General features: G+C 40.0%; 2 protein-coding genes and 1 long non-coding RNA gene across 7 annotated transcripts; 2 read left to right on the top strand and 1 right to left on the bottom strand.

The window, feature by feature from the left end:
* The first annotated feature begins 37,987 nt into the window (after positions 1–37,987).
* Positions 37,988–58,862, top strand: LOC124140793 (probable methyltransferase-like protein 24). 3 transcript variants are annotated; one of them, XM_046508575.2, is made up of 7 exons: positions 37,988–38,114; positions 38,449–39,526; positions 39,800–39,885; positions 41,455–41,583; positions 42,299–42,373; positions 55,224–55,365; positions 56,991–58,862. In XM_046508575.2, exons 2-7 carry the CDS (start codon positions 39,383–39,385, stop codon positions 57,306–57,308), a joined length of 894 nt encoding a protein of 297 aa, XP_046364531.2. In that variant the 5' UTR covers positions 37,988–38,114; positions 38,449–39,382; the 3' UTR covers positions 57,309–58,862. The 3 variants fall into 3 exon arrangements, with proteins under 3 accessions (XP_046364531.2, XP_046364526.2, XP_046364538.2); XM_046508570.2 differs by having other exon boundaries at positions 38,429–39,526; XM_046508582.2 differs by lacking the exon at positions 42,299–42,373 and having other exon boundaries at positions 38,429–39,526.
* LOC125382103 lies at positions 45,204–49,156 on the bottom strand. 2 transcript variants are annotated; one of them, XR_007222321.1, is made up of 4 exons: positions 48,986–49,156; positions 48,644–48,719; positions 45,478–45,547; positions 45,204–45,326 (listed from the first exon to the last, which is right to left on the bottom strand). It is a non-coding gene; the product is annotated as an uncharacterized LOC125382103 (long non-coding RNA). The 2 variants fall into 2 exon arrangements; XR_007222320.1 differs by lacking the exon at positions 48,986–49,156 and having other exon boundaries at positions 48,644–48,832.
* On the top strand, positions 49,288–53,278 carry LOC124125189. Of its 2 annotated transcripts, XM_048400163.1 has the most exons (5): positions 49,288–49,925; positions 50,051–50,128; positions 52,313–52,369; positions 52,762–53,019; positions 53,226–53,278. In XM_048400163.1, the coding sequence occupies exons 1-4, from the start codon at positions 49,922–49,924 to the stop codon at positions 52,965–52,967; spliced, it is 345 nt and encodes a 114-aa protein (XP_048256120.1). In that variant the 5' UTR covers positions 49,288–49,921; the 3' UTR covers positions 52,968–53,019; positions 53,226–53,278. The 2 variants fall into 2 exon arrangements, 1 of the variants encoding a protein (XP_048256120.1); XR_007222319.1 differs by lacking the exons at positions 49,288–49,925; positions 50,051–50,128 and adding an exon at positions 50,346–50,483.
* Positions 58,863–72,089: the final 13,227 nt, after the last annotated feature.

Raw genomic sequence — 72,089 nt, 5'->3', positions numbered from 1 at the left:
TAAAAGCGGCGTACGTAATAGAGACAAAACCCTTTTCATATTCATCAGAAATCTCTCCCAATAGCTGTCGACTGTACGACTCCGACTATGTCATTAATATGTGTTTATAAATCACCATCAAATAGTGTTGACACCAGGTGTTCGCGAAAAGGTGAACACCAGTGACACCCGTCACAAACACATGCAAGAGCAAGTCACCTGTTTACCTAAAAAAAACTACCTATACATCATGTATGTCACTGATGTGTCAAATTTGTAAGTGTCCTCCACATGTCTACCATAAACCATTTTGAAAGCTTTACTGGGGCCTTTGGATGTTGTAACCTTGATCAACATATTTTGAGCAAGAGTCGTATGACGCTCTTTAAAATCTTCGTAGAAAGAGCAAGTTACCAGACACGACAAGTCTTGGGTATCGCGGAAAGTGAGGCTAAATATCCAAAGTAATGGTTTGATCATCCCCACTCACATTCCTAGTGTTAATTAACGGAGTCATCAGACGCCGCCAGTGCTCATTCTTTGAAATAAGCGACAAGAACCATTTTCATTATCATACGAAATATCTACACACATCGCAGTCCATTGTACCATTCCGACAATATCATAAACACATGTTTATTAATCACTTTCATGTTATCACTTAAAGACATTTCATCACTATTACTTAATGACGGGTCAACAAGACTTAGACATCAGTAAGTTCCTCACCTAAATACCTCATGTTAATTCTAGTGGAGTCACCCAACACTGCAGATGCTCATTCTTTGAACGTCGAGTGAACAAGACAAGTCATCAAAAAATGCAGACTAAATATATCACGGAATATTTTAATCATCCTCACTTATGTTCCTCATGTTAATTCTAGAGGAGACACCCAACACTGCAGATGCTCATTCTTTGAAAGTCGAGTGAACAAGACAAGTCATCTAAAAATGCAGACTAAATATATCACGGAATATTTTAATCATCCTCACTTATGTTCCTCATGTTTATTCAAGTGGAGTCACCCAACACTGCAGATGCTCATTCTTTGAACGTCGAGTGAACAAGACAAGTCATCTAAATATGCAGACTAAATATATCACGGAATGTTTTAATTATCCTCACTTATGTTCCTCTTGTTAATTCTAGAGGAGACACCCAACACTGCAGATGCTCATTCTTTGAAAGTCGAGTGAACAAGACAAGTCATCTAAAAATGCAGACTAAATATATCACGGAATATTTTAATCATCCTCACTTATGTTCCTCATGTTTATTCAAGTGGAGTCACCCAACACTGCAGATGCTCATTCTTTGAACGTCGAGTGAACAAGACAAGTCATCTAAAAATGCAGACTAAATATATCAATTCCTGGGCACTTTTCATTGTATAAATTATGTTTTTATGTTACAATTAAAACCCATTTACAACAAAACATTGGACATATTACTGATAAAAGTGTGCCATTTGTCATGTTCATATTCCTTACTAACGACAGCCAATATCAGCAAGTATACGTACATTCGGACAAGTAAATATTTAATGTAAACAGGTCTATTAATTGCAGGTAAAACATATGAATGGAGGAGCAAATTGAAGGAGCAAGAAGTAACACTGAAACGTCGTACAAAGAATATAAGAAGTTCCTATCTATAAGAAAGTGTCATATATAAAGGTAAACATATACAAACATACATTCCATTAGAACTTAAAGATTTCTGTAACATTTGGTAAAAGGTGCACACATGCACAACAACAAAACTAACTACAGTTTAATCAAACTGGAAGTGAAGCGGTATATATTAGTAATATTACAACATACAGCAAATGTTCATTATCTATCAGATCGCACGTGTTGCGTGGAAATGATCGCTTGACCTACTTTCAACATTTCAAACGCTTGTGTTATGCCTAGATATAACTGATGTTACTTCGTTGGAAGATCGATTGTAGTTTTATTAATTTCATTATCTTGCATCAAGGTAACCGATTTCTCGTTCCACAAACAAATACGCGTTCAGCCTTGTCCTGTCATTCCGAGTGTTCACATGTACATACATAGTGCATACTTAGTTGCGGCTTAGGTTCTGTAGTTCGATGTGATTAGGGGCGTCAGGATCCTATGATATTGGCATGAAATCCCAGATTGGTTATGAAGTGATTCGAATAGTTTCTGATTTTTGGTTTACCAGCACCATATCTATCCTCAACGTGGTAAACGTTTTCGACTGACATCATTGCTGACTTGTCTGCCACATTAACATGACATCAAAGTCTACCTTATATACTGTTTTAGATACAACCCACGCACTCATCAATTGATTCACTTGATCATACAGTGTTGTTGTGGCTCTGGAAAAGACGTTAGGCCTTCGCGCCGTGGGTATGCTGTAAACACGAATGACGCAAAACGAAGTTGCCAGACAATTTAATGTTCACCGAAACACAATATCATTTCTTCGAAGACATTATTTACAGAAGGGCAACACTCATGACTTGCCCTGGGCCGGTCGTTCAGGACAACCATGTTCGGTTGGTGCTTTTACTGAATCGATACAAACTGCCATTAAGAGCACGGACAATTCCTGGGTTGAGATCATGTAGCGGCACCGGAACCGGTTGAGGGAGCACAACATTCAGCCCTGACGTCCAGTGATAAGCCCAAGCTTAGCTTGGTGTAGAGAGCAGTCAGATGAAAAGACTGGGACAATATACTGTTCACAGATGAGTGCAAAGGTCTACAGGCGTCCAGGAGACCGTTTTAGCGACGCTTGTGTTACTCAACGTCGTAAGTTTTGGGGTGGACGTGAAATGGTATGGGGTGGCATCACAGCTCATGGAGAACACAAGTCATGATTGTTATTTTCACTAACAGTGACACCATTTTATATGAAGCACAGGTACTTTTTCCGCAAGTACATATGCCCAAAGATTGGCATCGTTGAATTATCTGTGCTTTCGCATTTCCTGCTATTGTGTGCAAACATGACAGCATCAACGCTCAAGATTTTTATTTCAGAATTTCTTAAACTAATGGTAATTCAAGGACATAGTTGTTGGCATGGTTTATTCAACTGCTCAAACGCATATTTATCTCTTTCGATATCTTTTGTTAAACGCCTCACTCAACAATATGCAAGCTATATGACGGTTCTATGTAAATAATCGAGTCTAGACCAGACAATCCTGTGATTGACATCATGAGCACCGACACAAGGCAATTGATGTGCGATGACATGCATCAACCACGTCAGCACGTCTGACCAATCCGATTCCGTTTTCTTCTGCTGTAAGAAAGAAAGTAAACATGTTTTTTATCTGCCTGCAATCCGTTCGTTGGTTCACGCCGCAATATTCAAACTATATGACGCGGTTGATATCACGAGCAACGATACACGACGGTGGGGCACGTTGACACGCCATCCACACAGTCTCCAAACTGTACCGCCATATCCAGGAGGTCCCAATTTTCGACAAACATGTTTTTGGGGACTAGTCTTGATCTGGAATCCACACGGGCGTGTCTCCATCCATACAAATTGCTTACTTAATTAATTCAGACATAATAGGTTACGTCATCTGTATGTCATTTAACATACCCTTCTTTAAAATTCGACGTGACAAAGAAAGGAAAATATTAGCTCTTTGTAGCAACTTCCTTTGCACTATCAAAAGTTTTCTTTGCAAATGTTATTAAATATTCTTCAAGATAACGTTTTCTTTTGTTCTTATCCGCTCAGGTTTTCCTCTGCAATGTAGGATCTCCGTTGTGAAAAGGCCGTTATCTATTCCAAACTTAGAAATTATGGTGACTCTTTTGAATAATTTGTATGTTCTTGTCAGCATCAGCAACACATATCCTTAACCTAGAATTTTGGAGCAGAACATTTTATGCAAACTTTGCAAGATCTCATACATCGAGATGATTGAACAACATAGCGTTTTTTCGTCTAATTGCCTTTTCTCATATTTTGATTATGCCGAAGATATATCAAAGTAGACACAATTTATGGATTGACAATGTAATACGAATCCATACCGAAACATCGCCATAAAAGTATATAAAAGAATAAATATTGTATACTTTCTCATCCGTCAACTTCTCAAAAATGCCTACCAAACAAGGTAGTGTATGTTAAATGTTGCTGAATGTAGGGAGATGACTCTTCATACGTTTTGCAAACTGATAATGCCCGACAGATACTAGTTTAAAGACAACGATTGATATCGCCTTTCACAACGTAAATATTAAAGTCACAATGACCTCCGTGACGTATTTGTCTCAACCGTTGATAATTATCTGTGTAATGTCAGTCATATAGTCGGCATCCTCAAAGTTTCTACCTCCAATTAGATTTCATCAGCAATCACCGTTTAGTAACAGTGACATTTGGTAAAATGATAATCTATGTCGTGAATTAGAGTAGCTGAAGGTGCAGCAGACAAGTCAGATACGAAGCTTTAATTGCATCTCTCCGATAGACAAGAGAAATGTTGACCCGAAAGTGAAAGCCAATCCTTTCCGAGTCATTACTCTGTCTGGGATATTCAGATCGTCTGAAGAAATATGCCTTTTCTTACGACTTGGCATTTGGTACATTTATTTTCTGATCCTCTGCTGCACGATATTAATTTATTCATGGCTAGATACCCGAATACGTGATAAAATTAGCGGCAAACTTTATCAGTATTGATTCAAACTACACTTATCCACTAACCTATGGTTACTGGAATGCAACGCTTCTGTGGGGTGCCTGATTTTGTTATCTGCAAACGTTCCAAGTATATACCAAAATTAACCAAGATTCCAATGCTCGAACCTTTACACTTACATTGCTTTAAATCATTTGAATGAAAGCGACAAAACCATTTCCAAGAAACATCTGCCAAATGTAGAGAACCATTGTACAATTCCTATTATAAGCATTATGTTATCTCGAATAACCTGCTTCTCTCGATGTTATGCCTGGTTCGGGCCAGACAGCTATTAAATTACATGACTGTCAGGCATTGGTTTCACTTGGTAAGGGGAACTATCATAGTCGAGTGGCAGGGAATATTGGTGACGACAACACTGACCTTTTTAGTCAAATAACTCGGAAGCCGTGGTCATTTGAATATCATCGATCACATATTGAAATACCTATGAGAAACGAACGGCTTTATCTCAGAACATCTCGAACGTCAACGCCATTAAACAACCAGTTTTCATCATCTCAAAAACAGTTTCCACTCTCAAACAGTGGTGCAAACTATATAAATGGATCACAGAAGTCCATTATTTGCTCTTGACGAAAATATGCACATCAAAGTTCATGGAACAAACATCTACACATACACGCTTTTCTAATGGTTGAACATACAACTGGCGTATACGTTCACTAATATCACTGTCTGTTAATGTAATCCTTTTTGCGAACCTAAATGGAACAATAATTCTTTTACGTCAAATCTGTTATAAAATTTACAAATACGTACATATTAAACTCCGTTCTTTTAATAAAATTAATTCTGCAAATTGTCAAAACCGTGCCAACATAATCATAAAGATTCACTTACACAAGGGCTGGTCAAAAAGTTCTAAGTCTGACTAAATTTCAACTGGGGGCCAGAACACGGTGAACTAGTCAATGTTGTACGTTGTTTGAGTAGTTCATTGCACTGATTTCGTCTGTTGATGCCGTGTGTATACTAGTGACAGCCAGCTGAAAGTGATAGGGGTCCAAATGGACACACAAACGGAAAAGAACGAGTACCGAGCAGTCATCATTTTTTTTACTTTAGAGAAAGGTACTCCCCAAGGAATTCATGACCAAATGTCAGAAGTGTATTGGGATACGTGCCCTAGTTATTCCACTGTAAAACGTTAGGCAGCTATGTTTAAGGCTGGGAGAACAAGCCTTGATGATGACCCTACATCTGGACGCCCCTCAACTTTCATCAGTAAAGATTTAATCAAGGAGATAGAAATACTGTCAGATAGACGTATTACCATTGCTGAACTTGAGGAAGACACAGGTCTAAGCCATGGATCCATTGAAACTATTATTCATGAAAATTAACAGATTTGTTGTCTATTTGTTGGGTGCCAAAGTTTCTAAATTCTGATCTTAAGGAAAACGAACTGGCATTGCCAGAGACAATAAAGAGCTAATTGAGGAAGATTTCGTCAAATTCAAAAGGAGATTAATAACGTATGATGCATATGCTTCATCGCCTTCTACTTCGTCATGACAATCACACCTCTCGACAAAGGTTACTGTGCGACAATGTGGGTTCGAAGATACTCCTCTGTGCGTGCGTGCGTGCGTGCGTGCGTGCGTGCGTGCGTGCGTGCGTGCGTGCGTGTGTACGGCTGTTTGCGGCGGAATCCAGTTCAGGTAAGATATGCGATAACAATGATAATTAACATGTATTAACAGGATTTCATTACACTGGACTTCGGACATATTTTATTCATATTCATAAGTCATTCAACAGACATAGACCAAGTTTTGCTTTTTTTTTTTTTTTGCAAATCATTTTGATATCACATGTTTGTCATACCGTTATGCTTAATTGCTAGTATAGGCAGATTCCGCTCACCTGATATCATCAATCTTTGATAGGAATTCATTCATGTTCATAATATGGTCGGTATAGTTCAATCGATTTTGCTTTTTACAGAGATTTGCTATGATTATGGAAAAGGTTTTGTCGCTTCGCTTCGGCTTCGGCTTACTCATCTGGTATAACGAGTTGTTAACTGTATCTTACACGTATATTTTGGGCAGGAAATGCGCTTTCGTGTCACTAGATTAGCTGTTCCATCACTTGATCATCTGGTCAGGACTCATTTGTTTACAAGCCGACGTCATGTGACAGGACTATTGATCTGCGGCGTCAGGCAAGAAATAAATACTTTCATGCACATTGTGTGAGCGGCGGGTTCTACAGGTCGGGCAAGACATGTTTACCCTTTTCGCCAACACTTGGAGATTTTTAAGTGATCCATTTACTAGTATTTAATTTTCACCGCTATTTTTCCTTTTACGTCCAAATGAATCTGTTTCGGCAGATAATGGAGTCTCATTATTCTCTGGGGTGCCGTTTTATAGGAACATATACCGTACCGTAATAACCTTAACTAATAGCTATGTAAATTAGATTACATAGATGCAGTGGCCTGATAGCTTATTCGGGCAAATCATTTTTATAATAGTGACATAAAAAAACAATTAATGATATATTCAAGTTAAATATTCATTTAGTTGGTGCAAAACAATACCATGAGAATAATCATTGAAACATAAACTGTCATGTTTTACTTAAAAAATTGTTAATTTTGCTTTATTTGAATATACCAGCTATAAATTGGTCTCTGTATCTTCGTTTCGGTCTGAACAATGTAGTCGAAGAAAACATAACCCTGAGACGAATTTAGGCACCAAGACTTGCATTTCATTTGGTCGCCTTAATTTCACTGGAATTTAAACTGGCATTTTGGTTACATTAGTTAAATACAACTATCAAAAATTAATCAGTGTAATAATTGTCGTATATCGATCTCAAACACGCACATTCGTGTCTCTGTGGCAATAGAAACATAGGCGGGTCCAGGGGGGGTCGGACCCTCCCAACATCCTTTTGAAAAATAAAAAAAATAAAAATTATATAGAGAGAGGATTTTGAAATTTTGGACCCCTCCCTTTTGAAAATGCTGAATCGGGCCTTGAGAAAGCACATTTTCATGTTATTGTGGACAAGAGGCATTGTTAAGTGTTGCAACACACCGACAGAAGGTCCGAGTACTTGATAGTGACACGGTTTTCTGATTACCATGCGAAGATAGTATCTAATATTTCACAAATCGGTCACGTTCGCGAATTGAAGGGTTTATTTAGTTCACGAGATATGTTAGACATGGGCTGACCATTCAACGGACATATGTTGTATCTGTGGTCAACCCGGTCACCTCAATAACACCGGCGGACAATTCACGTGGATGTGATGTTTGTTCAATAGATAGCCACTGCTTTAAGCAGGTTTAAGTAGGTCATGTATCGGGCGAACCTCTAGGTTCTGTCTACAGATCGTGGCGATGATTTAGCGCCACTTGGAGCAGATGCATACTTTTATTTGATGTTGGGATAAATACTCAAGCTTAGACTTGCTGTCGTGCTGAAATTCTGAGATTGTAACTTTGGAATTATATATCGGTTGAGTAGAACTGAATTTTCGTGTGTGTGTGAGCGATTAAATTAGGGTTAACGCTTCTTATCAGTTACGTCATAACGCTTGAGTGTAATTTAGTCTAAGTGAGGAATGTCCCAGAGTCGTTTGCTGCTTGATGAGTGAGTGAGTTGGGTTTAACGCCGCTTTTAACAGTATTCCAGTTAATGTGGGAGGAAAGCCCGAAGTGATGCAGGTCTTAGACGTTTACCACTTCGGTGAAACCTACGAGCAAGGTTATGGTGGTGACAAACCCGGAAACATAATCGGGGCGAACTGGGATTCGAACCCACAATCATAGGTTTCTGGCGTGCCCAAGGGACGGACGCACAGCGAATCGCGGCGCCTGAGACGACTGGGCCACGCGTGCCCCCCGTATACCACAGGAGGATACCCGAATACCAGAATTTTAGAAAAAGTAAAATTAGATGCATCATACGATGTATATATCGAATATGCTTATCTCGAAATATTGTTATGTCGAAGATACAGGGGATAAATACACCAGTAGTTATCAGCGCCACTCCGCCGACACGTATCTCTTAACAGTTTATTATCTCAAAGTTTTCAAAGGTTTCTGGTGTGTTCAAGGGACGCAACTCTAGACGGCTGGGCCACCCGTCCCCTGCTGCAGCTGCTTGATGAAACTCACAAGTAAAAGCATAGTGCTGACCGACCAACGGTCATGATGGGCGAGGATCAGCGGATCCCGAAAGTTAAGGGACGTAACTCTGTCGCACGTCTTGTAACTGAGTAGCCTGCGAACTGAACAACACTGTCCTCTATAATACAGTATTTAAATATTCAGATCACACTATGTGGTGGCATGCACATGTGTAACAACATTACCGATCATGTCACATGACACTATATACCGTTGCAATCTTATCATATCCCGTTGCTAATTACACTCTACACAATTGCAACTTTATCTTCAACGATACGATGACATTTCACATATGTTCAGCCACGGCTTTTCCTTTGTCAATTATATTATCACAAAGCCTTATCGTAACGTGTGAGTGAGTACGGTTTGACACCGTTTTTAGTAATATTTCAGCAATAGCACATTGTGCCCATGGGGGAATCGAACTTGGGTCTTCAGCGTGACGAGCGAACGCTTGTTACCTGTAGGCTATACCACCGCCCTTACTGGAGCGTGTGAAGTTGCCTAATCATTTAAACGCTGGCATGGCAGATCCGGGTTAGACCCTTGACCGATTAAGATCCTTGCCACTGATTATATAAGTGATCGTCGGTTGCATTAAAGAGGCTTTGGGGGGTGGGGGTCTTTTCTTCCCATCAAGCTGACACGTCGTGACATAACTGAAATGTTCAAATCGACTCACTACAGCCTGATGCAGTTAGTCGTGAACCAGACACATCTATCAAAGCTACGATAGATACATATCTTTATTCGATTTAAAGCCCAAAGCACATAACAATACGTCAATCGATTCAGATCCAGGCAATCTTTTAGATGCAATGTGGAAGTCGGCATCTGACTACGAACAGCGTAGTGGAAGCAAGAAGGACTGACTGACTGACTGAGTATGGTTTTACGCCGCTTTTAGCAATATCCCAGCAATATCACGGCGGGGGACTCCAGAAATGGGCTTCACACATTGTACCCATGTCGGGAATCGAACCCGGGTCTTCGGCGTGACGAGCGAACGCTTTAACCACTAGGCTACCCGACCGCCCCGGAAGCAAGAAGGAAGATATACAAGACAAATGATAGTGAAGGAATGTTATGTTAACCCGAAGTCAAGCATAAGGTTTGTGTTTAATTACCCTCAGTCAAAAAGCTACTATATTGTAATCATGAGTGTGAGTGAGTTGGTTTTACGCCGCTTTTAACAGCATTCCAGTTAAATCGCGGCGTTAATCATGACATAAGCCGATTAAATACAAACATTCTTACATGTTATTGAAGCCGCTTGATAATCTACAAATCATTTCCAAACGGACACGGGAAGATCCGGGGTAGAATAGGTCTTCAGCGACTTTTTGGATCGAGTGGTTAGGCTCGTTGACTTGCTTGATGCATGTCATCGTATCCCTAATGCATAGATCGATGTTCATGATGTCAATCACTGGATAGTCTGGTCCAGACTCGATTATTTACAGACCGCCGTCATATAGCTGGAATATTGCTCAGTGCGGCCTTAAACAAACAAATAAACATTTCCAAACAAACCCTGCTCCAATATCATGTATCAGGACCTGGTACAACTAATCATACCTTTTGACGTCAACTGCTTGCAAATGCGGTATTGGACCAAAATGTGATAACACCCTCGGTTTAGCTTAATAAGATATATTTGTACTGCCTGATATCATCGGAATAACAGATCACTGCATGGCAATGAATAATGGAATACGTATTAATCATATATTTCTATTTTTTTGTGACATTATCAAAGCAATTAGCAATAAATGGTTTCACGTGTCTGTGAGTAAAAGGCTTCTCAGCAATATCCGTATTCGTTTGAAGTGCCAGCACAATACTCAACTTTGTAGTTTAGCTCAGTTGGCATAGCCAATTTATTCTGATCGCTTTGATGTTCAGATTAGTTATAATGTCAGTAAAAGATAAAATACACGTATCGTTGAAAATATAGACAATAGATGGTGTAAGTACCAGTAATCTGAATCAGTGTCAAATAGACTTTCAGTCAATAACCGTTCTACCTTCGGTGTTGTTTTATAGTTATAAAGGTTAGTATCAAGAAATATTAGTTACAGTTCTGCAGTTTTATATAAACGGGACTCGGTTCGTGTGGCACCGTGTGAAAAAGTTTACTGTTTATCGATTTTGTTCGAAAAATAGCTTTTCAGCTGTGTAATGCTAGTTCGGTCGATAATTTTGAAAGAAATTTAAATAAAGGTAAAATACTGCTATTAATTAGTTGTTGCCATGGATACGGGAAAAACTAATGTGAGTGATGTCTTGGGGGAAGCTTGTATGAAACGTGGGAAGTTGTACAGCTGCAAGCTTCATGTGGTATTGTGTCCCTATTTGTTACTCCCTGTCCTCATGGACATGTGGGGACCTGGATGGACATGGTGACTCTGCGGATAACACTAAATATGATCCTAAGAGAATGCGGGATTCAGCGGCAGTCTCAGATAACAGTAACTATTACCCATAGAATCCGGAATACAATGGTCTTTGATGACACTAAATATGATCCTAAGAGAATGCGGGATTCAGCGGCAGTCTCAGATAACAGTAACTATTACCCCTAGAATCCGGAATACAATGGTCTTTGATGACACTAAATATGATCCTAAGAGAATGCGGGATTCAGCGGCAGTCTCAGATAACAGTAACTATTACCCCTAGAATCCGGAATACAATGGTCTTTGATGACACTAAAAATGATCCATAGAGAATGCGGGGTTCAGCGGCGGTCTCGGATAACAGTAAATATGATTCCTAGAATCCGGAATACAATGGTCTTAGATAACACTAAATATGATCCATAGAGAATGCGGGGTTCAGCGGCGGTCTCGGATAACAGTAAATATGATTCCTAGAATCCGGAATACAATGGTCTTAGATAACACTAAATATGATCCATAGAGAATGCGGGGTTCAGCGGCGGTCTCGGATAACAGTAAATATGATTCCTAGAATCCGGAATACAATGGTCTTAGATAACACTAAATATGATCCATAGAGAATGCGGGGTTCAGCGGCGGTCTCGGATAACAGTAAATATGATTCCTAGAATCCGGAATACAATGGTCTTTGATGACACTAAATATGATCCTAAGAGAATGATGGATTCAGCGGCAGTCTCAGATAACAGTATATATTACCCCTAGAATCCGGAATACAATGGTCTTTGATGACACTAAAAATGATCCATAGAGAATGCGGGGTTCAGCGGCGGTCTCGGATAACAGTAAATATGATTCCTAGAATCCGGAATACAATGGTCTTAGATAACACTAAATATGATCCATAGAGAATGCGGGGTTCAGCGGCGGTCTCGGATAACAGTAAATATGATTCCTAGAATCCGGAATACAATGGTCTTAGATAACACTAAATATGATCCATAGAGAATGCGGGGTTCAGCGGCGGTCTCGGATAACAGTAAATATGATTCCTAGAATCCGGAATACAATGGTCTTAGATGACACTATAAATGATCCATAGAGAATGCGGGGTTCAGCAATCTCAGATAACACTAAATATGATCCCTATATAGAACCCGAGGCGTAATAGTCTCAGATGACACTAAATATTACCCTTAGAGAATCCAGGGGACATTGGTCTCAGATAACAGTAAACTTGACTCCCAGAGAACCAAGGTTACAATGGTCTTAACTAACGCTAAATTGACACCTAGAGAAACGGGGGTACAATAGTCTCAGATAACACAAAATATGACCCCAAGAGAACCCGGGGTATGATGGTCTGAGATAATACTAAATACAACCCTAATGAACCCAGGGAACATTTGTATCAGATAGTACTAAATATTACTCCTAGAAAACCCAGGGTACAATGGTCTCAAACAACACAAAATATGACCCCAAGAGAACCCGGGGTATAATGGTCTGAGATAACGCTAATTATGAGCCCCCGACAACCTGGCGTACAATGATCTCATATGATACTAAATACAACCCTAATGAACCCAGGGAACATTTGTATCAGATTGTACTAAATATTACCCACACAGAACCCGCAGTTCAAAGGTCTCAGATGACACAAAACATAACCCTGAAGAACCAAGGGTACAATCGTCTCAGATAACACAAAACGTTACCCCTAGAGAACCCAGGGTACAAGGGTATCAGATAACACTAAGTTTTACCCCCCGAGAGCCTGGGATACAATGGTCACAGACAACACAAAATACTACCCATACAGAATCCGGGGTATTATGGTCCTAGATGACACTACATATAACCCAAGGAACCAATGGTACAATTTTCTCAGATAACACAAAATATTACCCCTTGTGAATGTGGGTACGATGGTCTCTGACAACACAATGTATTACCCCTAGAGAATCTGGGTCCAATTGCCTAAGAAAACACAAAATATTTCCCCGAGAGAAACTTGGAACAATGGTCTCAGATAACACAAAGTACTACCCTAAGAGAATCTGGGTACAGTAGTCTCAAATAACACAAAATATTACCCCTCGGGAATCTGGGTACAATGGTCTCAGACAACACAAATATTACCCCTAAAGAATCCGGGTACAGTGGTGTAAGATAACACAAAATATTACCCCTAAAGAATCCGGGTACAGTGGTCTCAGATAACACAAAATATTACCCCTAAAGAATCCGGGTACAGTGGTCTCAGATGACACAAAATATTACCCCTAGAGAATATGGGTACAGTGGTCTCAGACAACAAAAAATATTACCCTTAGAGAATCTGGGTACAATGGTCCCAGAAAACACAAAATATTACCCCTCGAGAATATGGGTGCAGTGGTCTTAGATAACTCAAAATATTACCCCTCGAGAATCTGGGTACAGTGGTGTAAGATAGCACAAAATATTACCCCTAAAGAATCCGGGTACAGTGGTCCCAGACAACACAAAATATTACCCCTAGAGAATATGGGTACAGTGGTCTCAGGCAACACAAAATATTACCCCTAGAGAATCTGGGTACAATGGTCCCAGAAAACACAAAATATTACCCCTCGAGAATATGGGTGCAGTGGTCTTAGATAACTCTAAACATTACACCATGATAATATGGGTACAATGGCCCCAGACAACACAAAATATTACCCCTCGAGAATATGGGTGCAGTGGTCTTAGATAACTCTAAACATTACACCATGATAATATGGGTACAATGGCCCCAGACAACACAAAATATTACCCCTCGAGAATCTGGGTACAGTGTTCTCAGATAACGCTAAATGTTACCCCACGAGAATATGGTAACAGTGGTCTTAGACAACACAAAATATTACGACTAGAGAATACGGGTACAGTGGTCTCAGATAACACTAAATCTGATCTCCAAATAACCAGGGGCAATGATCAAGTGTAACCCATGCCCGAGAGTGTGGCCAATTACAACAACGGTCACGTGGTTGTTTGACCTGGCCAGTAACTGTCCAACCTTTATCGTGCCGGCCACTTGAACAGAATATTTTCAAGCCGACGTGTTTTACAGGTATAACAGAGCGTGGCGTGAACAGCTTTCACAATAGCGACCGACAGCCATTACACGTTTCTGTACAGTTCATGTCCAGACCCCGATAATCCGGAAACCTCAACTCCCGGACGATTACTTCTGGGGACTTTCACATGTACAGAAAGGGAAATTACTCCGGGCTCATGATTCCTTAATCGGAAATTTGCCAATACTTATATTAAAGTTGAAATGCTATCGTCGGTTTAACGGGGTTCCACTGTAGATGTATTACGGTTGGCTGGCATAGATTATTCATGTCAGTGCCATGTCAAATTTGGTGGTCAAACATATTTTGACCGGGAGGACCTGCATGGTATGTCTAATAAACACACGTTTTTTGATATAGTCGTATAATGGACTCTGCTTTTAGTATAGATTTCATATTATGAAGGAAATGTTTTTTGTCGCTATTATATTCTTATCTCCAGAAAACGTTATTGTAATTTCTTCGACATTGTCAATTAATTCTCACATTACTTGACTATATGAAGTCAAAAAAAGGAACTGGTTATCATTTAATTATATCAATTACAAATTATTATCAAATATAAACACATGTAAGACAACAAATAAATTTATAATATATATATGAAGAATATATTGGAAATGTTTTAGTTTCCTTAATGACATCAATTGTTCACAAATATTCATAAAGTTTTTCTCTTGGCAGAAATTAAATATTTGGTATCATCGATTTTGTATTTACGTGTAGTTTTATACCTATTTTAAGCCTAAGCAATAATTTTAACAACACCTGTTTTGGCAATATTTTGAAGCAAGCTGGTGAAGTAGAGAGAGAGAGAGAGAGAGAACATCTCTTGATCTGAAAGTCAATAGCTAAACAGATTCTTTCTGTGCAACTTTAATGTTTTGAACGCTAAATGTCCATATCTATAAGATGCCTCATTATAATGTGAGGTGATGGCGTCATCACATCGTATTTCCTACAAAAGAAGGGTTTTTTTATCATGTTCAGGGTATAAAGGAGAAAATATTCATACATTATCTGTAACTTTTAAAAAGCCCCAGTAAAGCTTTCAAAGAAATTTATTGAAGACAAGACTCGTTGGGGGACATTTCTAAATTTGACTCATCATTGACCAAAATTATGTCCGATGCAGTTCCCGACTTTAAGTTGTCGTTGCATGTATTCGTGGAAGGTGTCCCCGGTAAGGCAGGATGCCCCTACCTTTCGTGAACACCTAGTATCATCAGTGATAGTAATGCATAAACACATGCTCAAAATATGGTCGGAATCATACAATCGACAACTTCTGGTAGAACTTTCTTATGATTATGGAAAGGGTTTTGTCGCATTTTTTATTTGAAATATAAAGTGCATGAAGTTCATGGTAAATGGCAAGATCAGTTAAACATCGAATCACATTTCATATAAACTAAACGTAACCGTAAAAGTATGAATACGGAACATCATCAATACCTTCAAAGAATTTTACCAGACAGGATTTGATTTTTTTTATTTGCTTTCGTATTTTTATATGATCAATTTTCACTACATTTAAACATCGGTACTTTCCCAATCTTCTTCAAAATCTCACATGGGAACGTAACAAAAGTCGCTTCTGATTTTGATCATCAATTGTATGCAAAATGGAAAATATAATACTTTTACTGACGCTTCAAACACAAAACATATCGACATTCCCATACTGGTCCAATCTGCAATAAATAGGTGATTTGTCCAACTCGTGCAAATTAATGACAAATAGTTTTATCGAAAATGTACTGTCATGAGTGAGAATCGGTACAATGAAAAATATGTGATGGCAAAACTATGTATGAAACTTAAAACTATTTGTTTAAAAAAAGTATTTCTGTTGAGTCACAGTTGTATACAGTTGTGCATATGGGAAAAAGAGCCATTAAGTCTCGGAAGACTACTTCAAAATTTCACTTGACTGGCATATTGTTAATAAAGAAGTACGAAAATAATGTAATGTAATTCGGTGTCCTCTGATCTCTGAGGGGCGCTAGCGAGCAATAGGATCTGATTATAATGCGAATGCTCAATATATCTGCTTAAGCAAATCGAAAATGAGAACACTGAAGCAAACATGCACACTGTAAAGGGAATTAGTGTTAGTGTTACGGAACATGTCTTTGATGAATAACGAGTGAGTGAGTTGTAACGTTCAGTGTTCCAGTTGTATCACGGCGTGTCAGCTTGATTTTTGAGGAAAGGAACATGTCTTTGATGAATAACGAGTGAGTGAGTTGTAACGTTCAGTGTTCCAGTTGTATCACGGCGTGTCAGCTTGATTTTTGAGGAAAGGAACATGTCTTTGATGAATAACGAGTGAGTGAGTTGTAACGTTCAGTGTTCCAGTTGTATCACGGCGTGTCAGCTTGATTTTTGAGGAAAGGAACATGTCTTTGATGAATAACGAGTGAGTGAGTTGTAACGTTCAGTGTTCCAGTTGTATCACGGCGTGTCAGCTTGATTTTTGAGGAAAGGAACATGTCTTTGATGAATAACGAGTGAGTGAGTTGTGACGTTCAGTGTTCCAGTTGTATCACGCCGTGTCAGCTTGATTTTTGAGGAAAGGAACATGTCTTTGATGAATAACGAGTGAGTGAGTTGTAACGTTCAGTGTTCCAGTTGTATCACGGCGTGTCAGCTTGATTTTTGAGGAAAGGAACATGTCTTTGATGAATAACGAGTGAGTGAGTTGTGACGTTCAGTGTTCCAGTTGTATCACGCCGTGTCAGCTTGATTTTTGAGGAAAGCCCGAAATGATGCAGGTTTAAGACGTTTACCACTTTGGTTAAACGCAAGAGCACACGTCCGGTGTTAACGAACCAAGAAACATTTTCAGGACGAACCTTGATTCAACCCAAGATTTCAAGGCACGTCCAACGAACACAAACTCATGCCCCAAGAACAACATCAGCCGGTAGTTCTAAAAGTGGATAACATTGAAACGAACGTTCGATAAGGCAGTATTTCACGTCTCGCTTCTACTCTGCAAATACAATCCCCGGAACCCATTTGCCTTTACTTCGGTTTGAGCCCGAATGAAATGATGTGTTTCTTAAAATTACCATCCAATCAAATTGCTTTCATGAGCGAAAGAAATCCTGTGTTAGTTGCTGAAGTTAGAAATGGCGATATTGACGAAGCTATGATGTTGGATCTGGGATAATTATCATAAAAGAATCGGGATCTATAACAATGGATAATCGGGTATGCTACCGAGGAAATATACATGCTCTATCATTGCATGGGAAAATTGAAAATTGAAAACTTAAACGACCTCTCAGCAAGAAATAAATTGTTTTTGCTAAACTTACCGTGTTCAAAGTGTGTAATCCTCACTGACACAAACAATCTTATAATGTTCACACTTCAACCTCATGGAAGAGCCGGTTCAAGAGTTGCCAGCCAGTGTGTGTGTGTGTGTGTGTGTGTGTGTGTGTGTGTGTGTGTGATTTTCGAGATTTTACGAGCGCTTCCACTTTCTACGGTGCCCCGTTCAGGTGAACGTAAAAACGTGTCAGCTGGTGAGGTGAAATGGGGTCGCTTTCAAGATTTTGTGTGTGTGTGCGTGCGTGCGTATATGTGTGTCTGTTTGTGCGTGCGTGCGTGCGTGCGTGCGTGTGTGCGTGCGAGTGTGTGCGTGCGTGCGGCTGCTTGCACTGGTCCAGACAAATGCCGTTTTGTTTCATAGTGCTATCCCTCTGAGATACAATGCCACAGTTCCCCACTCAGATATAGTATACAGACTCCGAGCCGACCGAGTCCTTGTTTTGTCCCCTTTACGCGTATGACGCTGCCAGGGATCGAACCAGTGTCTACCTCTCAAGGCAGACGATCTATCCACTAAACCACGGAGGCGGTCCTGTCGTTAGGGAGGTCTATGAGCTTGTTTAATTTTGTATAATGCCGGATTAATTCTGAAAGAAATATCAACATCCACTTCTTGTTGCCCTGCCTTGACCGGGAAAGACAGCTTTCACAGTACCCATCAGAACCCCATGGATAATTGAGTCGTCGTGCTCTTTCAGCGTGGATTGTTCTTTATGCAATCATTCACTGGATTGCCTTGTCTTGCCATAGAGCAGGAATAGCAACACCTCTAATGTACGTTTGATTATATTTCTTTGGTTGCGTCACTGAAAATAGTCCAAAATCAATACAAATGTCTACACAAGTGTGTGTCACCATTGATTTGTGTTACCAAGGACTGAGCAAAGGATAAATCTACAGAACACGCTGCAATGTCTCGCTGACAGAATGTATGGATGTGTGAGAATTGTTTCAGAGGAAAGCAGCGCCAAGAGAGAAGGTGAACGCAAACGAAGACATATCTACGCGAGATGCCAGTGAATGTTGTGAAAACATCAACGCATTTGCCTGGAAAGTCATTACTACTAAAATGAATACTACTATAACAAGGGTTTCTGTCGCAAAATAACCTTCACGTATGTTCTTTTCTCAGTTAGCATTTACAATGTGTGGAGCGAGCGAGAAGAGAAGAGAAGAGAGAAGAAGAGAGGAAAATGTTGTATTTTTGTGCCACATGTTATATTTATCTGTACATGCCAACATACAACAATTGGTTACACAAAACACTCGGCTATATGGTATATGAGACACGCGTGAGACCTTACACAATACACAATAAGAAGAGTGATATTAATATCATTTCATACAATGATGAGGAGAATGTGAAAGACTTTCTCGATTCGAGACAGCGGCAATTGCAAACAGGCAGAAGTCACACACACACACACACACACACACACACACACACACACACACACACACACACACACACACACACACAAACACAAGGACAAACACACAAACAAACACACAGAATACACTGAGAATACACACAGGTGTGTATTTAGACAGACAATATCACCGGTGAGAATTGACCTTCGGTATCGAGACTGATAACAGAATAGCGATAAGAAACTATGTTATTCAGGGTATATCTCTTCTTACCAAGCATTTCATTATTTATTATGGATACAATTATTCTGTGAACTGAATATCCTACTTATAAATATGTAATGTCTCCCTTTTCATAAGGTCATCTTGGTGATGTACTGATAAGAAAGATACTGATAAAAGGATTATATCGATATAGATATCTCTAAGCATAATACAAAATAAAAACTTTCCTTTATACTGTTTTTGTTTTCTAAAATATCTAGAGATAAAGTGTTAATGTCGCTCGGCATGGAGTGTTGAGGTAGGTGTGTACGTGTTACCAGTCATCGTGGACATTGCTGTGACATGTACACTAGCCATAGTCTACATAATAATGTCATTCAACCGTTTAGTCATGCATAATTATAGGTTTACGTTTTGTTTGGCCTTCCGTCTGTTTGTTCGTTTGTGATTAAATCAATTTCCGTTCTCCCATCCATTCACCCACTCATGCTCTTAAACATTCATCCATATATCAAAATATTCGTCAATATCTCGTCACATATTCATCATCTCCTTTGCTCATCTTTCCTGTCACTAAGTCACATTTATATAATCACCTCTCCTACTCTTTCATTCACAGATCCATCCACTCATTCCCCTTCCGGCATATCATGACACTCGCTCATCCACTCTCGGAGGCACGGGTTGCCCAAATAATATCAGTCAAACAGTTTGTAAAAAATGTTATATGAGAGCGAGTAGCGTGCCCTGAAGATGCAGTCCATTTCAAAACAATATGGTTAAATTATCGACAAAAAAAGTGAATTATTACATGATTACAAACATATAACCACATATAAACGCTTAGAAAGTGATTCTAATTAACTTAAGTGACTCAATATGACCCGTAACTGCTCAAAATCGGTCGATGTGAACAATCTTGACCCCGTCAATGACGATGCGGCTGCATTCGTGAGACAGGTTATGGTGGGGGGCGGTCAGATAACTCCAGCTGATATGTGTGATAAGAATTTGGACATAAGAGTCACACCGAAGTTGCCCAACAAGCGGAAAAGAAGCCTATCGTCTCAGGAATTAGCAGAAAATGTAGAAACAACAAAAAAGAGCAAAACACTTGACGAATCGTACCCGTTCTGATTTTGATCAAGCTCCAGATGTGAAAATAGTGAAAGAAGTAACAGTTGCAGTCTGCAGGCAGTAGATACACCAACAGGAAACCTTAGATCTTCCTTCGCAAGCTTGAGCAACTGTATTGACAACATGGAGACAAGACTTGAAGATACAATTGCAAACAAAAAGGCAGCTAAATTTACAGAAATTGCAACACACTATGGTGCTTGGATGCTGTATCATCAACTTTTCGAAAATGAGGAGCAGCTTTCAATTTAATTTTAGTTTTGTACTTAAGATTTTAAAGTTTGAGACCATGTACTTTCCTAAACTGCAATATAATATATAAACTAGAGTGAATGTGTGAGTGAGAAGTATGTTATTTTCTGTAAAAAAACAACAAAGTAAGATGTACTGATAAGTTGTGCTTTATGTCATGGGCTTTCTGCTTCCCTAGGCGGAAGCCCATTTATGTAACAGGTGCGTCTTTCTAAAAACAATTTTTTTTAAATTTAAAAAAAAGAAATTGCAACACAAGTGGAAGCGGAGGAAATAAAATCTGTAAGGGGAGACTTTGAAAAGAAATATGAAGATTTGAATTAAACTAACCATGCCCTTAAAGAAAGTGTGAAACTTTAACAATACTTATGCAAATGTGGCAAATCCAATAGGAGTGCCAGTCAACATTTCAGTAATAAAGAACTGAAAGTATGATTTAGCGGAATGAAACGACCGAAGGTTTACCTTAAAAATGTAGATAAACTTATAACAGATCTAACACTAGGAGTTTGGACCATCTTGAAAGCATTCGTCACCACTCGCCCCTTTCCGTAACCTGCAAGAAGACTCATCTCCCTATAGATGAATGTTATGTGCGAAAATACGAGAAACCAATCAGAATGCGCGTATGAATTCCAGTTCTTCGTCAAAGAATCCCTCGGGAATAATTTTTGACTTTACATATGTCTTGTATCTAAAAATATGCCCAAAACACAGTTAAATGTGTTCAATCATACTGTATAATTCCGCATATCCCGATGTGCTTTAAACTGCATCTGAAATATACATATAATATATGGGGAAATATATGTGAACCATTAGGTAACGAGTTGACAATTGTTTTAGGTATACCCGTTTGCGCTAAGACGGTACCCGTTCGCAAAAATGGACATGATGGGGACACGAGTCGCTATTCGGCTTGTCCCGGAATAACACGAGTTGGTCACGAACGTCTTGAAAGCAGAAAGAGAGATTAGCAAGGGAGACAACCCATGTATCATCACCGCCACCATGGCCATTGAGGAGCCGGAACGATTTGTGGCAAAACACAAAAGCAAACTTAGACGCACAACCTCCTATAAATCGATTTTCATTCATAGGCATCTATCTCAAGATGAGTGAGTGAGTGAGTGAGTTTGGTTTTACGCCGCTTTTAGCAATATTCCAGCAATATCACGGCGGGGGACACCAGAAATGGGCTTCACACATTGTACCCATGTCGGGATTCGAACCCGGGTCTTCGGCGTGACGAGCGAACGCCTTAACCACTAGGCTACCCCACCGCCCCTATCTCAAGATGAACTCAGAAATCAGCGCACTTTAAGAACTCTCTTAAAGGAACCTGGAAAGGATTTCAAATACAGAGTGAATGGTTCCAGGTTGCAGTACTCGTACCGAGGTTTTTAGTTATTTCTCAAGCTTTCAGTGTACCCTTACGTCTTTTTGAATAGTGTTTTAGTTATATCTCTGTGTTGCAGAATACTGTACGAGGACTGCCTAAACTGTACTGGTCGTTGGTGACAACCACAGGTGAAGAAAAACCAAGGGTCATAATGGGAATGTGTCCGAAATTTGAACCGAAATCAGGAGGGCTGAGGGACCCTGCTCTATACAGTGAATTGCTGAGTTGTAGGTGCCTTGGCCAACTGTGCCCCAATCACAGAACTTGTACTTCTTTTGACAACAATGGAATAAATTCAAAACTATATGTGTGGAGTGACCTACAATTCAATAGCTACCTTTCCATAAATATATTTCTTGATGTTACTTGTCTTAGCTTTTTGGATTTGCGTGGTTTTGGCATGGGTTGTTTAGTTTAATTTATGTGTTACAATATTTCTCAGATCAGGTTCGAGAACACCAACAATTGGAAGGCTGTGGTTTTGCAATACCCAACAACCATGACAGATCAACCGTGGCCATATGAACGGTACCCGGTCGCAAAAATGGACATGATGAGGGCACGAGTCGCTATTCGGCATGTCCCGGAATAACACGAGTTGGTCACGAATGTGAGACAGCCGACCTGGTGTCGTCACATAGTTTAAGTTATCCATTCACATAGTTGTCACCGTTATTTTGCATTTTACGTCCAATGGAATCTGTTTCTATGGTAAATATAGACTGGCGTTGTTATTCCCTGTCGTTGACGTTTAAAACAACTCGCACATTCAAATTAACCTTTCAGACATAAAAGTGTAGTTCCATCGTTCAACTGCCCATAAATTATTCTCAGTGGACTCTAAGGGCGGCTTGTTATACAGACAAACACGGGGTGGGAGGTGTAAACAATCGATCGGGCCTTTGCCTAATTCATTTGGCAGGGGGACTTCCAAACACGTTCATCCACCTAAGTAGCATACCAATTGTTATGACGTATACTATCACTGAAAATCATGCATGCGGTGTTATGTCACGCTTAAGGATAGGTTGACTGATACATGGTCGTTATCTGAGGATCACGCCGAAGACCCGGGTTCCTTTCCCGACATGGGTACAATGTGTGAAGCCCATTTCTGGTGTCCTCGACTCGATATTGCTGGAATATTGATTAAAAACGGCGTAAAACCATACTCACTCACTCACGTTATCTGAGGATGAAACGTGTCGAGACAAACATGTATGGACAGTAAGGGGACAAGTTTTCTTTGGCAGAAAGGACCGAATGTGAAAAAGAGGTTGTAACATATGTTAATCCATGGCTCCTTTGTCTCCGGACGTGCTCTAACCAACTGGTTAAACACCACTTGGCATTGAGAGAACTTCCTCTTTCCCTGTCATTTACCTTGATGACAGAACAAAATTCATGAAAAACGTGTGTCGCAGCGGGATTCGAACCCGCAAAGTCCACACGCAAGGCTAACGAATGTAGTTTTCTGCCATGGCGACAGGGGAGAAATTGCACTAGTAAAGCACTATGTTGTAAAGTGTTCCTAAACACCAAAACTCGTGCATTGTTCACTGCACACAGTGTTTGTGGAAAGCTGTGCAACGACTACATCTGGTCCAGGACAACGCTGAAAACCCAGATGTGAAGATGCTTGTCAGACGTGCATTTGCTCTCCCACTTTTTCCCTCTGACAAGACGTCTGGCTTCAAGCTTTCTGCATAAAATGGACTTGTCCGACATTGCGGAGGTCGGAATGTATTGAGGGAGCCATTATTATCAAAATACGGGTAAATATGTTAAGTTAAAGCTTGTACATTTCATCATCATCCTTAGGGAAGCTGTACATGATGGTGATATCTCATATGATAAATAAACGACTCGTTGTGAGGGTGTTGTAATTCTCCTTGCAATGTTTTATTGTAAACCCACTCGTCGTTTAGTTCTTAAGTAAGCAGTACACAAGGGGTCAGATAAAATACCGATGATGTGCACCTTTATTTAAAGTACTGTATTTGCATGCATTGACGGGTAGGTGTGGATTGGCGGATAGGTGTGTGCTGACCTTACCACTGCACCCGGATCGCAGGATGAAGCTATAGGAAAAAGCAAGAGAAGCGCACGCACAATGCTTTTTTCTTATCCTCCTCGGGCAAGACTCGCATACATGAGACACTCGGATTAACAAAGACACACACAGGCAGACGCGCATGTTCATATATTTCCATAACTTTAGGTGAGTGAGTTGGGTTTAACGCCGATTAAAACAGTAGTCCAGTTATATCGCGGCGTGTCAGCTTAATGTGGGAAGAAAGCCCGAAATGATGCAGGCCTCAGTCGTTTACCGCTTCGGTGAAACCCACGAGCAGGGGTATGGTGCTGACAAACCTAGAAACATAATCGGGGCGAACCGGGATTTGAACCCATAATCATAGGTTTCTGGTGGGGCCAAGGGACGCAACTCTGCACAGCGAGTCGCGGCGCCTCGGATGACTGGGCCACCCGTGCCCCCTTCCATAACTTTAGGGAAGCAGTTAGAATATGTCTCTATGAGTGAGTGAGTGAGTGAGTATGGTTTTACGCCACTTTTAGCAATATTCCAGCAATATCACGACGGGGGACACCAGAAATGGGCTTCACACATTGCACCCATGTCGGGAATCGAAAGTGAATACTTTAACTACTAGGCTATCCGACCGTCCCTTGTCTCTTTGAAGATATGAGAGTAATCCAACATGATTCAGTGTCTCCATAGAGAATAGAACCCGGAACTCCTGCATGGAGGGCGTATACATTACCATCAGGGTCTTTCGCCCTTGAGTCAGCTCTACCATCGGGATTCTAAAGGTAAACGACCGCCTCCGTGGTCTTGTGGTAGAGCGTCCGCCCGGAGAGCGGAAGGTCCAGGGTTCGATCCCGGGCCGCGTCATACAAAAAGACGTTAAAAGATTGTACTTGTTGTTACCCTGTCTGGCGCTCGGCATTAAGGGGCTAAAACAAGGACTGGTCGGCTCGGAGTCAGTTTACTGTGTCTGAGTGGGGTATTCATGTTAAACTGCGGCATGGTATCTCAGTCAGCTAGCACTATAAATCGGCATCAGTCTTGACTAGTACAAGCAGCCACACACACACATACACGTGCATGCACGTCGCTATATAAGTGCAATAATCTTGGACGCGACGTTAAACCCAATTTTACCTCACCTCTAAAGATAAACTATCAACTCACTCACTGAACATGAAGGCAAAATGTTCTCTTGGTACCAGGTAGCAAAGAATCCGCATCCACAGATGCTTATCTGACACCTGAACTCCGCAGCAGACTCGTTTGCACCTACTTACATCGGTTTTATAGTGCTACCCCACTGAGATAGTTTAACATGGTTACCCAACTCAGTGACCCAACTCAACTCAACTCGGGAATCGAACCCGGGTCTTCGGCGTGACGAGCGAACGCTTTAACCACTAGGCTACCCAACCGCCCCGTTACCCCACTCAGACACAAAATACTGACCTCAAGTCTTTGTTTAATGGTCCCTCAGTGCTGTGCGCGAAACAGGGTGACAGCAAACAGCATGTTTTAAAGATAGCTACACGATAAATCCCAAAGAACAATGAAGAACGAAGAATGGTCCTATCATGACGTCATTTCTGAACTTGATGACGTCGTAAATTGGGCGGCGTCTAGTCAGTTGTTCCCCATAGATGTTGCTGGGCAACGCAGATAAAGACAATGGCCGAACGATTGTATCCCAGTGTGGGTGACATATGACATTAGGCAATGGGAGCAAAGGTACAAACATTCGCCTTGAACATTGCAAGAAAATCTGGTGAAAACCAAATTTCAACTCCTCTGTTCATAAAATTGTCAAGGTCGGATTTACTCATGGTCGTTGTTTATCGTCCAATAAAACACTGCAGCTGGGAGAATATACCACTCGGGGCTGCGCCCTTCATGGTTTATTCTCCCTGCAGTGTTTTATTGCACGATAAGCGACTCCCACTCGTCGTTTATTTCTTAAATAACCATTTGATAAATTGATTATATCAATATGGCATAGTTATGACTGTTTCACGATAACTTTTGTGAGTTGAGGTGAGTAAAATTGGGTTTATCGTCTTATATGGGATTTGTGCACTTACAAAGCGACGTTCATGCAGGTTGTCCTGGTGGCACCTGCGATTTTTGTAAGTATATTGGCAGTGATTGACAGTGGCATGAAAATGACTGAAACGCTCGTAAAATGCTGCGGTTTGTTTGTTTGTAACGCCGCACTCAGCAATGAGTGTTGTTGTTGACAGATTGTAACAGGAAGTGTTGTTTAGAGTTACCCCCCGTGGCTGTGTGGCTTGATCGTTCGAGTAGTTTTGGGACTGGACAGTTTCTAGAAGGCTGGCTAGGTTGGCAGCAACCTATATAAGAACGAGACGAGAGCGTTTCGAGGCATTTTACACCCGGAATTGAGTTAATATATTTACCAGAAAGAGATGTAGGTAAAACAAGGTGTAGAGGGATGATATGCACCAGATTGAGATGTGTAAGGATTATGTGTAGCAGAATGAGATGTGGAAGGATTAGATGTAGCAGAATGAGACGTGGAAGGATTAGATGTAGCAGAATGAGACGTGGAAGGATTAGATGTAGCAGAATGAGACGTGGAAGGATTAGATGTAGCAGAATGAGACGTGGAAGGATTAGATGTAGCAGAATGAGACGTGGAAGGATTATGTGTAGCAGAATGAGACGTGGAAGGATTATGTGTAGCAGAATGAGATGTGGAAGGATTAGATGTAGCAGAACAAGATGTGGAAGGATTAGATGTAGCAGAATGAGATATGGAAGGATTAGATGTAGCAGAATGAGACGTGGAAGGATTATGTGTAGCAGAATGAGATGTGGAAGGATTAGATGTAGCAGAATGAGATGTGGAAGGATTAGATGTAGCAGAATGAGATGTGGAAGGATTAGATGTAGCAGAATGAGACGTGGAAGGATTATGTGTAGCAGAATGAGACGTGGAAGGATTATGTGTAGCAGAATGAGATGTGGAAGGATGAGATGTAGCAGAATGAGACGTGGAAGGATTATGTGTAGCAGAATGAGATGTGGAAGGATTAGATGTAGCAGAATGGGATGTGGAAGGATTAGATGTAGCAGAATGAGACGTGGAAGGATTATGTGTAGCAGAATGAGATGTGGAAGGATTAGATGTAGCATAATGGGATGTGGAAGGATTATGTGTAGCAGAATGAGATGAGAAGGATTAGATGTAGCAGAATGAGATGTGGAAGGATTAGATGTAGCAGAATGAGATGTGGAAGGATTAGATGTAGCAGAATGAGATGAGAAGGAATATGTGTAGCAGAATCAGATGTGGAAGGATTAGATGTAGCATAATGGGATGTGGAAGGATTAGATGTAGCAGAATGAGATTAGAAGGATTATGTGTAGCAGAATGGGATGAGAAGGATTAGATGTAGCAGAATGAGATTAGAAGGATTATGTGTAGCAGAATGGTATGAGAAGGACTAGATGTAGCAGAATGAGATTAGAAGGATTATATGTAGCAGAATGAGATGAGAAGGATTAGATGTAGCAGAATGAGATTAGAAGGATTATATGAAGCAGAATGAGATTAGAAGGATTAAATGTAGCAGAATGAGATTAGAAGGATTATGTGAAGCAGAATGAGATAAGAAGGATTAGATGTAGCAGAATGAGATTAGAAGGATTAGATGTAGCAGAATGCAATTAGAAGGATTATGTGTATCAGAATGAGATATAAGGATAATATGAAGCAGTACGAGATTAGAAGAATAATGTGTCTCAGAATGAGATGAAGAAGGATTTTATGAAGCCGAACGAGATGTAGCATGATTATATAAAACAGAAAGAGATAGAACTATTATGTGTTACAGAATAAGATTGGATTAGCAGAATGACATAGAATGATTAGATGTAGCACATGTACATGGGTATATCTGCATCATGATATGCGTTTCAACAGTAGGTACAGTAATCTAAATATATTTTTTAATGTACAGTTTACTCTAATAATTGTCAAATGTCATTGTTGGGAGAAATGTTCCAACTGGTTTGGCCTGTTCAACAATCCCATTCCCTTCTGAAAATAAATAAAACATGATCTTTTTTTGTCTACATATGCCATATACCTCCAAAATAGCAACGTATGTGTTTACTTACGTCAGCAATAGGTACGACCATTAGACATCCTAGGTAAGATGGGGCTGGGATATGTGTCAGAGACAGATTACTTCACAACATGGAATTGTTTCTCTCAGGTTAAATTCCCAGCAATTTTATCACCTTACAAAATGCAATATTTGATGAAAGGTTTGGGGTTAAACCTGAGGATACAAACAATTATTAATTTCCAGTTAATCAGGAACCAACCACCTGAACCATGTGCCTTAAACTCTTGTACATCTGATCTACACATTCCTTCAATATGAGCCAACGTAGATTCGCACAAAATTCATGCACCGAGTAAGGCTCATGGGTCATCTGACATTCCTTGAGTAACACACGGCGTCATTTCGTTGCCTGGATACTAGCCGATACGCGGCCGTATGTGGTCATCTGTTAATGAGGAATATGGTGTATCCCCACCTGTGAAGCATCGGCAATAGTTACAGCTTGGATCATCACAGAATAATCGATGCATGCACATTAGTTGTTTCAATATAGGCGATCGCGAGTACCAACGAATGACAACTAAAAAGCATAATGAATAATACCCTTATGTACATAATAACAAAAGTTTAATTTGAAAGAGACAATAACATCAAAGTGGAACAAAGAAAAATGAAAATATTCAAAAGGCTGTGAGATATAATAACGAACGAGTGCCCTTATATTACAATACTCGTGGTTTATGTATGGGCTTTGGCAGTATTAAACGTTAGTCCCTGTTGGACATTAAAAAACAGAACTTTTGTACATCAGATAATTTACCATATTCGTCATAAAATGTATTGCTGAAAAATTTAAGTTAAAGCGTAGGTTGAATACATAGGACAGTTTATTAAAACATGATTATCGTTATTAAAGGATGTAGTACGTTCAATCAATGCCGGTGGGTATACATCTAGTATGGATTTCCTGTTTTTTTGTGGTCCAGTCATATAATGTCCAAGCGATTTTGCTGGTCTGTTTCGCTGGATAATGAAGACTAGTTTCACTCTGGCGTTAGCGTTGAAAATTTCCAATGTGAATATATGTCACCTGTATATCTATATATAATACTACTGGACAGGGAACAATTCGATGGATATTTCCGAATGACTTGCTCAGTAATAGTAACCAAACTGTGAAGAGAACGCTACACGTTTTTGCTTTTTCGGAAATTTACGTATTGTTTGTGTTTGAACAATTTGAATGATATTGACGTTTCACTGAATATATTACTTAAATAATATAACGTTTCAAGATGTTTCTTTCATGTGTTTTAAAAAATGAATATTGATATGTTCATAATTAACCTTACATCTAATTCTGCCTACATCACATACTGCCTACATCTCACACTGCCTACATCTCATACTGCCTACATCTCATACTGCCTACATCTCATACTGCCTACATCTCATACTGCCTACATCTCATACTGCCTACATCTCATTCAGTCTACATCTCATTCAGTCTACATCTCATACTGCCTACATCTCACACTGCCTACATCTCACACTGCCTACCTCTCATACTGCCTACATCTCATACTGCATACATCTCATTCAGTCTACATCACATTCAGCCTACATCTCATTCAGTCTACATCACATTCAGCCTACATCTCATACTGCCTACATCTCATTCAGTCTACATCTCATTCAGTCTACATCTCATTCAGTCTACATCACATTCAGCCTACATCTCATACTGCCTGCCTCTCATACTGCCTGCATCTCATACTGCCTACCTCTCATACTGCCTACATCTCATACTGCCTACATCTCATACTGCCTACCTCTCATACTGCCTACATCTCATACTGCCTACATCACATTCAGCCTACATCTCATTCAGTGTACATCACATTCAGCCTACATCTCATACTGCCTACATCTCATTCAGTCTACATCTCATACTGCCTACATCTCATTCAGCCTACATCTCATTCAGTCTACATCTCATTCAGTCTACATCTCATTCAGTCTACATCTCATACTGCCTACATCTCATACTGCCTACATCTCATTCAGTCTACATCTCATTCAGTCTACATCACATTCAGTCTACATCTCATACTGCCTACATCTCATTCAGTCTACATCTCATTCAGTCTACATCTCATTCAGTCTTCATCTCATTCAGTCTACATCTCATTCAGTCTACATCACATTCAGCCTACATCTCATACTGCCTACCTCTCATTCAGTCTACATCTCATTCAGTCTACATATCATACGGCCTACATCTCATTCAGTCTACATCTCATTCAGTCTACATCACATTCAGTCTACATCTCATTCAGTCTACATTTCATTCAGTCTACATCTCATACTGCCTACATCTCATTTAGCCTACATCTCATTCAGTCTACATCTCATTCAGCCGACATCTCATTCAGCCTACATTTCATTCAGTCTACATCTCATACTGCCTACATCTCATTTAGCCTACATCTCATTCAGTCTACATCTCATTTAGTCTACATCACATTCAGTCTACATTTCATTCAGCCTACATCACATTCAGGCTACATTTCATACTGCCTACATCTCATTCAGTCTACATCACATTCAGTCTACATCTCATACTGCCTACATCTCATTTAGCCTACATCTCATTTAGCCTACATCTCATTCAGTCTACATCTCATTCAGTCTACATCTCATTCAGTCTACATCTCATTCAGTCTACATCTCATTCAGTCTACATCTCATTTAGCCTACATCTCATTTAGCCTACATCTCATTTAGCCTACATCTCATTTAGTCTACATCACATTCTGCCTACATCTCATTCAGTCTACATCTCATTCAGTCTACATCTCATTCAGTCTACAACTCATACCGCCTACATCTCATTCAGTCTACATCTCATTCAGCCTACATCTCATTCAGCCTACATTTCATTCAGTCTACATCTCATACTGCCTACATCTCATTTAGCCTACATCACATTCAGTCTACATCTCATACTGCCTACATCTCATTTAGCCTACATCTCATTCAGTCTACATCTCATTTAGTCTACATCTCATTCAGTCTACATCTCATTCAGTCTACATCTCATTCAGTCTACATCTCATTTAGCCTACATCTCATTTAGCCTACATCTCATTTAGCCTACATCTCATTTAGTCAACATCACATTCTGCCTACATCTCATTCAGTCTACATCTCATTCAGTCTACATCTCATTCAGTCTACAACTCATACCGCCTACATCTCATTCAGTCTACATATATTATTCAGTCTACATCTCATTCAGTCTTCATCTCATTCAGTCGACATCTCATAGTGCCTACATCTCATTCTGCCTACATCTCATACTGCCTACATCTCACACTGCCTACCTCTCACACTGCCTACCTCTCATACTGCCTACATTGCATACTGCCTACATCTCATTCGACTACATTTCCTACTATTTTCCAATTTTTGTCATATAAGTTGAAAAGCCCAGGTTGTTTGTGGTAAAACGTCAGAAAAAAGTCAGAGAATAAGTAGTCTCGACAATCCACCGAAACAGATTCTATTGGCCGTAAAAGGAAGAAAAGAAGTGGAAAATATATTCTTCAAAAAAAGAAACTAGACATAGATGTAAAACCATTTTTTGCCAAATATCTAACATAATTACATTAAATGAGAACCAAACAAGTCAAACAGAAAGATGATGTGTCTATAATTCGCGAAAACACATGCAATGCACATAAACGTATCGTTTGGGGATCAATTTTACAGCTTCATCCAAACGCAACCGCCTGTAAAAAACGTGCAGCACAGGATCCTGCATTTCGGCATGCAGGCCCCCTGCTGAATGGGTATAAAAATCCACATCAACGGCTGTTCATACAGCCCTTATAACGGCAGTAGAGGCGGTGACAGATTGCCAAGACTGAATGCAGCTCAAAGGAGCAACGCCATTGGGAGATTACAAGCTGGAGCAACTCAGCAAGAAGTGGCCAGGCACTTTGGCGTATCCAGACAGACAATTTCCGCACTGTGGACCCGATACAACACCACCAACAGAGTTGACGACAGACCAAGGTCAGGAAGACTAAGGGTGACAACCCAAGCACAAGATCGATACATCCGGCTGCGACACCTCCGAGACCGCACTACCACAGCCACGTCTACAACCACACAGATCCCCGGTTTACGCAGAATATCAGATCAAACGGTACGCAACAGACTGAGGGAGGCTGGACTTTTTGCACGAAGACCTGTTCGACGTCATGTATTGACCCCACGTCATCTGGCGGACCGTCTGCTTTGGTGCCAACAGAGGGTTAGATGGGCACGTGCAAGGTGGAGAAATGTACTGTTTACTGACGAGTCCCGTTTCCTACTCACACTAGCTGATGGGCGCCCACGTGTCTACAGACGTCGGGGTGAACGTTACGCCCCCAAATGTGTGCAGAAGGTTGTCCCATTTGGCGGCGGGAGTGTCATGGTAAGGGCCGGAATTCATCACGGTGGTAGGTGCATTGACAGGTGTGCGTTACAGAGACTTGACCCTACAGCCTTACGTTCTTCCTCACGTCAACGTTCATGGCGGACAGTTCCAGCAGGACAACGCTCGACCGCATATTGCACGCGTTTGTCAGGACTTCTTTCAGCACAACAACATCCAGACATTACCTTGGCCAGCCCGGTCACCAGATTTGTCCCCGATTGAGCATCTGTGGGACGAGTTGGATCGACGCGTTCGCAGAAGGAATCCACCGTCCCAAACACTTCCGGCGCTTCTTGAGGCACTTCAGCATGAATGGCAGCACATTCAACAGCGTGTTATTGACAACTTGATTGCATCTATGGGTCGTCGGTGTCAAGCGGTGATTGATGCACGTGGTGGGCACAACCGATACTGACATTTTCTGTACCCCTGTGACATTTACTGTATCGTGTACGTGTGTCTGTCTAGGTGACACAATTAATGTTTTGAACATTGTGTACATTGATCTTCAAACAGTGTTTTAATTATGGTTTCTGTGTCCTATTTTGAAACTGTCGCATTATATTACATTTTGACAGTTTTTTTTTAAGAGTATATATTAATTGCGTAACATCTGTAGTGACACCAGGCAAAATGCCAAACGTAATTTCACAGAAAGCCAAGCCAAGGGGATTGATTTGGGTTTTCAAGGCTGAATGTAGACTAATATGTCGTCTATGAAACCTCTTATAACGCAATACATTTCTCGCCTCAAAAATTAAAACAATAATTTTGCTGATGCTGATCACCCGTTTCAAGTTATTCAATAATCAATTTATTACTGGAAAACCCACTAACAGAGGTACAAGAACAAACATATATACATTTATTAAGTAATACAAGCAAGATGACATGTACTGGATGGGCAATATGTTTCAATGGCAGCATGCGTAAACAGCACATTAAAAAGATTAGAAATATCACTTAACTTTTTTGCTTTCTTAGATGAGAACATTTTCTTAATTTGTACACATTTGGCCATTTTGGGCCATTCTTAGCTTACTTAGGGACTGGTATAAATATCTATTAATTTGGGTATGTCCTTATATGTTGCAATTTCATGCCCAAATATGGTAATGCGTTTATACATTTTAATACACAGTGTTTTTTCCCCAAATCACCATTGGCTATAAAATTCGGTGTTGAGTAATAAAGACCAGCTGCAATTTTTCAGAAATTTCATACACACTCTTTCAATACGGATTGTATTTTCAAAGTATACATTGTATGTACGAAGACTATTGCCATGACCCGCCACGCGTTGACGACGTGACAATCTCATAAAACTCCTAATTAGTGCCATAAAGCTATAAAATAGTTTTCGCAGACATCGGCAGATATCCGCAAATTATTCGCGAATTGTTCGCAATTATTTGCAACTTATCCGCAGATTATTCGCAATTTTACTGTAGAACACCATAACAAACTTTTGCGTTGTAGTTTGTAAGCGCAATAATCTTGGACGCGACGTTAAACCCCATTTAACCTCACCGTAAGGAGCACCCAAATGAATCGGGTGGTCGGTCTCGGTAGATTGCGTGTCATTGTCTGGTCTCGAAACGATAATTTACACGCCACACAGCTGGAATATTGCTGAGTGTGGCGTTAAACAACGAACAAACTTTATACGTCTATATTGCGTTTTTTTAGACTGGAAGTATACCGAGGACTCTCATACGAATACCAATGCTCGGTCTCATACTTCTAATACAGTTTAGGGTTACACCTGTTATAACAACAGTCAGCTGATATTTCTGATCACAGTTCTTTCATGTCTCATTTGAAAAATCGCAAATGACCTCCAGTTACACTTCATTGAAAGCACACTGAAACACATTGGAAAAGCATGTTCATATTTTCTCTCAATATTTGACATCCTGGCCACAAAAATCAAATTAAGTTGTTCTGTGGGTGGGTGCGTTAAAATTTAACGTCGCGTCGGCATGTTGTTCTGTGTATTTAGGCAAGAGATAATCAAACAAAACTATGTTATTCACGAACACAGTGACATTATTTACAAACACAGTGACAATATTTCACAGTGACATTTTGTCAGGAGAGTTGAAGTTGACTATGCGTTTTTATTGTGTGTGAGTATTTTTCGAGTTATCCTTATTTCGAGTTAAAAGAGTGCCGAGATCATACTACAATGCCCGGTCCGTAATGTTACATCGCTTTAAACGATATGTCGAATTTGTAAAGTTCAGGCTAACGAGGTTTTACTGTTAACAATGTCAACGTATTTAACTGTTCCTGTTAACCCACAGTTATAATACTGTTTATTGTTATACGTATTGCCTTTTGTTGTGAGATAAGTAGCTATAGATTACTACTGACGTAAACGTAAAATGGTATTCGCAACGTATTAGTCCTCCTGTTTTCTGTCCCAACTTTCTTTAAACACATGACAAATCTCGTTGTAGTATTAGAACAAACTACGTAACACACAAGCCAGCAACGGCGAACATGGATTGGGTACCACTCTGTCGGGTGGGTGTTGAAGGGATAAATAGTGTCTACAATGGTATATTCGCTCAACTAATAATTTCCTTAAAGACCTCAATGCATTTATGTTATTTCGTCTCGTGTTGCACGAAGGGATAATCTACATGTAGACGAATGCACGCATTAAATAATGTTCTAGACATATCAATATTATTAAAAGTTGGATCTACAACCTTGGTTTTGTACCTCCATTCTGCCACAGTTGTAACTATTTATACATATTGTGACCTGCAACTGAGCTTGACAATGCATAGTTCAACAAGTCCAGGCTGAGAAGTGTTTGTTGAAGAATTCAAAATTCAAAGTGTCAAGAACATTATTTGACTATAGATAAGGCCGTCTAAATATGAAGAAGAAGAAACTTATTAGTGTGTCACACACTACAATTTTATTTCATTTGACACATGTGTTAAAATACGGGCTTATGAGACACACAAAATGTTTTCTCAGTCATACGAATTATACGGAACATTCATTGCAATATAGCATTGAAATGAAGCAGCCATGCACTGTTCAGCCATCCAGTGAGCATCATCATTGTTCCATACAAAGCACACAGAAGATGAAAATGTACAACAGAGCATTACATGTATAAATGAACATCACGAGAGGACTCTTCAATTAATAATAATAACATATTACACAGTCATAAAAATGTTCAGCCATCCAGTGGGCACCATCATTATTCCATACAAAACACATAGACGATGAAAATGTACAACAGAGCATTACATGTATAAATGAACATCACGAGAGGACTCTTCAATTAATAATAATAACATATTACACAGTCATAAAATGTTCAGCCATCCAGTGGGCACCATCATTGTTCCATACAAAACACATAGACGATGAAAATGTACAACAGAGCTATTACATGTATAAATGAACATCACGAGAGGACTCTTCAATTAATAATAATAACATATTACACAGTCATAAAAATGTTCAGCCATCCAGTGGGCACCATCATTATTCCATACAAAACACATAGACGATGAAAATGTAGAACAGAGCATTACATGTATAAATGAACATCACGAGAGGACTCTTCAATTAATAATAATAACATATTACACAGTCATAAAAATGTTCAGCCATCCAGTGGGCACCATCATTATTCCATACAAAACACATAGACGATGAAAATGTACAACAGAGCATTACATGTATAAATGAACATCACGAGAGGACTCTTCAATTAATAATAATAACATATTACACAGTCATAAAATGCTCAGCCATCCAGTGGGCACCATCATTATTCCATACAAAACACATAGACGATGAAAATGTACAACAGAGCATTACATGTATAAATGAACATCACGAGAGGACTCTTCAATTAATAATAATAATAACATATTACACAGTCATAAAAATGTTCAGCCATCCAGTGGGCACCAACATTATTTCATACAAAACACATAGACGATGAAAATGTACAACAGAGCATTACATGTATAAATGAACATCACGAGAGGACTCTTCAATTAATAATAATAATAACATATTACACAGTCATAAAAATGTTCAGCCATCCAGTGGGCACCATCATAATTCCATACAAAACACATAGACGATGAAAATGTACAACAGAGCATTACATGTATAAATGAACATCACGAGAGGACTCTTCAATTAATAATAATAACATATTACACAGTCATAAAATGTTCAGCCATCCAGTGGGCACCATCATTATTCCATACAAAACACATAGACGATGAAAATGTACAACAGAGCATTACATGTATAAATGAACATCACGAGAGGACTCTTCAATTAATAATAATAATAACATATTACACAGTCATAAAAATGTTCAGCCATCCAGTGGGCACCAACATTATTCCATACAAAACACACAGAAGATGAAAATGTACAACAGAGCATTACATGTATAAATGAACATCACGAGAGGACTCTTCAATTAATAATAATAACATATTACACAGTCATAAAATGTTCAGCCATCCAGTGGGCACCATCATTGTTCCATACAAAACACATAGACGATGAAAATGTACAACAGAGCTATTACATGTATAAATGAACATCACGAGAGGACTCTTTAATTAATAATAATAACATATTACACAGTCATAAAAATGTTCAGCCATCCAGTGGGCACCATCATTATTCCATACAAAACACATAGACGATGAAAATGTACAACAGAGCATTACATGTATAAATGAACATCACGAGAGGACTCTTCAATTAATAATAATAACATATTACACAGTCATCAAATGTTCAGCCATCCAGTGGGCACCATCATTATTCCATACAAAACACATAGACGATGAAAATGTACAACAGAGCATTACATGTATAAATGAGCATCCAGAGAGGACTCTCATAATATATTAAACAGTCATAACATGTTCAGCCACCCAGTGAGATCTATTTATAATAATGCAAAAATCATACATAATATAATAATGCAGAACTCCACCCAAGTCACCTAATTTTACCCATGAAGTGAAGTACAAGTACTTAGGTTATCTGTTAATGACGTTGATGTATGTACGTTTGTTTGCATAGCAATGCACTTACTGTGTCTCATGTGGCTGTATTTGATCCCAGGCCACTATATCCCTTCATCTATCTACCATGTTTAGCGCAGCTGTCACTTCGGTTGAAATATACATTTATTTCAAAACCTTTGTCTGGTTGTCGACCGATCTGGTAACCACAATAACCAATTTAATATACTCTGTCGTACTCTGCATTTGTGACAGGCGTCGTTCTAAGGGAAGGCAATTCGTATTTGTCAGCTTCTTACTTGAAGGTCCTGTGCTTGGTGCCGTAAAAGACAATCATACGAACTTTCTGGTAAGTATATCTAGTAAACATTAGTACACCATACGTGAGTTGGGTCGAACGCGGCTGTAAACAGTCCTTCGGGTAAATACTATCATTATTTAGTAAATATTGGAAGCATATATGTCATTTGATAAGTAAACAACGACATGTTTTAATACTAGTCACGATGCAAATCCCACCCAAGGCACCAAATGCCAGAATATACCTCAACCACTTACCCCAAATTCCCATTAACCAAAAAACAATAACATTACTTTTTTTATAATGGTCTGTCGTGAATTGTTTTAATGTTTGAAAATAATTATAGCTTGGATGTATCACAGATCCACGTTTCGTGCTGCAGTGAGTGGACCTTACTTGGATAGAGTGGACCTTACTTGGATGGAGTGGTCATCACTTGGATAGAGTGGACCTTACTTGGATAGAGTGGACTTTACTTGGACAGAGTGAACCTTACTTGGATAGAGTGGATATCACTTGGATAGAGTGGACCTTACTTGGATAGAGTGGACCTTACTTGGATAGAGTGGACTTTACTTGGATAGAGTGGACCTTACTTGGATAGAGTGGACTTTAATTGGATAGAGTGGACCTTATTTGGATAGAGTGAACCTTACTTGGATAGAGTGGACCTTACTTGGATAGAGTGGACCTTACTTGGATAGAGTGGATATCACTTGGATAGAGTGGACCTTACTTGGATAGAGCGGACCTTACTTGGATAGAGTGGACTTTACTTGGATAGAGTGGACCTTACTTGGATAGAGTGGACTTTAATTGGATAGAGTGGACTTTACTTGGACAGAGTGAACCTTACTTGGATAGAGTGGATATCACTTGGATAGAGTGGACCTTACTTGGATAGAGTGGACCTTACTTGGATAGAGTGGACTTTACTTGGATAGAGTGGACCTTACTTGGATAGAGTGGACTTTAATTGGATAGAGTGGACCTTATTTGGATAGAGTGAACCTTACTTGGATAGAGTGGACCTTACTTGGATAGAGTGGACCTTACTTGGATAGAGTGGATATCACTTGGATAGAGTGGACCTTACTTGGATAGAGCGGACCTTACTTGGATAGAGTGGACTTTACTTGGATAGAGTGGACCTTACTTGGATAGAGTGGACTTTAATTGGATAGAGTGGACTTTACTTGGATAGAGTGGACCTTACTTGGATAGAGTGGACTTTAATTGGATAGAGTGGAACTTACTTGGATAGAGTTGACCTTACTTGAATAGAGTGGACCTTACTTGGAAACTAAACCTACACGATGCCGAGGAAGAGTCTTGGGTTTCCCTTCCTCGTCTTTGTGTTGCTGGGGACGTTTATAATGTTTGTAACCTTCAAATTGACATATCAGGAATATAACGCAAGGAAGTCTGATGATTCAGCAAGGATCGCACCAGTGATAGCTGTAAGTATTTCAGCCATGATAGTATCAATCAAACTAAAAATCACTCTTGAAGATCCGGGTTAGACTAGGTCGTAAGAGAGGCGACTAACTGGATCGGGTGGTCCCCCACAAACACACACACACACACACACACACACACGTTGCTCATTGGCGTGTGTGTTTATGATTGGCATCTCTTGCACGCTGATGAAAATCACTGATCCCTATTCTATTGATAATTGAATAATAAACATGTAGTCCGCTCTTTTCGCCATCTTTTTTTTCATATTATAGAATCCCTTACCGGGGGGCCAACCCATGCCCACGTTGGAGGTGTTGAAGACGTTGAACAGAGAACAGCTGTCACAGATATACCACAAGTAAGAACAAATGGTAACCATAGGAGTAAATGTTGATTACCAGGAAGTCATAGAAATACAGGTGCAGCGAGAATGTTTGACCATTTCGCGGAAGGACAAACATACTTCAACCAAACATCTATTTATTTTACTTAAATCATATATAAACACTTCATGTTGACCCAAGGTAAGAGCTTACATCTTATCTAGCTGTATATAAGCATCACCGACAACAGCAGCTTGTACATGTATGAAATAGTCGAGCGTTCTTCACAAGGAGAATCTTGTGTGTACGTGGCCACGGACCATGGTACATGTGGCATCACATTGGGTTTTTCTTCCCAAATTAACATACGTTTTGTGTTATGCTGAAATATCGAATGAGCTTTGTTAGATCATGTTTTGTGGCAATGGGTTATTGAACTTTTGCAAGGTTTACGGTAGGACAGCTGTCGCAGCTCACCTTATCACAATTCCGCCCAGTCGTCTAAACTGCCGCAATTCGCTCTGCAGAGTTGCGTCCCTTGGGCAATCCAAACATCTTTGATCATGCGTTCAAATCCCGGTTCGCCCTGATCATGTGTCTGTTTGTCAACGCCATATGTTTGCTCGTGGGTTTCATAAACGCGAAACGTCTAAGACTTGCATCACTTTCCTTTCCCATGGAGGTGACAAGCAGTGATATAACTGAAATACTGTACAACGCGGCGTTAAACCAAACTCACTCACTCACTGTCACAAACTTCCAATGATCATATGGTGAAGGAACGACAACATTCCAGGGTATGTAGTCCGTTTTCAGTCTAGCTGTATACATGTATCTGATGTCCTATGTGATACGCACACACGGCCTCTAGGTAATTAAGGGATTAATTTACATTTTAAAGTTTTAAAAAGTTGACAGACAAGGTGGTGTTTGAAGGACTGTTGGGACTGCCAATTTGCCTGAGTCTAGTTCCCTGTGACCGTTTTGCGAGGTCGACTATCTCTGATTGATGCGTTCATAAACAATATCACCGTTCGATGTCAATGCTCACTTTAACAAGTGTGAACCCGTGCTCGCAATGTCCCTGTAGGCTCAAAGTGTACGAGTACTGACAGTTTCTTAAACTATGATCAAATAAGCTGACATCTTTTGGAGTGACGCGGCCGAGGATCGAACCCCGTACCTTCCGCTCTCCGGGCGGACGCTCTACCACTAAACCACGGATGCTATATTCAATACCTGCATTTTGATCATTTGATCCAAGCACTCAATGCTTTTCTATATATATGATTTCCCGCATTCAAATGGGTAATGATGAAGAAGTCTGTCTATAAAAGGCAACCCCCAAACAGTCTGTCCCGTTATCCCTTTAATGCTGCAATCCTGCCCGACTACAGTGACACTACGTTAATCCGGACATCACCGTTTACAGTGAACTTTTCCTAATTAACACGTATCCGGATTAACGGATTTTGGGTACCGATCAAGATCCTGAGTAGAAGTGAAGATGTTCCCAGGGAAAGAGTTGTCGGGCTGAAAGGATTTCACTTGACATTTAGTTAAGGTTTAAACAACAGTAAAGAGTTTAATGTGTGTGGTTTCAGCTATGTGAACAGCGTTCAGATGTCATGCAAGAAGGTGGCCAGGCGTGGCAACGTCGGCGACGGTGGCTGGAACGTTTGTGAAGACCCTCCCTACGAAATCAAGACACCCTGCAATATTTACTCCTTTGGGTAGGTCTGGTCGAGTCTTTCCAGATACTGGCATTACATTCAGCGAAATTGTCCGGTGGCAATCAATTGATGAATAGTTATATCAGTAATTCATTGGCATCGATATCTTGCTAAACTATAATCAATTTAATTGAATAAACAACAATATTCTGACACTATCAGCAATGTATCATATGTATAATAATGCAATGTACGTAGGGCTAGGACAGGGTGGCTTTGAGAGCTCGCTCCTCAATCCGAATGCCCTTTTTTAATCCCAGGGTACATTGATACATTGGATCAAGTCTAACCACATTGTCCCAAGATATTCTGTCCATGTCACATGAGTGGTTACCACTTTGATTACTCGTCGAACGAATTCATAAATCACTACATGTGACAAATGTCTCCTTCAGTTGAGGGGGCAGGGGTGGCCAAGTCGTGTTAGGCGCCGCGGTTCGCTTTGCAGTGTAGCGTCCCTTTGGCACGCCAGAAACTTGTGATCGTTGGTTCGATTCCCGATTTGCCCCGATTGTATTTCTAGGTTTGTCAGCACCATACCCGTGCTCGTGGGTTTCACCGAAGTGGTAAACGTCTGTGACCTGCATCACTTCGGGCTTTCCTCCCACATTAAGCTGACACGCCGTGATTTCACCGGAGTATTGTTCAAAGCGACGTTAAACCCAACTTACTCACTCACTTATTAGTTCAATTTGTCGTACCATACATACTTCAGGATCAACTACGACTGGAGTTTCGACGACGCAGTGGCTGCAACATACGGCTGCCAGGTCCACTCATATGATCCCAGGTATTGGCATTGTTCTTTAAGGGACGCTTATATCTATCCTTTTTTTGTTTTGTTTTTGTCAACATGAAAATATACCGCACTCGCCGATTTAAATTCTTAATCTATGAAGTTCTCCTTGTTCATATACGATCTTTGCGAACCGCTGGTTAAAAAAATAGGAGATAACTGTTATTATAAGTTTCATGTTTATTCTACATGTTTTGTAAAGATCCGTTAAGATCCGGTAGAGACTAGGCCTTCTGCAACCCATGTTTGCCGTAAGAGGCGACAAACGGGATCGGGTGGACCGCGTAGACCGATGCTCATAATGTCAGTCACTGTATTGACTGGCCAGACTCGATTATTTACGTTTTCTGAGTGCGACGTTAAACAACAAACAAACACACAAAACATGTTTTGTCCGGTACTGGTGGACCATCTTAAGAGCAGCCGAATCAAAGACCTATGATCCTTAGACTTACTTGACTGGGACCCGTTACACAAACCGATCGTGCGATCGTAGTGCTACACATATCGACTGTAGTGCAACATTCGGAAATGGGCCCAGGTAAATGTAAAGATCGCTGCACATTCACGAGGTAGTATCTATTTTTAGGCAAACATGCTCAGCAAAGTTATTTCCATACCCAGTCCATGATTGCACACAGAAATGATTGTTTTGAAGGTTATTTATTGGACGGATTATTAATTTGACAGTATCGGTTGTGTGGGTCTCAAAGAAACATGAAAGAGTGAGGGTCAATAGAACATTTTGTAAAATATTTCACAATACGAATTGTGGCTATTGATCATAGACTGCCAACGAGCTACTGATTATTCATTTAGTGTAAATCCCTTTGGCGAAGGACTTTCAACATTCAGACACGAGATCAAACTCAACATCCGTGAGTGTTATTCTAAACTTCTGGGCAAATGAAAGTATACACTTAAAAACTGGATTTGACCCACAAATTACAAACGTTATCAAAACGTTACAAGGCAGACAACACTTACCGAAACAGAGGACCAAAACATAACTACCATACCAGTATCAAACATATTGCAATCGAATAACCATTTCTTGTATGGTTCCCTTTAGCCACCATCGAACATGAGTGTATATTTTCTTTTTTGCCTGAAGTGAATAAAGTAATTATCATCATTTTCAGAAAGAACATGTGAAAGAAAAATGTAGGATTATAAAACTATAAAAGCAGCTGTAATCAATGTTGTTCTGATGATATATATAACGTGATCAATTCGTAATCAATGCAGCAACGTGATATTACTTCCACTGGTCAATCAGCTTTACGAATCATTAAATTTAAAAAATAACTTGACTTTACGACCACTATGGGAAAAATATATATGAGCGAAACTGAATTGACGAAAGGAATGGCTGCTTCTTGACAGTAGATAATAAGCTGCGTCGTCCATAGTAAGGGTGAAACGATACACCGATATTCCGATGCATCGCGATACTTGACCCACGATACGCAATACGATAAACGTGGGCCCATTTATCGATACGCCACGATACGAAACGCAAATCTCAAGTACAGCGTTTCCTCGGTATTGTGCCTTTCAATAAACCGCTAACTTGGTTATAGCGCGCGCTAACGCATGGCTCCCAAAACGTACTTACATTTTTAATAAGCTCAGGTTTTACACCGACAGATGGTTTTCCCCATCTCATAAAACATTATCAGCTGATCACCGCAAGCACATAACACCGAAAATACCAGTCAGCAAATCCGAACTGAAGTACGCAATTCAATACCATTATTATTCTATCTTGTTATTAAAACGTGTTCACTGTATATCTGGACTTGTGTTTGTAATATATTTGATTAATTTTATTCAAAATTTCATTTAATATTGTTTTCATTAAGTTATGTGAAATCGTGTGTGAAGAGATACAGCAACCACGGTCAGATTACCGCTTTTGACGCATTGAACGAACTATAGTTGCCCGAGAATGGATACATATATTAAAAATGTCATACTTTGACTCGTTAAAAGTCATATTTGTGGCAATTTGACTAATATATTGTTCCATACGTAAAAACATCCTGCAACAGCAATCATCAGTACCAAAATGCTACACTTGTGGTTCTTATAATTATAAATATATAATTATATAGTAAAAGCTGCAACTAAGGTAACACGATATTGGAATAAATTATTCCTGATAAAACAATAATTTCAGATACAATTTCTTCGACCATTGCATCAAAATTCTTTGAAGTTGTATCACTGGTGGAGTACATTAATTATTTTCTGGTGTTTGAACTTTGAATTGTTTTGAAGGAGAGTTGAACAACTTCAGTAGTCTTGTTATTATAAAAAATAATTTTGACTGTTCCAAAATCATGAAAGGTTCAATCTTTAAAGGCAGGGCGGGACAACTTAGGAATGGCCGGGAGTCCGAACTTGACCACACAGAAGGAAGCGAGCTACAAAAACATGTTTTATATCACTGGAAAGCTCTCGAGGAGACGAATCCAAATAATGTGTGTCCCAGTGTGTTCACGTGTTCATAAGCTCAAAAATTGGCTCTGAAAATGCATTACTGCAGAAATTTCTGGCCGAATTTTTTTTTTCTGCAGAAATTTCTGGCAGTATTTTTTTTTTCTACAGAAATTTCTGGCCGAATTTTTTTTTTTCTACAGAAATTTCTGGCCGAATTTTTTTCTGCAGTAATATTTAGCAGAATTATTTTAATTCAGGAGAAATAAGATTCAATCATTGGATAGTTTAACCTGGAGTTGCTTCAAATGACCTTCTCTTCAAAACAAACATTTTTAGTTCACATGATTACAAGCAATAAAATAAAACTAATTTCGTGAGATATTTCAAAAAATTGTTTATTCACATGCTATATTACAAGACAATTTCTTGGGAGACTTTGCACTTTCATTCTCATGAATGAGTCGTATTTTCTTGGGTGAGGTGATTTTTTCAGAGATGGGTCCTGTCACAAAAGAAAATAGATGTATAGATGAGTGGATCCATATTGTCTAATATAATGGATAATGGCAGCCTATACGCAGCTAGAGTTTAACTTTACAATAGAGCCTGCGGAATAAAATGTATTATGAATGTAAATAGTGTGCTTTACTTACGTTTTCTTCTCAACATACTTGAAATGAATTCTTTTTTTCGTCTGGTCATTGAAAGCTATGTGCACATATTCTGAAAAGATATGAAAAAAAACATTAAAATGCTTTTCATTTCAGTAATTAACACATTCCACAAGCTTTAGGCACATGAACAAAGTAAGATAAGTGAGGTGAGTTGAAATTGGGTTGAATGTCGCGTCCAAGATAATTGCACTTATATAGCATGTGCGTGCGTGCGTGTGAGTGTGTGTGTGCGTGCGTGCTTGTACTAGTCGTCTGCATCTTCCGTTTTGTATAGGTCACTCCATCAGTTGTCAGTGACTGCATACTTGTGTAGGGGGCACTCAATGTTCACACTGTCATGAAGCTGAAATTATATAAGGATGAGTATACTGCGAAAATTAAATTGGATTAATTCGTTAAAAGAGACTTATGTATCATGTTTGGGAGAGGCATTCAGATAAGCAAAATTTGCTTGTTTGCCAATCCCTCCACTTTATGGAAATAAATATGTTTATATCAAGAGACTTCTAAACCATAACCGAACTCAAAACTAACCCCATGTGTCGTAAATGGGTGCTCTAAAGTAAAAGGATGGTTAACACGTGTTTCATTGGCAAGGGGTACTCAACCCTTATGATCGGAAAGGGGGTCCAAGGACAAAGGAGAGACCAGACCTACTATCCAGAGGGGCCAGCCTGGTACAAGACTTAGTGTAAAGCTAGCCTAGTCTATGTCATCAGCAGCTGGTCACTGCGGCGGAATGTGGTTTTGGCGTTGCTGTTCAAGTTCGAATTTCCGATAGGCCTGTCTCCACTAAAAAAAATAGATAAATTTTCGGACAGCATAATCTGGTGTCAGATCTTAAAAAAGTTCCGAACGACTGTGAAACCATGGTAAGAAGTATTATTATTATTGAAGCAACCTTCCCAAATGTGTGTGCTGCATAAGCCGGAGTGGTTCCCCTTGAATTTCCAAAATATGAATCGACAGACGAAACGAAAATTAGTTCGCTTGACATATCCAGTTGGGGGGTATTCTTTTTTAGTTTGGTGGGAAAATGATATGAAACACTGGGGTCTGACTGACTGATATAGGAGATTTAACGTGCGCTTTCCGACTGTAGCGTATTTCGCATACGGGCCTGGCCGGACCATTTATTGTATTCCGAAAAGGGTGAAAGTGATGTGTGCAACCCAAGAGGGGGCTTTTAGGGGTTGCTTATATTGAAGTTTCTGGAATTTTTAAATTTGGAATAAATGCCGAGGTGGGTGGAGGAGGGACTAAGGGAGCCGGGTGAGGTGGGTGTTTGTATGTTTATTGGATTTTGGATTGGTAGATTAATTAGTTTTTAGATGCGCTTAATTAGGTCTGTTTTGATTAGGAATACGCCTAGGGCCTTGAAGTTTTCTAGTTTATTTTGAGGGTTTAGTATTTCATCTAGAGTAGGAACCTTATTTAGATTGAGGGTGGTTTGTAGTGTGGTTCTGTGTGTTTGGTAGTGGGTGCAGTGGATGAGTGCGTGTTCCGTGGTTTCGGGTTGTTTGCAGTGGGGGCAGTTGCCTGTGATGTGTCTTTTAAGTTTTTTTAGGTGGTTATTTAGGTTCGTGTGTCCTGTTTCGAGTTTTGTAATAAATCTGTCAATTTTTTTAGAGAGGTGTAGGATTTCAGGTTTGGCTAGTGGTTTTCTGAGCACTTTTTTTGATTTGGCTATTTGAGTTTTGATATTGATTATGCCATTTTTTGGTTATTTTTTGATTGTTTACACTTTTAATTTCTGATTTTGAGATGGGTAGGTTTAGGCTTATTACTGGTATTTTGAGAGATAATGTAGCTGCTTTATCGGCGCTTTCGTTGCCGTAAATTCCTACGTGGGCGGGGATCCACAAGAAGGTTATTTGTTTGCCTGCTTTTTTTAGGTCGTCGGAGCTTTTAAGTATTTGGTTTATTAATTTAGGTCGTTTTTTGGTATTTTTGTTTTGGAGGGCTTTCAGTCCACTAAAAGAGTCGGTGAGAGTTAGGATTTTATTGTTGTTTTTAGATTGGGGCTGCCCAAGTACTAAATATATCATACAATTATTGAAATACCCGTATACTTTTTGTGATTGTCGAGTGTCCCTGTGAACAACCAACACCCTCCTTTTACAACCCCCCCCCCCCCCCCCCCCCCACAACCCCCCCCCCCCCCCCAAGTAGCACGCTTAAGGTTATCAATATATTCGATAACATACTACTTAGATGCGAACTGTTTAATTGACAGCTGCTGTTAATTGGTAACGGTCAAGCCTCAGTGAATTTGCATTGGGAGTGTGTGTGAGGGGGCGTCTGAAGGTGGATTCAGTCGGAATAAAGATAAGATAATGATCTCATAAATTTTATTGAAGGCTTTGAAAGTTTAGGATCGGCGAGACCGTAACACAGAGTAATTAACAAAACGATCACGTGATCGTGGCGCTGATAGACAATACCAACCGACCACGTGCGCGAGACAATGTATCACCGTATGCAGTGACAATACCCGAGGATATTTAATTGCCAAGTTGGCAGGAAGTCTGGCGGCACGGCACGTAAAAATAAGCGTCGTTTGGGTATTCTAAATTGTCTCAGCACCAGCTTTGATGGGGCAATAAGAGAAGATGATATATATGTTTATTTTAGGAAAACATTAATACAACAATTTGTTATATTAATAAACATTGGGTCTATAAAGTTATTTATATCTAAATATTTCTAACGTTATAAATAATAGAAAACTCGCATGTAAATTATCAAAATACTGCATGGATTGGTATTTTGTAATTTTCCGTGTTTTCACTTTCACTGATCACCACAGGCAAATTCATGGTAACATAGCTACACTACAAGTGTCGCCATACAGCTACAATAAGTTGCCCAATGTACATGTAGACAGTATACAAGTCGCAATAACACCATAGGGGATGGAGATATCTCCTTTTGCGTATTTTTTTTATCAAAAGTGGTAGAAATAAATACACTAAAATTAGACTCTTACAAAACGCGTTTCGCATGGCAGCAGAGCCAAACATTCACTGTTTGGAGTACGGGTTGTTATTTGGTTGTTGTTATATGAAATAACCGTGTTACCAAAATTCCACGTTCTAGGGTCGGCGTTTCCAGAAATAAAACAATAAATATTTTGACGTCTTACATGTATCGTAACTGCAAGACGGTAACCAGACGCTGTAACTCTGCTGACTGCACGTGGTTCGGGATCTTTGCTGTGGCTGAAATAAAGAGTGCTATGTTTTACAGAAAGAGACCACGTTGCTTGTGCCATTGTGCAAAGACATTGTGCGTAGGTAAGATTCTGAATATACACGAATATATAAGTCACGTGACAAAGGTATTTACATGAAAGATATTTCAAATCTCGATGTTAGAGACCTTGAGAAATGTAGATTTAACTGAATCCAATCCGATTTAGTGTTACTATCATTCATTACAAATGGATAATACGATATTGCATTATAGAGAGGGTAATTATAGCTACCTGAAGGAGCAACCATATGTCCACTCTTTGAAGTTGCCGCCAAACCGGACGCGTTATTGTAACTTGCAAGAACGCTGTGTACACAGCTTCTTTCTAAATTTGGAGAAGCGTAAGTGTGGTGAAAGAACAATATGAATGTAAGTCAGGCATGAAGTTGCACGGAGGAACCAACGTGAGTCTTTATAATCACATGGTTGTTCATATATGTTGTTTAATGCGTGATAGGTATTACCGCTTAAAAGGTGGTTTTGTATTTATAATAAAAACTGATCGTTTACATTTAACATAGAATATAAAAAATAGTTTTGTCTGGGTAGCAACATAACTGTTGCATAGGGTATGTTGTTTAATGATAATACTATATGAAAATTCCTCGAGCCAGCTGACTTACACTATGGATAGTGTACAAGACAACAGTTATAGAACATCACGTGATAAGGTTGATGGAAATGGCAAAATATTTATTTACAATATATGTGTTTCCAGGGGAAGAGCCTGTTACAAAGTCTGTGTCTAAAAAAAAGTAAACTCGCTCCTTGTCGGACAAAACTGAATGTAATTAAGTTAACTACCTATGTACATTATCAGTGGAGTACTTGAATTAATATCAAATTGTAACCCGAGATGCTGGTGCCACACCTTATTACGTGACCACCCAGTGATGCGTGAACACTCAGGGGCATGATATACACCCTTGTGTTTGATTTGATATACCAATCAGCCGTGGACGCCCGACCATAAAAATGGTATATATAGATTTAACCCTAATCAGGTATCGTTAAATATCGTTAAATCGTCGAGAACGTTCTGTCAGACGATCAAACGATAACTATTCAACAAGTCGGTAAATCACATCGAAAACCCAAGTTCTGGTCGCAGTGAGAAGCTCTGGATGCCTTGAGGAGGGTTCACCAGCTCTGCTTCAACAACGTTGACATGGGTAAGGCATTTTATTCTATTTTTGTACACCAAACACTGTATATATCTTGAAGAACCTTTGCCTTCTGTTTGGATCATGGTTTCTTTATGAACATATTCACTGAACATGTTGCTACCCTATTACAGATCTTACCAACGTCATCAACAGTCAAGGCAGACATCTTTCTTCAAGAAATCTGCCCAAAAGGAAAAACACTGAAATTGGTAAGTAATGCTTATGTGCAATGTCGTTAACTATAGTTCATTTATTGCATCGGCACTATTAGGTAGAGTTTAGCTACGAACGCGAAAATAAACTGGTACGGCGAATGTAGGGGTGAGGTACTCAATCGGCTTCGTTGCGCTGGTTTTTTTTACCACCACCGACTGTGTTGCCAATTTAAATTTCGTTTCGGAATCAAAGCACGGTGCATGTTTTTTTTTTATCAAAATGTCAACATGAGCTAGGAAAGGAAGAGCGGAAGAGCCAGGGCTCTGCGAACATACGCGGATTGTGTAGCCTTTATATATATATGGCTTCGCGTGGCATTATATTGGTGTTACATACGTAGTATACCAGGTAAGTGTTGCCCTCGTTGCCCACAGGGCCATGACTTAATTAGGGTGCGAGTTGGTGGGTGGCTCGGTCTACTCGGTGGTGCTAACAGTAGGCGTAGGGCTAGGCAAGTTTACGAGACATACTCTCGCGTGGACCTAGTGATAGAACCCTTTCTTCGTTTTGAGAGGACATGTCGATATCGAATTTCGCGAATTTTCTTCTCGAATTTCTGGGCAACAATGCAGTTTACCGGGCGCAGCCCGAGGTCTACCATCCGCTCAATTACCGCGCTATAGTGCCACGCTGTCTCGTTATACCGTTACCGTGCCTCACGCTCTTGTGACTCTCGCTTCACGATCCAACACCCGTTTTCGGTCTTGGGGAAACTTACACATCTTTACAATCAAACACCCGTTCTCGGTCTTAGGGAAACTTACACATCTTTACGATCCAACACCCGTTTTTCGGTCATTAGGGTTAGCTGGCTTTGGGCAAGGGTTAGCCATAAATTCTTACTTTTTCAAGCGTTTATTCAGTTAATCCTATTGGTCGGTCATGTTGACATAAACAATTGCGGGTGTGGTTTCAAGAAAAGATGAATGGGAGAGCGGGCCGTGACGTCACACGCATGCGCAATTCATTGTTTACTGAATTACACATGCATGTCAATGGCGATTCTAATGACCTGTTAAACGAGCACTGATTACATGTGATAGCGCCTGTGGTCCAGTGGTAGAGCGTCGGCTAATTAACGCATTAATTAGCAGAGCCGGTGAGTGGGCGAAGCGCGTTCGAGCCCCAACAGCGCTAATTGGATCTGAAAAAGTGCGCCAAATGTATGCCATGAAGACCAAAATTTATAGAATCTGTCTTATACCCACTCATAAATGCTGTTCATTTAATAACTGCTTTACTAAAACTACTTAAGTTCATTCTGGAAGATCTGGAACGATGGAATATGCCTTGTATCTTTACATGAAAAAAAGATTTCTAACCTAGAACGGGTGTTTGATCGTAAAGATGTGTAAGTTTCCCTAAGACCGAGAACGGGTGTTTGATTGTAAAGACGTGTAAGTTTCCCCAAGACCGAAAACGGGTGTTGGATCGTGAAGCGAGAGTCACCAGAGCGTGAGGCACGGTAACGGTATAACGAGACAGCGTGGTACTATAGCGCGGTAATTGAGCGGATGGTAGAGCTCGGGCTGCGCCCGGTAAACTGCATTGTTGCCTCCTTTCCAGTTTCCAGTGAATTCTATGCTTGTCTTAGGAGACTAACAGTATCGCGTGGTCAGGCTCGCTGACTTGCATTGATGCTCATGATATGAATCTCTGAAATGTCTGGTCCAGATTCGATTAATTACAGACCGCTGTCATATAGGTGGAATATTGCTGAATGCGGCAGTAAACAACAAACCAAACCAAAACATATATTACTGTCTACATATCCTATTGGTAGGGAGTTATGTAGATTCTTATTTCGAAACCAGTGGAGCTTAGTATCCACAGTGCACATATATGGGTTACGTTATTGTAGTTTGTCCAGTATTATTAGTAAAGGATGTAATGGGATTTGTTTTGTAATGGGATCGTGCCATGTATGTCCAAAAATTTGTTTGTACATTATATTTGTAACACACGTTTAGAAGGATAGAAATTTATCTTTGTCTTAGCTAAATGCTTGGTACGGGCCTGTTGAATAAATTCAATGTTTGTCTGGTAGGCTTGTCTAATTTTGGAGGAATTGTGGATATTTGAGAATGGAAATTGGCAATTGTTATGTTTGTATGACTATCCAATTACATTAAAGTTGCAATTTATGTATTGTTCAAATATTTATTTGACATTTCCAGGACCAGTAAAGCTGCAAGACTTTGTCGGCCAGTCAAAAGTGGACGCTGCAATCCAAGGTATCACTTTTAGTGCTATCATGAAGATAGTTATCAATGAAATTATTGGTATATGACTCCACATACAATATCATGTATAGCATATTTATTCCTTGAGGCTATACTATACAATTCAAAGTAAATGCTGAAGTCACATGTGGTTAATATTTTTATAATTTATGTAAATTGTTTTAAACCACATTAGAATTGTTTTGAAGCAAGTATTTCATGTCCAGTTGCTCATCCTAAGTTTAAAAGAATCTGCACACAATGTTGAAACTTTTTAAATGCACAAGATTGATTTTTCTCTCAATATTCTCAATACTCAAATCAGTATTCTGTAAAAATAAACAAGTTTTGTACAATTTGATTTGTTTTCATAGTGATAATACTGATGTAAATACTATTTTCAGGTGAAACTTTCTTTCTCATGGTGGGGAACACGCATGAAGATGTGGATCAACCGTTTAGTGTATTTGCAAGGGAACTTAGACAGAAGCCTGCAACAACCCGCGATGCCCTCCTTCAAGATTGGGGACATCCGGACACCCACCACCAAGCTATCAGACTTCAAGCCCTTCATGCCTGCCCCAAGGGAAGCGACAACCCTCCCAACTAAAGTTCAAGAGGCAATAGAGAAGAACAATGAAAAACTGCAAAAACAATCAAAGGTAATTTCAATAAATATTGCATTTCTTTTGAAATATGTATTGTGATGTGTAATATTAGGGTTAGTCAGCGTTACTTAGAATATGTCTAATGTGGGCAGAGAAACAACCCAACTTCATGAGGTTACTATTTTTGCTTTTATTGTATAGATGCACTGTGATTTTAATTATGTTCTCATATTCTTTACATTTTTTTTCTTTACTTTCAGATCACTCTGACAAAGCACCGAAGACAAGCGTCAGTATCAGAACAATAAAGAAGGAGCCGCAAGTTTTGCTGAAATGAACATATTTTTTGTCTAAGCTATGTGGCTGAGATATTGCCGAGGATTGCATTGCAGGAGTTTTGTACTTTGTATGTTTTTGTTTCTTAGTAAAGCTGTGTATTTAGAATTGTATATATATATATACATATATAAGATGAGATGTGCACAATTAAATTTATGAAACAATATATGCAGTTATATTGTAAAATCTTGGTTGTGTTCTATTTTTTTCCATGTCTGAAGTTAACCTACTTTCAGAGTACCGTATATCACATGTAGGTTGTTTCTTTGAATTCCAACTGGGGATTATATATTTGGTTGGCCCCATGGAATAATTATGAAATTTATTTTTTGAGAATCACATTCACCTTTAATGTTGTACACTTCAAAGTCGTCAAAAGGCCATTGAAGATGGTCACTGAAATTCTCATAATAATTTAGATAATTATAGGGTAAGCTCAAGGTTCAATGATTTGCATCTGTCTAGTATACAAAGGTATGAGGCCAACATGTTGTTCCATTGTTTAATTCGAGTGACGTCAACTTTTCTTGATAAATTTGGTAAATATAATACCAAGATAAATATCTTCAATTGCTGAATTCAATTTAAACTTTCCAAAGATTGATGGTTGAAATTACTGCAGAAAAAAATTCTGCCAGAAATTTCTGTAGAAAAAAATAATTCTGCCAGAAATTTCTGTAGAAAAAAAAATACTGCCAGAAATTTCTGAGAATCACATTCACCTTTAATGTTGTACACTCCAAAGTCGTCAAAAGGCCATTGAAGATGGTCACTGAAATTCTCATAATAATTTAGATAATTATAGGGTAAGCTCAAGGTTCAATGATTTGCATCTGTCTAGTATACAAAGGTATGAGGCCAACATGTTGTTCCATTGTTTAATTCGAGTGACGTCAACTTTTCTTGATAAATTTGGTAAATATAATACCAAGATAGATATCTTCAATTGCTGAATTCAATTTAAACTTTCCAAAGATTGTAATCATGTGAACTAAAAATGTTTGTTTTGAGGAAAAAGGTCATTTGAAGCAACTCCAGGTTAAACTATCCAATGATTGAATCTTATTTCTCCTGAATTAAAATAATTCTGCTAAATATTACTGCAGAAAAAAATTCGGCCAGAAATTTCTGTAGAAAAAAAAAAATTCGGCAAGAAATTTCTGTAGAAAAAAAAAATACTGCCAGAAATTTCTGCAGAAAAAAAAAATTCGGCCAGAAATTTCTGCAGTAATGCATTTTCTGAGCCAATTTTTGAGCTTATGAACACGTGAACACACTGGGACACACATTATTTGGATTCGTCTCCTCGAGAGCTTTCCAATGATATAAAACATGTTTTTGTAGCTCGCTTCCTTCTGTGTGGTCAAGTTCGGACTCCTGGCCATTCCTAAGTTGTCCCGCCCTGCCTTTTTACATGCTTTAAGTATTGTTTTTTTTATCATTGCGTATCGAGATACGTATCGTATCGTGACCAGAATATCGAGATGCGTATCGTATCGTGACCTTCGTGTATCGTTGCAGCCCTAGTCAATAGGGATATACCTGTCAAGGAACTAACAGTTTTATCACGACCTTAATACGCGAGTGTGACGTCACACCTAATATGACGTCACTAAATCCCACGTTAATCGTGTACTTCGTCAACAATGTCATATACTTAATGCAATCGACATTAGGCGTGTGTGCCCAGAATGGATTTTGATTTATTCCCTTATTAACAAAAATGATAATAATAATTTAATGTGTGATTTCTAGATCCACGAAAACAATGTCATATGAACAATTATGACAGATAACATCATTTAGAATACAATATTCAACAATGTATCTGTTGTGTTATATTTTTGATATTACAAACGAAACTTTGTCTCATATTTAACATTATGAATGTATATTGTCTTGTAAATGTGTTGTTTCAGCATGTCAAAAGTGCCAGATCATGACAGGAAGAGCAACATTCATTTCCATCGGACAGGCCTAAATACATCTGATACCACGAACTCTATGGGTTGGCGTATGCTGACCTTCTCCTCCATTTTGAAAGAAAATAGCCACACAGAAGTAAGAGCTATACAGTAAACTACGCTTATAACGAACACGCTTATAACGAACTTACAAATTAACGAACTTATTTTTTAGTCCCGACAATTCGTTGTATATATGCTGTAAATATGCTTATACCGAACTACGGTTATTACGAACTAAAATTAGTGGTACCTTTGAATTCGTTTTAACCGTAGTTTACTGTAGTTATTACAACTTCAATGACTTGTTGAAACAGGAAACGTATTCACTAATGTTTTGGGAAAGCAAATTATGGTTTAAAAAAACAGATGGGAAACAGTTGGACACAATGTGCGACATATGGTTAGTGTAATGACCAGTGACCACAGATAACTTAACGATAAGAAGAACTATAAGAGAAAGACCAATGTGAAGGTGATTCTTAGCCCTAATACAGGACCAAAACCCGGATTGTGCAGGTTTCAAACGAACTCAAATATGATATGACCGGATTTGCGTATATAAACATATATCAACTTACTTTGGTCGATTAGAAGTTTTTAGCAATATTCCAGCAATATTACTGCGGGGGACACCAGAAATGGGCTTCACACATTGTACCCATGTCGGGAATCGAAACCGGGTCTTCGGCGTGACGAGCGAACGTTTTAACCACTAGGCTACCCGACCGCCCCTTGTCGATTAGGACGTTAGTTCTTTGAAATATATGTCTTATTTATTATCGTATGCAGAAGTACAATTTTCACAAATCCTATGGCAGACATTTCCAATCACCGATTTAAAACGTCCCTCCTGGTGACAAGGTCACTGCATCACTTCAGACTCTCTTCCAAAATTAAGCTGTAACGCCGTGATATAACTGGAATATTGTTAAAAGCGGCGTTAAACCCAAACTCTCTCACTTAACCTTAATATTATGCGTAACATTGGATATCAATGATGATGCAAATGTTTATACTGTTGACTACTTATCTGTGACAGCTACTGTGTCGTGGCATTATTTTGTTCAAGTGTAAAGAATTCGGATACCCCATGTTTTGTCACTAGTGGGGTGCTTATGAATGCAATCCTTAATTGTTATCCGTGTGTTCATTATTCTCCCGCTAAGCCACTCTTGAAATCATATGATCACATATTTGAAATACATGTAGATGTATGTAGTGTTATTCAAATCAACTATTTTACAAGAGGGATTTAAAAACTGATAGCATTCCAATGGAACGATGATCTTTGGGGATGGTCAGTGCACATCAAAGTATATCTCCTCGCCATGTGTTACCAATAGCTTCTTTCCGTCATTGGCGTGAAAGCTTCACACTAACTCTAGTCACAAATTAAACAGTTATATTACAAGGTAGACACAATTATAGGGATAACAACTTCTTTAATACTATAAAAAGCGACGTTTCGGTATAGATCCTTATACCGTTGTCTATCAAGGATATAGAGTCTCAGTCCACTGCATTCTGACCCTGTTTTTCTCCTGAAATAAGCATTCATATCGTTTGCGGGATAATTATGTTTTGACGATAATGATTTCTCGAATAGTTGATATATCTTCCTATTGTATATGAATCACTTTTCACCAACTGACGCAACCATTAATTGCAACGAAATGAGCTTGTTTTGTTCTCTATTCAGCAGTATCCGTTATCTTTCAGGCTGTGATCGATCTACTGAAGATTGATATTGACTATTCGGAATGGTGGGCATTTCCTGAAATGTTAAAAAGTGGAGCTCTGAAAAATGTGAAACAGTTTTGTTTTGAGATTCACGTCAAGCTGAACAGTCATCCGGAGCCGGACATAGACAAGTACTTGAAAGGTCTGGAGCTGCTGAGAGACTTCTACAATGCAGGTTTTAGGATATTCCTTACAAATAAAAATATGGACGCTAAATACAAGTCAGTATTTGGCATGGAGCGAACAGGTTGTCATGAGATTTACATGGTACGCAGTGACATAAGGACATTTGGGTGACGTGGGTTGTTTTTTTTAAGACCAATGTATTTGAGAAGTGTCTTCACGATGCGATGACGTCATTTCTTTGGTAAACCTCGCCCGTTTTCATCGATCATTAGTTATACGCCAGCGTGTGCTTAAATTAGGCATTCCAGGTCAGAGAAAACCCAAGCACACAAGAACCGTCCAAAATGTGAATTTGGTGGTTACTGCATCTTGAGATAACATGTGCCTTACTAGTCATTGGTTTAAGCCCAAAGCTGTTGTAATTGAAGACATGCGTACTTTTGAATCCAAGGATCACGATCGCCTTAATGATTTACTTTCCTGGGGCCCGCTATACAAAGCGATCTTAGCGCTACGACTACCGTAAGTCTGTGTTAAAGTATGGAAGCTACCGCCATGTCCAGGTCGTTCTCGTTCAGATGGTGTTCTTTGGCGTCATAAGCGCATTCTGACTGCTTTGTCGTGTTTAAGCACATATCATTGATTTATTGAGGTCGAGTCTTCTTGCAGGTTACGGAAACAGACGAGTGGTTACGAATGGATTTTTTTCTTGGGCCTATCAATATTCGTGACCAACTCATGTTATTCCGTTACAAGACGAATAGTGACTCGTGCCCCTTTCGTGGTCATTTTTACGACTGGGTTGCGTCTAAGGGTAAACGGGCATAGTTAAAAGCATTGTCAACTCCATATTTCCTTGCAAGTCATATATTTTCTAGTTGCTTATTAAAAGACATTGGGACTTACAGTTTTTATACAGTTTGACTTAACACGTTTTACTGTATCAAGGGTAAATTTTAGATGCAAGACATGTGTAAAGTTCTAAAATTATTCCCGACGGATTGTTTGCCCAAAATGCTTGAAGTCATACGTGCATTCTGATTGGTTTGTCGTATTTTCGCAAATAACCTTCATAAATAGGGGGATGAGTATTCATGCAGATTATGGAAAGGGGCGAGTGGTGACGAATTTGCCTAGTACATGTTTTCATTTATGTTCTCCGTAAATCAAGGCGTGGTCATTCCTATTTCAAACATTCACGATAATTCGCGATTGTAAGTTGGTATTTGATTCAGTGATGTCTATGAATAGTTTGCTTTGGTTTTGATGGTACTGGTGTTACATTAGCATTTGAACTCAATGGTTGGTGTAGATAGTTGGCTTTAATATTGATCGTACCAGTGACATTAACGTTTTAAGTTAAATGTTGAAAGTAAGTAGTTCACCCTCGGTTTGTGTGACAGGTGTGTATCGGCATGTGTTACATCGCGGCGATACGCGATATGTTAGTATGGCGCTGCACTGGAGCGTTCAACAAATGCAACTTACAGCAATTTGATTCGAAGCACTCTGGACAAATAAGGGAGGATGCGGTCTGCGTTATGGGAAAATGAATATTTTAACCATGTGCTGTTGTGAATTGTCCACAATTACCAAATCATGTTACGTCATCCTTTGTTCAACAACGTCATTACACTCAAGAGTGATGTAACGTCTATCACACAGCTGTCAATCTGTACTTTTGTGACACGTTTACAATGTTGAATAAATCTCTCTAACACTCGTGTTTGGTCTCGATGTCTTTTATTCCCGCCATTTTCCTCCTCATTTACATAAACCGAAGGGCTTCCGCTTCCGCTCATAAAAACCGGACCATCAACATGATCAACCGGACCAAGTCGGGATATTGACAAAATCATATAGTTATCAACAGCTGTTTCACAGTGAGTAAGTGAGTATGGTTTTACGCCGCTTTTAGCAATATTCCAGCAATATCACGGCAGGGGACACGAGAAATGGGCTTCACACATTGTACCCATGTCGGGAATCGAAACCGGGGCTTCGGCTTGACAGGCGAACGCTTTAACAACTAGACTACACAACCGCCCCTTAAGACATAATTAAATTTCCAATAATGCTTATTCTGTATGAATCATAATTTGATTGGCTGGTCAAATTTTGGTTGAATAAACAATATATTTATGCGCAATCGAAATATATGTTTTAAGAGTTGCTCTCTAACTTTATATGTCATGTAGTGTATTATTATTCAACCTTCTCAGTCATGTCGAAGGAAACAAATATGAATTAATAAGAACGTTCTTATTTTGTAAGCGGACGTTGAATGTTCAGCAATTCGAAGAGAATACATGTTCTGTGATCCAGCATTGCGGGATATGAGGTCTTTAAGAAATGGTGGTATTATATCATTATATATTTTATAAATCAAAATTGACACTTTACTCTTCGTACGGTTGACCAAAGCTCATAACGCGATGCGTAATGTTGTTTGTTTGTTGTTTAACGCCGCACTCAACACTAGCCTAGACAAGACAATCCAGTGATTGACATCATGAGCATGGATCTATTAGGATACGATGACATGCATCAACCAAGTCAGCCAGCCTGACGACCCGAGTTACTGTTCTTTCGGCTTCTAATTTCTTTCTTTTCCAGCTTATACGTCATTTCCAGTGTACCCTCGTTCCACACTGCCTAATAAAAGCTGTATATTTTTTTGACATTTCTATTTAATATTCTCGCCGAAGACCCGAATTCGATTTCCCCATGGGCCAGATGGGTACAATGTGTGAAACCCAATCCTGATGTCCCCTGACGGAATACTGCTAAAGGCGGCGTAAAACCTCACTCACTCACTCACTCACTCTATTTAACATCTTTCATAACGAAAACGCTAACTCCGGCCACGAAATGTCACGCCTCGGATAAAGCTCCATTTTCAAAGACCTGTTGTCCTGTAGTACCACATACATTTATGTACAAATATAATCGTATGTCAAAGACAGTCCAAATTTTTGCCACATCTCAAAACACTGAACAGTTTTGTAACACTACGGTCAACACTAACACTGAGCGGATCGTCCCCACTGCAACCACTATCAACTTGACTACCACCCCACTTCACCACGTAACAACAACGCTAATGCTGTGACGATGTCCCCACTCGACCACTATCAACTTGACTACCACCCAACTACACGTAACAACAACACTGTCGCTGTGAGAGTCGTCCCCACTGCAACCACTATCAACTTGACTACCACCCAAATACACGTAACAACAACACTGTCACTGTGACGATGTCCCCACTGCAACCACTATCAACTTGACTACCACCCCACTACACGTGACAACAACACTAACACTGTGAGAATCGTCCCCACTGCAACCACTATCAACTTGACTACCACCCCACTACATGTAACACTAACACTGTCGGGGGCGGTCGGGTAGCCTAGTGGTTAAAGCGTTCGCTCGTCACGCCGAAGACCCGGGTTCGATTCCCGACATGGGTACAATGTGTGAAGCCCATTTCTGGTGTCCCCCGCCGTGATATTGCTGGAATATTGCTAAAAGCGGCGTAAAACCATACTCACTCACTCACTAACACTGTCACTGTGATGATGTCCCCACTGCAACCACTGTCAACTTGACTACCACCCCACTACATGTAACAACAACACTGTCACTGTGACGATGTCCCCACTGCAACCACTATCAACTTGACTACCACCCCACTACACGTGACAACAACACTAACACTGTGAGAATCGTCCCCACTGCAACCACTATCAACTTGACTACCACCCCACTACATGTAACACTAACACTGTCGGGGGCGGTCGGGTAGCCTAGTGGTTAAAGCGTTCGCTCGTCACGCCGAAGACCCGGGTTCGATTCCCGACATGGGTACAATGTGTGAAGCCCATTTCTGGTGTCCCCCGCCGTGATATTGCTGGAATATTGCTAAAAGCGGCGTAAAACCATACTCACTCACTCACTAACACTGTCACTGTGATGATGTCCCCACTGCAACCACTGTCAACTTGACTACCACCCCACTACATGTAACACCAACACTAACACTGTGACGATGTCCCCACTGCAACCACTACCAACTTGACTACCACCCCACCACATGTAACACTAACACTGTGACGATGTCCCCACTGCAACCACTGTCAACTTGACTACCACCCCACTACATGTAACACCAACACTAACACTGTGACGATGTCCCCACTGCAACCACTACCAACTTGACTACCACCCCACTACATGTAACACTAACACTGTGACGATGTCCCCACTGCAACCACTGTCAACTTGACTACCACCCCACTACATGTAACACCAACACTAACACTGTGACGATGTCCCCACTGCAACCACTATCAACTTGACTACCACCCCACCACATGTAACACTAACACTGTGACGATGTCCCCACTGCAACCACTGTCAACTTGACTACCACCCCACCACATGTAACACCAACACTAACACTGTGACGATGTCCCCACTGCAACCACTACCAACTTGACTACCACCCCACTACATGTAACACTAACACTGTGACGATGTCCCCACTGCAACCACTGTCAACTTGACTACCACCCCACTACATGTAACACCAACACTAACACTGTGACGATGTCCCCACTGCAACCACTATCAACTTGACTACCACCCCACCACATGTAACACTAACACTGTGACGATGTCCCCACTGCAACCACTGTCAACTTGACTACCACCCCACCACATGTAACACCAACACTAACACTGTGACGATGTCCCCACTGCAACCACTACCAACTTGACTACCACCCCACTACATGTAACACTAACACTAACACTGTGACGATGTCCCCACTGCAACCACTATCAACTTGACTACCACCCCACCACATGTAACACCAACACTAACACTGTGACGATGTCCCCACTGCAACCACTATCAACTTGACTACCACCCCACCACATGTAACACTAACACTAACACTGTGACGATGTCCCCACTGCAACCACTATCAACTTGACTACCACCCCACCACATGTAACACTAACACTGTGACGATGTCCCCACTGCAACCACTGTCAACTTGACTACCACCCCACCACATGTAACACCAACACTAACACTGTGACGATGTCCCCACTGCAACCACTACCAACTTGACTACCACCCCACTACATGTAACACTAACACTAACACTGTGACGATGTCCCCACTGCAACCACTATCAACTTGACTACCACCCCACCACATGTAACACCAACACTAACACTGTGACGATGTCCCCACTGCAACCACTATCAACTTGACTACCACCCCACCACATGTAACACTAACACTAACACTGTGACGATGTCCCCACTGCAACCACTATCAACTTGACTACCACCCCACTACATGTAACACTAACACTAACACTGTGACGATGTCCCCACTGCAACCACTATCAACTTGACTACCACCCCACTACATGTAACACTAACACTGTGACGATGTCCCCACTGCAACCACTACCAACTTGACTACCACCCCACTACATGTAACACTAACACTGTGACGATGTCCCCACTGCAACCACTACCAACTTGACTACCACCCCACTACATGTAACACTTACACTGTGACGATGTCCCCACTGCAACCACTATCAACTTGACTACCACCCCACTACATGTAACACCAACACTAACACTGTGACGATGTCCCCACTGCAACCACTATCAACTTGACTACCACCCCACCACATGTAACACTAACACTGTGACGATGTCCCCACTGCAACCACTGTCAACTTGACTACCACCCCACCACATGTAACACCAACACTGTGACGATGTCCCCACTGCAACCACTGTCAACTTGACTACCACCCCACTACATGTAACACCAACACTGTGACGATGTCCCCACTGCAACCACTGTCAACTTGACTACCACCCCACTACATGTAACACCAACACTAACACTGTGACGATGTCCCCACTGCAACCACTGTCAACTTGACTACCACCCCACTACATGTAACACTAACACTGTGACGATGTCCCCACTGCAACCACTACCAACTTGACTACCACCCCACTACATGTAACACTTACACTGTGACGATGTCCCCACTGCAACCACTACCAACTTGACTACCACCCCACTATATGTAACACTAACACTGTGACGATGTCCCTACTGCAACCACTGTCAACTTGACTACCACCCCACTACATGTAACAACAACACTGTGACGATGTCCCCACTGCAACCACTATCAACTTGACTACCACCCCACTATATGTAACACTAACACTGTGACGATGTCCCTACTGCAACCACTGTCAACTTGACTACCACCCCACTACCTGTAACACCAACACTGTGACGATGTCCCCACTGCATGTAACATGTCCCCACTATCACCACGTGCATCACAGCAACGTTGACATCTAACCACTAACAAACTCTTCTCCCTCTAAGGGGTCTCCAGGTCTACCACGACAACATATCCTTCGAATATTCTCTCTATACCTCTTATTCATCAAGAAATACAACCCCGAGTCGATGATGAAGCTAAGGGAGGCGATGGCGAACACGATGTCCTTGTGGTGAAGGTCGATATATATCCCCGCCTGTATCAGGAATAGTGTGACCTGGAAAAAAACAGTGCCACTGCGATGAGGAATTACAAAATAGAACTTTTATTCAATTAACACTATATTCACAGTATGTTAGTGTTAACATAATAGCATATATGTTTTTGATGACGGCTATTTCACTTTTGTTACAAATATCCTCTGAAATCGCAAGTTTCTTTAAAACACATATTCTTTTTCATTGTCATAAAGAGTGAGTGAGTGAGTTGGGTTTAACGCCGCTTTCAACAGTATACCAGTTATATCGCGGCGAGTCAGCTTAATGTGGAAGGAAAGCCCGAAGTGATGCAGGTCTCAGACGTTTACTACTTCGGTGAAACCCACGAGCACGGGTATGGTGCTGACAAACCTAGAAACATAATCGGGGCGAATCGGGATTCGAACCCACAATCATAGGTTTCTGGCGCGCCCAAAGGCGCAATTCTGCACAGCGAATCGCGGCGCCTTAGACGACTGGGCCAGCCGTGTCCCCCTGTAGGCAAAGTGGAGTGTAGGCGACATGATACGAATCGCTGCCAACATAACTGTCAAATATGGAAAGCAGAGGCGCCCTGGACGACTGGGCCACCCGTGCCCCCCTCATAAAGAGATCAGTTCACATACCGAAATTATATATTTTTTATAAATTTTGCAGATATGTATAGATTCATAATGTTCAAATATGTGATAACGATTCCGTATCTATGTGATAACGATTCCATTAAGTTAATAAAAGCGACACAACCGATCCACAACCATAAGTAGATTGTACAGTTCCGACTATATCAAAAGCAGGTATTTAGGCATCTTCCCGAGGCAAGTAAGTTATCTGACTATACAAGTCCAGTTTCCACCCTTGCCGAACTAGGATGGTATTATTGAGTTACATTTTGGCTGGACTAACGAGTCTATGCATAGTCCAATCAAAATCGCGCTCCGAAATCGAAATCTAGTTCGAAAATTGTCATGCAGATTTCGGTCGATTGCAGGATTTGCAAAGCATGTGCACCGCTAACTCGTTGTTAACAGATATTTTCTAAATCTTTTCAAGGTGATCACATGATTTGATACACTTCGCGATGCAAGACTCGTTTTATCACAATATATAGATCTTGATTATCGATCAGATCGTCTTGACTGGGCGCCGCCGTTTTGTTTGAAGCAAATGCAAGTGGTACGAGAGGTGGAATCTGATTGGTCCATAGGAGAGGAAATAACTCGGGACAGCCACTGGTGGCGCTACGATCGAACCAAGGAATTCCAGCTTTGTTCGGCAAGGGTGGATACTGGACTTTTAAAGTCAGTTAACTCTCTTGCCTCGGGAAGATGGTATTTAGGAATCATAATCCAATAGTAATGATACCATATATTCACAAAAATGTGACCGCACCCTTTGCCAACGGTGACACGCGTCACAAACACATGCAAACGAAAGTCAATTATTCACCTGAACGTACGCGGGTACGTATAGTACAAGCCGGAATAGGGAATTGCATCGGACATCATTTCTGGCACTGATGCGTTTTATTCGGAAATGTCCTCCACATGTTTACCATGAAACGTTTTGAAAGCTTTACTGAGATCTTCAATGCTGTAATGTTGTTATCATGATCAAACAAACATAGTGAGCAAGAGTCGTATGACGTTCTTTGAAATCGAAACTACCTCAACAGTTTTGACATGTAGCCACAACGGGTTGGAGCTGCTTAATTGTTTGTTGTTGTTGTTGTTGTTGTTGTTTAACGCCGCATTCAGCAATATTCCAGCTACAGTAAACTACGGTTATAACGAACTCAGACGTGCCACTAATTGTAGTTCGTTATAACCGTAGTTCGTTATAAGCATATATACGACATATATACAGCAATTGGCCGTTGGAAAAATATGTTCGTCATATCAGTCAGTTCGTTATAAGCGTGTTTGTTATAAACGTAGTTTACTTTATATGACGACGGTCATCTCAGTGGTAACAACTACAAACTTTCTATGAAGGGCAGCCAGATTTTGGATGACAGCTGTCTGGGACAGAATGGGTATGTTACAGTTCTATTTTCTGTTTTAGCTTCACCAGCTTCGATTCAACCAATAGCGTTATTTTTCAATATATTAATGAGATTTTCAAATTTCACTTCTGTAAATGAAGGTTGGTTGGTTGGTTTGTTGTTTAACGCCGCACTCAGCAATATTCCAGCTATATGACGGCGGTCTGTAAATAATCGAGTCTGGACCAGACAATCCAGTGATTAATATCATGAGTATCGATCCACGCAATTGAGTTGATGACATGCATCAACCAAGTCAGCGAGTCTGACCACCCGATCCCGTTAGTCGCCTTTTACGACAAGCATAGTCACCTTTTAACGGCAAGCATGAATTGCTGAAGACCTATTTTACCCCGGAATCTTCACGGGTCGTTAAATGAAGGACTTTTTAAGAAATAATGTCAAATTCCTTATCTTGCACATGAAAACTGCTTTTCAGTCGTCAAAGAAAATGAATTATATAAATGTCAAATGTCACTGATGTTCACTCAACCAATTACAAAAAAAACCTTGTGACACATCAGACAAAAAGACATTATTTCCATGTGACGGTGCAACATAGATTACTTTCCATCCACGAAAGTTACTTTGAAAATATTCTTTTTGGGGGGAGAGAATATTTTAATTATTTAAACTGTATCCAAAACAACCATAAACCGAATAATAAAAACAGTTTTGTTCTTACTATCAATGGTATCCAGCATATCACAAACGTCACTGAAAGTGCCAACAACATCCTTGTCATGCGAGACTCTGGTGGGGGCGGCCTCTGGGGCTGAATATGTTCTGGCCATGAGATGGCCCCTTGCATCCTCTTCATCTCCCTCATCACCAACACATTGCATGAAACGACTACGACGAACAGCCCTGCGACCACGGTTCTAAATGTTAGAGTGAAAACCGCATCCCGAAGGTCACTGGGCTTTGCATTTGGGAAAAAGTTACAGTTTTCTACCTTAACACCGTTGATGATTGTTTCGACAGAACCTAGTCCAATAATTGGAAGTATTGAGATAAAAAGTGAACAAAAAGATTGCACAAGAAGAATGATCCAGACTACAGTAGCCGATATATTTGTACCAAAATGGCGCCTTTAGTGCCAAGCATCTCTCCACCGCCATGGTTGCAGCTATGAAGCCTGAAACTTGCAAGGAGAAGGCTGGTAAGACAAGACACATGAAACAAAGGACGGTACCTGGAGGAGGGTAAATTCTTTCTAAAACATGCACGTTGACGTTAAGAATTCCCAAGAGGTCTGATAGGATTAGAGCCAAAAGAAGTTGCTTCACCACGGATGTGTTCCTCCTCCAATCGAGAGCGACAACAGCTCCTACAAGACATTCCAGAACAAGGGCGAGGTCGAGGATGGTGAAGGTAATCACGGCCGCTGCGACGCTGATTTGTGCAGAGCTATCAGCAACAGTTGTGTTCGTATCATTCTGCTGAACGAACAATAAATATTTCATTCTAATTGTGTGTGAAACTACGCTTTGAAGAGTGTTACAGTAAGTATATAAATTGTGTTTCTTATGTGTTGTGTTGTCTGTATGTACACGTTAGTTGCTACAAATCAGTTTCATGTTTTGGTATTTAGTTTTAGGTTCATGGGCGCTCTTGCTATAAATATGTGATATTTTACATGTTTATGTACCTAAAAATACATATAAAAACATCAAATGATTTGTACCAATCTAAACACATTTAATATGAATGTATTCTTAGGTACATTAAGAGATAAAGGCACATTGAGACATAAAATACACTTTTATTTCATGTAAAAACACACATATTTAAGCTCGCACGCACGCTCGCATACACGCACACACGCAATCGCGCATATACATAAACTAAAAATACAAGAAATCAAGATCTGAAGTAATTGAATCTACATTCTGAAGCAAGAAATAAGGTAAAGAAGTTAGATGTTCGTCTAGCACTATCAGCACCATCGCATATAAAGTGCATGCACTTCCACGTCAGATTTGCAAACGACGTTTCAAAAGAAAATGCCTTACCTCAAGCAGTGACATAACTACTTTCTTCCACAATACTTCCGACCTAAATCAGTGTGTCCGGAGTTTTCCACAGATCACGTGTCCAGCATGGCATACAATCATGTATGTCTCAGCCTGGACACCGAGGGCATGACCCGTCTCACCCGAAATGACCCAATCAAAACAGGATTAGGAAACAGATCTGTTGATGACGAGCAGATTATCAAACTTGTTTGACAAATATTCGTAATCATTTGCCTTATCCTATTATTATTTGATAAACACATCATTAATTGATCAAGAATTTCTCACGGGATTCAATTATGAGACATGTATGTAATAATGTCGATCTTCTGTGAGTAATTGTCTGTATGTGGAGAAAAAACTTGAATAAGATAATAATCTTCAGACTATTGTAAAAAAGATATTGTCTGCCACAAAAACTACATTGCTGTTTTCCTTCAAAACATACTCAGGCTCAAAGCTTTAATTGAAAAAAATATCTGGTTTTGCAGCTGTAGCTGAATAAATAAGTCATCTCCATACAAAAACGGGGCACGGGTGGCCCAGTCGTCTAAGGCGCCGCGATTCGCTGTGCAGGGTTGCGTCCCTTGGGCACGCCAGAAATCTATGATTGTGGGTTCGAGTCCCGGTTCGCCCCGATTGTTTCTAGGTTTGTCAGCACCATACCCGTGCTCGTGGGTTTCACCGAAGTGGTAAACGTCTGTGACCTGCATCACTTCGGGCTTTCCTCCCACATTAAGCTGACACGCCGCGATATAACTGGAATACTGTTAAAAGCGGCGTTAAACCAAACTCACTCACTCACTCACCATACAAAATCCTAGCCCCCTATGTCAAATGGTCGGTCCCCTCCCATTGAAGGATAGATGTGCTTAGTTTTTAAAATATAACAAAATCAAACTTATCTGTCATTGAAAGCAAACTCTCTGTATCGCGTACATAACAGTATATTGTTATTGTAAATATGAATAAGTGTAAAGTTTATTCCGAGTTACGCGTGGACCCCCGTGGTGGTATATCTCGGAACTGAGAGCTTTGTGAAAATATCAATTTTTTCAGGATAATCGAGAAGGTTAATATGATTAAGTGAATCAACGATGTTAACGAGTATATATCGGAAACATTATCGTATGGAAAACGATTCCAAGGCTTTTCCACGCGGCACCACATATTGTGCTAATGTACCATAGTTGTTATAGTGTCACGTCGCCAACATGATGCTTGTTTATTTTTAAAAAAAAATTTAATTTTTTTTTTTTTTTTGGGGGGGGGGTTATTTGTTGGGTGTCTTTTTGTGTTTGGTTTTTGTGATTTCCTTTTTTTATCATTTTATTTCTTTTTGGAGTACATATATTATTTTTATATATTTTTTATTTTTATTTTTTTGTCGTGTTTTCTGACTCTCTTCATCTTTTTCATCTGTAGGATTGGAGAAACTGTTAATAACACCGAACAAAGTATGTGAACCTCAGCTGTGTATACACCTGACATGTGAAGATCCGGGGTAGAACAGGTCTTCAGCCATCCATGCTTGCTGTAAAAGGCGACTATGCTTGTCGTAAGAGGCGACTAACGGGATCGGGTGGTCAGGCTCGCTGGCTTGGTTGATGCATGTCATCGTATCCCAATTGCGTGGATCGATGCTCATGATGTCCATCACTGGATTCTCTGGTCCAGACTCGATTATTTACAGACTGCTGAGTGCGGCGTTAAACAACAAAGAAACGAACGAATGTGTATACACCTGGGAAAAAGTTAAGCGCCGTTTCTGATAAACGCATTTTGTTTGTTGACCATAAAACTTACACAAATTGAAAATAAATACAGAAAACCGAAATCGATTAGTAGTAGTGGTATTAATAACATGTTTTGTAACTGTTCCATGGGAATAGTTATTTGAGTACCCTTTCGATGACACACTTCTTTGCCTAACGCCCGCCATGAACGAGATACAACAAGGACTGGTTTTCTCTAAGTCAGTGTCTTAGTGGGGTATCCATGTTGAACTGTGATATGGTAATCTAGTGGGTTAACACTTATATAAAGCCGTTATTAGTTCGGACTAGTACAAGCAGCCACACACACACACGGGCGCCTGCATGCATGCACGTCGCAATACCAGTACATTTATCTTGACCGCGACGTTAAACACCATTTCTCTTGACTATCTTCAATTGATTCCCGGCCTTCATCGCATCATGTGATATGACCCAGTCTTAGACATTTATCAAAATGAGGTTAGTGTCATACATGTATATGCATGTTCCAAAAACAGACATGGAAGTTCGGGGCATTAGATAATATTTAAGGATTGGTTGTTTAACGCCGCACTCACAGCTATATCTTATGCGACGGAAGCAAAGCTGATATTTAGTGAGTGAGTGAGTGAGTTAGGTTTTACGCCGCTTTTAACAGTATTCCAGTTATATCGCGGCGTGCAAGCTTAATGTGGGAGGAAAGCCCGAAGTGATGCAGGTCTCAGACGTTTACCACTTCGGTGAAACCCACGAGCACGGGTATGGTGCCGAAAAACCTAGAAACATAACTGATATTTAGAAAACAACAAGAAATACAGAGGTACGTACAACACGTACCTCTTGATTGTGCAGCTAAACTCGCCATTTATCTGGACCCCGTTTCCGAAGTCTATGTTACGCTACAGTCGATAGTCCTAGCACTACGATCGCACGATCGGTTTTAGTAACGGGTCCCAGTCAAGTAAGTCTTGGGATCATAGGGCTTTGATTCGGCTGCTCTTAAGATAGTTCACCGGTACCGGTCTTGCAAAACATACTTTGTGTGTGTGTTTGTTGTTTAACGCCGCACTCAGCAATATTCCACTGATGTGAGGACAGCGCTAAATAATCGAGTTCGACCAGACAATCCAATGATTGACATTATGAGCATCGATCTACGCAATTGGGAAACGATCAATCAAGTCAGCGAGCCTGACCACACGATCCTGTTTGTTGCCTCTTGCGACATTGGTTGCATGGATTGCTAAAGACCAATTCTGACCCGGATCTTCAAAAATGATGCCAGAACGAATGTACGAGTATTATAGAGGGAAGTCTAGATAATTTCTGAAACTTTCTTATCTTTTGCAATTTCCCAATCAACACCGCGTGATTTAAAATGTAGAATAATGTATGTTTATAAATATATCGGTATGTGTGTAATAATTTATAAAATCCTTAAACATATGTACATGCATGACCAGTTACGCAGTTTTCAACTGTCATAGTCCTGCACCATAACTGTGGAATGTATGTATATTATTAAACAAACGGGATCGAGTGGTCAGGCTTCACTGACTTGTTTGATGCATGTCATCGATCCCAATTGCGTGGATCGAGGCTCATGATATTAATCACTGGATTGTCTGGTCCAGACTCGATTATTTACGGACCGCCGTCATATAGCTGGAATATTGCTGAGTGCGGCGTTAAACAACAAACCAACCAACCAACCAACCATTCGTAATTACATTTTTGAAAACAGGGGTAATGATATAAATACGCTTTTGCAATACACATTCAAGAACGGTGCAGTTATTATTTGTTTAATAAAATGAGCTTTTAGTGATACCATGTATAATTATGTATGTAGAATTAGTGGCCTATATCACATAGTGTTACAACAGAGAGACAGTGTTATTTTGTTCCATCACATCTCTTTTTAGTTCTGCAGACTTATACACATTGCAAGATTCTTTAAAATATCTCCACCTTTACTGGACATGAGGGTATAATATTTATTTATTGAAAGAATGACACAGAATTTTGCTGGTATATAATAGTTCCTGATCATCTTCTATATACAATTTGTTACACAGTAAACATACTCTCTCACATCTCGTTTGTTTTCATTGTGGTCCGGTTTCAATTCTTAATTGGTGGGACAGTTTCTAAACTTAGAGATACCGATTACATTCAGATACATTTCAGACCCAAATGACGTTTTATACAAAGAATGACTATACGTTTTTAACCGTTTTGGACAACGTCGTGAATGTTTGTTCGTAGGAAGAAAGAATGTTAGAACAATACAGGCAGATTGATGTTCCCAAATATAGCCAAAACCAGAGCAAGTGCTCAATCATAGATACCCAGTTGATCCTTCCGTTATTTGCAGATAACAACAACATATTGTAACATTTTTTACATATCGTTTTTCAGGAACATTTACAATTCGTCCCCAGTATTTTACAGCACGTTTGTAAGCATATTATATTATAAGGGACATCTGACAAATTCTCCCCTTACCATATTACTTGGAGTTGATAATTT

This window comes from Haliotis rufescens, unplaced genomic scaffold, assembly GCF_023055435.1.
Source record: "Haliotis rufescens isolate VD_foot unplaced genomic scaffold, xgHalRufe1.0.p SCAF_2, whole genome shotgun sequence".
Classification (NCBI taxonomy): domain Eukaryota; kingdom Metazoa; phylum Mollusca; class Gastropoda; order Lepetellida; family Haliotidae; genus Haliotis; species Haliotis rufescens.
This window is presented reverse-complemented; position numbering and strand designations above follow the sequence as displayed.

Excerpts from the sequence above, each read along its gene's own strand:
- LOC124140793 (XM_046508575.2), top strand. The coding sequence starts at position 39,383 with ATGCCGAGGAAGAGTCTTGGGTTTCCCTTCCTCGTCTTTGTGTTGCTG. Across the intron at positions 39,886-41,454 it reads CTGTCACAGATATACCACAA|CTATGTGAACAGCGTTCAGA; the intron begins GTAAGAACAAAT and ends GTGTGGTTTCAG. Across the intron at positions 42,374-55,223 it reads GTCCACTCATATGATCCCAG|CATGTCAAAAGTGCCAGATC; the intron begins GTATTGGCATTG and ends GTGTTGTTTCAG.
- LOC124125189 (XM_048400163.1), top strand. Across the intron at positions 50,129-52,312 it reads AAGGAAAAACACTGAAATTG|GACCAGTAAAGCTGCAAGAC; the intron begins GTAAGTAATGCT and ends TGACATTTCCAG. Across the intron at positions 52,370-52,761 it reads AGTGGACGCTGCAATCCAAG|GTGAAACTTTCTTTCTCATG; the intron begins GTATCACTTTTA and ends TACTATTTTCAG.